The 64,976-nt window shown below is 43.0% G+C and overlaps 2 protein-coding genes across 2 annotated transcripts; one reads left to right on the forward strand and one right to left on the reverse strand.

The window, feature by feature from the left end:
* Nucleotides 1-743: 743 nt before the first annotated feature.
* On the reverse strand, nt 744-46,218 carry Mlh1 (mutL homolog 1). The gene is made up of 19 exons (XM_059268797.1): nt 45,470-46,218; nt 43,205-43,295; nt 40,203-40,301; nt 37,926-37,999; nt 34,691-34,763; nt 33,525-33,616; nt 32,400-32,442; nt 31,938-32,026; nt 29,409-29,521; nt 24,327-24,420; nt 22,273-22,426; nt 16,739-17,115; nt 14,031-14,179; nt 9,232-9,340; nt 6,874-6,937; nt 4,815-4,979; nt 2,554-2,646; nt 2,316-2,429; nt 744-1,118 (listed from the first exon to the last, which is right to left on the reverse strand). The coding sequence occupies exons 1-19, from the start codon at nt 45,583-45,585 to the stop codon at nt 951-953; spliced, it is 2,277 nt and encodes a 758-aa protein (XP_059124780.1). The 5' UTR covers nt 45,586-46,218; the 3' UTR covers nt 744-950.
* Epm2aip1 (EPM2A interacting protein 1) lies at nt 45,808-53,265 on the forward strand. The gene has a single exon (XM_059268798.1). The coding sequence runs from the start codon at nt 46,021-46,023 to the stop codon at nt 47,839-47,841; it is 1,821 nt and encodes a 606-aa protein (XP_059124781.1). The 5' UTR covers nt 45,808-46,020; the 3' UTR covers nt 47,842-53,265.
* Nucleotides 53,266-64,976: the final 11,711 nt, after the last annotated feature.

Below are 64,976 nucleotides of genomic sequence, written 5' to 3' on the forward strand. Positions count from 1 at the left end.
GACAACGCCAGTGATGGATAAAGGCAGGTGTACACTTTTCCTGAGATCTTCTCTCATCTGGACTACTGAAAGTTGCCTACTGCCCACTTTGAAGGTAAGTCTTCCCTGACCAGTTATCTGCCCTGGAAACACTGTCACAGGCATGCCCAAGTGTCTTTCCCAGGAACTCTAAATCCAATCAAGTTGACAGACCAGCATATACGTGCTCGGGACTTTTTTTTTTGGCAGGCAGGGTCTCACTCTGGAGTCTCCATTTGCCTGGAACTTACTATGTTGACCAGGCTGGCCCTAAGCTCACATTGTATCCACCTGCCTCTGCCTCCAAGTGCTGGAATTAAGACACGTACCACCATGTCCTTGGGACCTTTTTTTTTTTTTTTTTTTTTTTTACAGCAAAGCTGGAGTTTGTTCAAGTTTTAGATGGATTTAAGCCTGGGCATTGAGGGAGGAGATGTGTAGGAAACCCAAGATACGGACTTCTCAAAAGTTGCTGTTCCAGGGCTTCTTTTAAAGGGAACTTGAATGGATACAGCCTATGGTTTCTGATAACTATTTCCTGATTAAAAACATCACAGCATGATTTGGGAAAACTTTAAGAGTTTTTTTTTAAGAGTGTATGTAGAAATGCCTCTTCAGGTGCCAAGGGGCTTTTTGGAGTCTTCAACACATCCCAGTATATACTAGGTGAAAATCAGCTTAAATAGTTTTCCAATGTGAAGTTTTATATATATATATATATAAAATACACTAAAACACATGTGAGTTTATTTGCAGCCAATCCACAGGTGAAGGCAAATGTGAATTTTGAACATTAAGTTGTAGCAACAACGAGGGATACAAAGCATGAGCAGTGAGCACTGGAAACCCTTGAGCACGCCAACTGGCCTGTGGCTTCCTTATCAGTAAAACATGCTTCGTCTTGGACAGTGATGATCACTAAGGTGGTGTATTTAACACCTCTCAAAGACTTTGTATAGATCTGGCAGGTTGGCAAGCTGCAGGACATTTCCATCCTCTGTGAAATGCTTTGGAGGCAGAAGGTGTGAGCGAAAAGCTTTATAGATAATGTGCTCCACAGTCCACTTCCAGGGCTTTGGAGGAGAGCCAGGCATGTCACTCTGGAAAATACATGAAATTCATTTTATCTCCCCACATACTGGCTGTCCCACTGACATGACAGGCACTGGGCCTGGAAGGGTCTTAGTGGTGTGTAGTGGGGCTTCTGCAGGACAGTCTTGAGGATCCTACAGGTCTGAGTAGAAGCAGCAAGATTTGTGAAGAAAAGAAACCAGTATTTTGAGGGACCACTGCCTACGTTTTTGTTTCCACTGTAGTGGATCTAACATTTCTGAGCCTGACTCCTGGATCATAACCAAACCTGGGGTGTCTTAAAGTAGCACTGCTCTGACACTCCACGGAGGGTAGATCTGCCTCACTGTTCCTCTTTGTGGAAGCCTTGGCTGCCCCACATATGGTTCTTTCCCACCTGTAGTGTGGTTCCTATCAAATAAGCTTAAAAGAGTTTGTGTGTCCACTTCCACACCAGGGTGAGAGTTCCTGGGGTCTCAGCCAGCAGCCAGGGCTAGTTTCTGTTCCACCACGTAAAGTACCAGAACCTCTGAGCATGCCAGGTGTCCCGAGCAGTGGACAACATGTGTACCAAAACCAAGTGGCTGTGCACTACATCGGCTAGCCTCTGGTTCTTAGAAACTCTTGACTCTTTGCCTTCCTCTGACACATGAGTGAGCATTATCATCTGACTGAAAAGTGACAAGAAGCAGGAGGAACCCAGGCTCTTTTTGTCAGGTTGGCCACTGAGGGATTATAGAGACATGGCTTCCTGGTAAAGAAGACAGAGATCAGATGCAAAGCAGGGAGGGAGACAGAAGACTGGTCTAGTAATGAAGACTTGAGCCACACAGAGCTTAGAACGCTGATCTAAGCTCTCCCTTTTCACTGTCATCACAGGCACCAATCTCTGACAGGCTCTCGGATTGTTCTAGAGGTCTGTGTTCAAGTCCAGCAGAATGAAATATAGTTCATGAATAAAAGTTGGCCATTGTAAAGAGTTGGGTGTGCTGCTACACACTTAGAATCCCAGCACTTAGGAGGCTGAAGCAGGAGTATCAAAAGTTCAAAGCCAACATGAGCCATATGCAAATTCCCAGGTTAAAAAAAGAGTTGAGAGCTGTTGTTTGAGCCTTGTCATATAAAGTGAAACTCTAGGATTTGAGAGATGATTTAAGTTCCATACCCTAAAGTACGTGAGACCCGCCCCCGTCCTGGATGCTAGTGTGCATTAATTACCACAGTACCTGCTGGCCCGAAAGGGTTGACTCCTCCAGTATATACTGCTTCCGAATGGAGTAAAACACAGCACATTCTTTACTGAGGCTTTCAAAACATTCCTTCTCTTCATCCCAATTCACCTGATCCACAGAATTCAATACAAGAAAAGCATTTAATACAGTGCTTTAACATTTCATTTATAAACATCACAGACACACACACACACACACACGTGCGTATTGCTTAGCATCTGCTGTTATATACCTCCGTAGCCAGTCGAAGGATGAAGAGAGGCAGTCCCTCCAAAGGGGGTACATAGTTGTCAATCAGAAGGGGTAATCCAATCAGGTTCCCTTCCTGCTTGGGGAGGTGGGGGCGGAGGGCGGGGCAAGAAAGGAGGGTAAGAAATAATGGCATTAATGCTGATAGGTTTCATTTCTCTCATGTTTCTCCAAGCCCTATACTGGGTACAGGTTGTAGGATGGGCACTGTGAGACACAAGGTTAAGCATTTCAAAAGAGCCTTTGGTCAGGAATAACTTTTCCTTCTGGATCTGCTCAGAAACGTCAGGACAGACGTCCCAAAGAACAAGAGGAAGATGAAGAAATGAAGTCAGTGGCATAGCGTCATTTTCCATGTGGCCTGTAAGGACTGGGATCTCAGCTTACCCTCCTGGGAGAGTCCTTCACCCTGGGAACAGAAACAGTGCTGTGGGCCACAGAAATATGAAGCAACAGGAATTCAGCTGACTAAAGCAAAGGCTAATTAATACCTGGAAGAAGCAGGGCTCTTCCAGAGGAAAAAGCCAAGCCTCAAGGAGTCTTGGTGATACTAGCTTTTATATATGTATTAGCTTGTTCCTGCAATGATTTTCTTGTGTGCTATGGCAGCTTTCCCAATTGATTTTTTTCCTAAGAACTTCTAAGAGTGTGTGCTGATCATTCCTTGGGCATATACAACTAAGGTATTTGGATACAGTCATGCAGGCAAGGCTTTCTGCTTCCAGGCTTTCTGCTGCTTCTTTGTAGCATTAGAATACAGATGTCCGCTTTCTGCAATTATCTCCTTTAGCAAGCACACAAAGCCAGGGCCAGCTCCAGACAAAAGCATCCAAGGACAAATGGCAGAATAAGCTCTTTAGATCACCTACTAGGTAAATATCCATACGGAGTGTAGCTAGAGTTTCCCTGCCTGGCCCACAGTCAGGACAAATCTCTCTCACCTGCCAGTCCCACAGCTGCTCAGACCCAACCAAGCAAACATAGAGACTTATATTGCTTACAAACTGTATGGCCGTACCAGGCTTCTTGCTAATTGTTCTTACAGCTTAAATTAATCCATTTCTATAAATCTATACCTTGCCACGTGGCTTGTGGCTTACCGGCATCTTCACATGCTGTTTGTCATCGTGGCGGCTGGCAGTGTCTCTGACTCAGCCTTCCCACTTCCCAGCTTTATTCTCCTCCTTGTCCTGCCTACACTTCCTCCTGCCTGACTACTGGCCAATCAGTGTTTTATTTACTAACCAATCAGAGCAACACATTTGCCATACAGAACATCCCACAGCAACGGAGACACACTGCCTAGGCCAGGCAGACATTAAGTACATGGCCTTGATTCTTGTGCAAATTAATAAAGGTCAGACCCTCCTTTCTTACACAGCCTTAGTGGCACCCCCAGTTTTTCCCCTCGAACAGTTAACTCAGAAAAAAAGGGTTTTTACATACCAGGTACATCAAGCTATGAGGCAGGTTTCCTAGCTCCAAGCAGACTTACTTATGCTGCCAGACCAGAAGCAGCAGGGCCAAAGTATTGCTGATGATAGGTGTATGGACACGGGTCACGGGCGACAAGAGGAAGGAGTGAGGATGGAGATAGGAACGAAAGACGAAGATGAGAACAGGATGGAAAGAAGTTAGAACAGGGGGCTGGAGAGATGGCTCAGAGGTTAAGAGTACTGACTGCTCTTCCAGAGGTCCTGAGTTCAATTCCCAGCAACCACATGGTGGCTCACAACCATTTACAATGAGATCTGGTGCCCTCTTCTGTCCTGCAGGCATACATGCAGGCAGAACACTGTAATAAATAAATCAAAAAAAAAAAAAAAAAAAAAAGAACTTAGAACAATGAGGACAGGAGGTGAAGGGATAGAGAGGAGCTAAGTATGAGAACAGAATTGAAGCTGTGTAGATAGAATTTTGTCTCAGAAGAATAAAGTGAACAGACCTAAGAGTTTCGTGTAAGTAGATTCATTTGATATCCCTCAGATTTCTAACCCACGCCGATCATAGTGTCTTCCCTAGGACTCTGGAAGAAATCTCTTCGGGACAGGCACCTGAGGGCATTTCGATAGAACAGTATGATGGATGACTATGGCTGTATCATCTCCAGTGCAAATGGGGAGTGGAGAAAATGTCATATATGGCACATGCTGCTTCTGAAGGGAGGCCAGCCTTTTGGTTCTAACCTAGGAACTTGACTCTTATCTGAAAGAAAGCTCAAAGGCATGCAAATAGCTGCCCCACCTCATCAATTTCCAAAGAGAAATAGTCTGCAAGCATCTCGGCTTTCTTCTTCAGAAACTCAACAATGTATTCTGCCAGTCCTTCCTTTGGGCCATCTTCCTCTGTCCAGCCACTTTCAGGACTGTCTAAGGCCAGCATGGCCAGGTCAAAGAGTGGTGCTGGTTCCTGGGAAGAAGCAAGAACATAGGTATTAGGTGGGAAGCTTGAGTCCAACCGACCAAACTCAGTTCCGATATAAAGCACCAACAGCGACAGAATGCCCACTCATCATTGCAGGGTTCAATACCTCCATTACCAGCAGAACAAGTAGACAGAAAATCATTATGAAGATAGTCAACAAGCGCATAATGAGCACAAGATCCACATGGCATTTATAGAACACCACAGCAAGGTAATACAGATTCTTTTTCAGGTGCACAAAGAACATAAACTGACAAAACACATGCTCCAGGCCATGAAACAAGTCTCAGTAAGGGGGAACACACTCAGGAATTGTCTTCAACCAAGCTAGAATTAAAGTAGAAATCAGTAACAGATTTCTGGAAAACCTCCAGGAGACTAGATGCTAAATGATGCAGACCTAAATACAGACAGCCTAGCTTACTCAGAAAGCTCCAGGTCCTAGAAAAGAAAACAATGACAAACAACAAGATGAAGTGGTAGACCCTGGGGAACAACACCTGACACTGTCCTCTGGCCCTACACACATGCACACCAATTTAAAACACCCACACAAAGTGAGAAGGGAAAGACAACATGAACAACTATCCGAGTGATAACCTGAATCTCTAATAGAGACTTTCCTGTCATGGGATCTTCAAGCCCAGATTATTCTAAACAATGAGTAACAGCCCTATAAGACCCTTTCAGAAAAAATAGCAAGGGAGAGCTTATGGACTCATCTATGAGGTCAACATTTTCCTCTACTAAAACTATACAAATACAAAAAAAGGGCAGACTAGTAACACTCATGAACACAGCCGAAACAAACAAACAAACAAATAAATAAAACTTGAGAAAATGAAATCTGGCAACACATAACCAAGCAGGGTTCATCTCAGGAGTGCAGGATTGGTTTAACACATGGAAACTTGTCAATGTATTTCACTATATTAATAGTCTAAAAAATAAAAAGATCATATCTTAGAAGAAAAAGCATTTGAAAATTTTCAGTATCACTAAATTAAAAAAAAGAATTTCCCCGACATCCTAAGGGCACCCACAAAACCTCTCTCCAGCTACTAGCATATTCAACAACAAAAGTGTGACTACTTCTCCAAGACTGGAAGGAGAGGGGGGGGTTTCCATTCTCGTCACTTCTAGTTAACCTGACTGCAACTGTCAAGACAAAGGGTGAGCATCCACTGGGTAGAAGGAGGTAAAACTGCCTTCATTCTCAATATGACGACATTTATGTAGAAAAACCCGACTTTATATGGGCACTAAGCAAATTAGGTGAGTTTAGCAAAACTGCAAGATAAAAAAATCTATGTAAAAAACTCATGTGCATTTCTATAGTCTGGCAATAAACATTAGAAATTGAAACTGATAAATTGCCATGTATAGTACCATAGAAAAAGTGAGACATTAAGCTAATAAAATTTATCTTTTCTCAAAAGTTATCTAAAGATGCAATACAATCTTAAATTTCCAAAGGCTAAATTAAAATTTGGCACCAAAACCTTCTTGGAACAGATGAGCTAGAATTGTTAGAGGTTTATAGTAAAGTCCAATGGCAGAGTGTGCGCCTCCTACAGTGCCACACAATAAAGAAGAAGCAAGCACACACCCCATCCCTGTTCCAGCTATGGGTTTAGAGAATATTTCTACTTTTAATTTCAAGTAAATGTGTAGTAACATCTATAGCAAGAAGCATTTGTTTAAGCTGACTATGAAAGTAACTATTTACCTGAAAAGATTCAACCAAAAAACTTTATTGACACAAACTCTTAAACATACTTTGGAGAGTTTACATTTGCTAAGTAGTAAATCACTGTATAGCTCATACTCTGAGAAACAACCAGCTGCCATTTTAGAAGTGAGGAGGAAAGAAACTTACCGATAACCTTAGAACACCAAAATTGGCAAAATCATAAATGAGTATCTGGTAGAACAGCTCTTCACTGAAAATAAAAATGAAAGACTTTAAGAAAAAAAAATCTATGCTTGAGGGCCAAGCAGCAAGGACAGAATGGGACAAAGATGCTGCTGCCTGGCTGTGAACCTGGCTAAAGAGGTCTTCTCTACGTAAAGCACTGGGATTGCTAACGGGACTCCTGCCTGGACTCTGCAGCTATCCCTCCCAGACAAGTTCAAACACAGGCTGGCTCACCTCCTCCTCTCTAGTGCTGTAAAGGCTTTAGACGCTGCAATGAAACCTAAACCACTGTCTTCAGACCTTGCCCTAGTAGAGCCCTAGAGATTACCCTCTGACAACTCACCATTAAACACCACAGGGTGCAGTACTTGCCTTGCTTATGAAGGCCTGGGTTTCATCCTCAGCACCACAGAAACAGTTATATGGGAAAAAAGTATATGGGGCATTTAGAAAGGGCAGCTTTCCCTGAATCGTCAGAAATGGACCCTAAGGCAGAATTATACTGCACTGATTTTTTGGGGGGAGGGATGAGGTGGGATAAAAGGTCTTGCTATGTAGCCCAATCTGGAACTCACAATCATTCTTTACCTACACCTGCCAAGTGCTGGGATTGTAGCTGTTTGCCCCACGTCTGGAAGTGCATTGATATTTGAGTTAGAATGTTGCACTGGCTGATAATAACCCAAGAACAGCAATCAAGTATGCATACTGAATTACTAATAAAAACCACATTCTTCCTCACATGCAAATCCTAGCCTACAGTATAAATATGTAAACAAAGTATATGTGGGTACAGTATAACATGTAGAAAGGAGAACAAGGAAGGCTAAATATTAGGGGCTGAGAAAGACCTGAACACAGGTAAATGGCACAAGTCATGAAGGAAGACACAAAGCTAATTGTTTTTCTAGTTCCCATAGTCATGGTGTGGAATTTTCTACTTCATAAAATCAGCGTAGATGGATTGTGGATTTCAGATTCAGGGTGTCAATAAGAAGCTGCAATTCTGGTACTAGCCATGACTGCTACTGTGAGATGAAAGAAGGTGAACACAGGTGAGCTGTAGAGACACGCAAGTCACACACTCACATGTGCTAGAAAAGTAAAAGTAGGGAGAGAGGCGTTCCCAATAGCCCAGCTCACGGCCACTGCTGTGGTTTGAACGCCAGCACTCCATCCTGGGGTGCAGCTGGCAGACTAAGGCCTAAGGGCAGGACTAAGAGCTTCGGCCTGAGCTCTGGCTTCTGGACTGCTGAGGTCATGTATCCAGCTGTCTCACACTCCTGCTGCCAGGAGCTGTTCCCACACAATACCTTCCCCACCATGGCAGACTGCATCAGAATGCAGCCCAGATAAACTTATCTTCCCTTACGCTGCTTCTCACCATGTACTTGGCCACAGAAACAAGAAAAGGAGCTAACAAACTGAATAAGTCAATGCAGTGAAACTTAGCACTATGCCAAAAAGGCTCCCAACCCAAGAATGACTCTGAATTCTGGAGAAAGTACTTGTGCCAGCAGGGAGCTTTAGGACTGGGCTGCTTCTAGATTAGAGATGGCGAATAGATTTTTAGCCCATGTACCATGCCGATGCAGTGTACAGTGTCTATTTCATTTGTAAGACCAAGAGGCACTCTGAGGTCACAGAAAGGCTTAGAATGGAAGTCCTAGAGTAGATAGGCGATACACAGTGGACACAGGCAGCAGTACCCTCCCATATACATCACCTATTTGAGAATACACTGACTACAACTTCTAGATGTAACAGATTCTCAAAGTCCCTGGAAGCAAAAAATGTCACCAGGTGTCAACACGGTGAATGGCACTATTGGGATTACCTTTCCCATGTTGTGCAATAGCCTGACTTTGGTGGCTAGAATATAAGCTTTTGCTGCATTCTCAATGCCAAGAGAGAGGCATGGGCTTCTTTCTCTTGCCTCCCTGTAACCCTGTTGCACATAAGAGACACCAGATCTCTAACAGCACAAAGCCCACATCAGCTGGTTATAGCCAACATTTCCTGAGCGCTGAGCCAAGGGCTGGGCTTCTCTAGTCATTTATCCCCACAAAATATCAATCAAATTTAGTCTTACTATCCTGATTTACAGGTCAGATACATGAGATACGGTATAGAAAAGAAATTTCCCATCATGGAAATGGAAAAAGGTTGAACCTGGATCTGAACTCATGTCTGTGACTCTCAAGGCTATATCTACATCTGTCCTTTCCACCTTACATGCTCCTCTCCCCCCAACACCCAGCACTGGTGCCTGCCCCAGAGACACTCTTCTGGTGGCTCCACTGCTGCACACAGATTTACCTAAGTTTGGTAGTGTTGAGGAGGTATAGTTTGGTCTGGTGCTGTGCCAAGGCCCACTGAGGATTCACACAGCCCACAAAGGAATGGTTATGGAGCATCTCCCGGAGAGCTGGAAAACAAAACAAAACAAAAACCATGTAAATAATGGAATCTCACTAAACACTTCTTCACACCCCAAGCCCTGCACAAGCAAAGATGCCTCAACCAGGTCTCCTGCTGAAAGAAACCAAATGTGGAACAGCACACACTTTGCCTCTAAAGATGTACAGAGGAGTTGCTAAAAGATTAAGGGATATACAGGGTCAAAATGAAAGGCAAATTAGAAAGCCAGATATTTGACAAGATCTCTGAAGCCAGCTTACCCAAGAGTGAAAGGCTCCTCTAGAATTGGAACCTTCAGCTTTCATGGGCTCTGACAGTGGGAAAAGGAGGACAGACAAGAATGTTTGAAGGGACTGGAGAGATGGCTCAGTGGTTAGGAGCACTGACTGCTTTTCCAGAGGACCCGGGTTCATTTCCCAGCACTCACATGGCAGCTCACCACTGTCTCTAACTCCAAGATCTGACCCCCCCCCCAACACACACAGACATGCATGAAGGCAAAACAAACATCAATGCACATAAAAATAAATAAATTATACACACACGCACACATTTATAAGAATGGTTTGAAATGGGGAGGTCTGACAGACTAATGCCCACAGCTGGAGCTGAATTTCTAAGAACTGTACCCTGCCTATAAAGGGAAGCAATACCTGTGTCCATTCTTCAAACATCTGATGCTTCTGTGTTGGCAGTAAAGAAAAAGAAAAAAACAACCAAACCAAACCAAATCAAAACAAAACCCCTGACAGCCAGAGTGTACAGCCATAAACTCATCTTCACATGCTTCTAATAGGCAGAAATGATGGCAGACAGAATGCCTGAGAACCCTAATGGAGATAGTGGTTTATACTAATACCAGGCTTCAAGTAATCCCCCAAAAAGGTACTAGTAACTAGCAGCTCTGTGCCTGTGTGAGTGCAAGTGCAATTTACATTATAAAAGAGAAACAGGAAACCAAGTTTCAGAATCCAAAAACAAGCCCAGAAGACCCACAACGAACAGCCCTGGAGCCTGGAAACACTGCCAAGAACACGTACACTCGGAACGCTCGATAACCACGCTACGATGGAGCAGGACACAACTGCAGACATCACGTGGACTCAGAAGAACCAGCAGGACTTCAGAACCCCGAGAACGATGACAGCCGAGACAGCTGACAGCCGAGACAGCGGCAGGCAACAGACTAGACCACGTCAGTGGACTAAAGACAGTCTCACAGGACAGCCCAGAAAGGCAGAGAGAAGACGTGAGGACAGCACGAAAAAACAAAACTTAAGTCCAGAAGAGGGTGGGGTGGGATGGAGCTAATATCTGAAAATACTCAACAGTATCTCACAAAGATGAAAAATGTCATCTTGCCTCAGTTCTAAGAAATGCAAATGCAACCCCCAAAACAAAGAAGAAAAAAACCCCAAACCAAACATCACCCCTTTCAACACTCTCAACTATATTCAAAAGCTACTGGGGAGTGGGGAACTAAAGAGCACTTAAATGCACTCAGAAAGACAAGGGAGATTACCATGAGTATTAAATATTTGACTCATGGCTGAATTTTCAACAGTAGAAATAAGAAACTATCACATACAATACAAAAAACAAAACCAAAACAAAAACCCACAAACAAAAAAACAATTATCAACCTGTAATTTTAAAAAACAAAAGTGATTTTGAGAAAACAAACTCGGCTTGTCTTGGCCGTTGTTGCTATATTTGTGAGTTTTCACTGTTATCTAAGTTCTGTAATTATGCCCATAAAGACGATTACTTTCTTCACATGGGGAATAAGCAAAGCACCACCCCACCCATCTCCTACCCCAGTCCACTGGAAACTCTGTATCTTTACAGGATGTTCTGTGTAGGTGGAGATGATTATTTTTAAAGCTGGAAAGCATCAAATAGTCTAGAATAATGAGCCACTGGAGGAGAAAGAGCAGTGTAGTCCCCTGAAAGGAGGCCAGAGAGTTCCTAAGAGGAATATTCATGGTCTCTCTAACCATCTCCAGCCAGCAGGAAGGCAGAATCCATGTCAGCTGGCCCAGCACAGGGCCTTTTCACAGAATGCCAAGGGCCTGTATTTTATCCCATCCAGACTGTTCTTCCAGCCCTAGAAGGTTTCTCTATGTGTTTTCCTCCATTCTGCAAAGACCAAAATGGAGAAAATCCTTCTTTGATATCAAAGCTAAACCATACATCCTACTTCAAAACTGAGACTGTGGGTTTTGACATATTCTCAGCACCAACAGATAAAGCTAAGCTAAGGAGGGATCTTAGCGCAGAGGCCCTGCCTCGCCTCCCAGGCCTCAGCGGGTAGGGTGGTTACTGCTTATTTGCCCTTCTGCCTGATGGGGCAGCAAGGTTCATTCAACAATCTGTGCGACCCCATTCATCTCAGCTACCACTCCAAGTATGGTGCAACACACTGCACAAATTAACTAACTAATATCATGTTACAAATAATTAACTGATATGTAGCACATCAGTCCCTGTGAAAACCAGGTTAACAGTGTCCACATCTAATCCAAGACTGTTTACCGAAGAACAATACACTGACCGGACTTTGCATTTAAGTATCAGGTGAGCCTACCCACAAAGGACATTGCCAGTACCAACTCACTGTGCTTGGCTGTTCTTCTTTGTGTGTTTTGGTTTGTTTTATTTTTTATTTTGTTTTTGACATGAAGTCTTACTATGTTATGTCATCCAGGCTAGCTTAGAATTCCTAGACTGAAGTGATCCTCCTGCCTCAGTTTTCACAGTGGTGAGGACTCAATGCAAGGACCACCATGCCAGGCCAGTTTTAGATTGTCCAGATATTTCCATGTAATCTGTTTTTCCTTTCCTCATCTCTTCATCTTTCCATTTTTGGTCTCTAAAATAGAAGATGGAAGCATGTGCTCTTTCCAAAGACTATTTGAGAATTAAGTTAGAAAGTGTGCATGGATATATATTTTTAGGTCACTTAGAACCATCATGTTGGCCTCAGCAAGACTCTAAATAAATATGACCACACTTGACACAGGCTGATTTTACACTGTACCAAAAAGTTTATTAGTTAAAAATATCACTGAAATGATCTTTACTGACCTCCAAGCATGAGGGAGATTATCTAAAACCACTCTGAGGAAAGCTGCTGAAGAAATCACGCAGCAGCCCATCTTTCTTATGCAATTTAAAACTGCTTTCAGAGCTCCCGGCGTGGAGAGTAACTCAAAGGAATGCACAACCACAACACGTCATGGAAATAACAATCAGGAGCCAACTGGCAACGTGTGCAATGGGCAGAAGCCCAGTCACAGGAAGACGTTGTGCATCACATGTAACTGGACAGAATGAGGGGTGGGGTAAAGAGACCGAGCAGACACATATGGAGCAGTACATGAGTAAGTTCAGGCCTTCCCGTGTCGGCTCGGACCATGGTGACAGAGATGGAAACTGAAGAGGCTGACACGGGGCGGCTATGGCAGAGGGTTCAGGCTTAGTGGATGGACTAATTTGCTCCTGAGCTGTACAATCTTTTCAAAAAGTAATCCAGGGGGCTGACATGGTGGCAGATGCCTGTAATCCCGGGCCTAGGAGGCAGAAAACTCAAGGCTAATGTGGGCTACAAACTGAGTTCTAGGCTAGCCTAAACTATACAGTGAAACCCTGTCTCAAAACAAAACGAAAGACAAAGTAACAATGCAGATGATCATAATTTATATTTTATAGTAGTAGTGAAATTGATTTTTTTCTGCATTTATTTGTTGTGTGTGTGGGTGGGTGGTGGTCACGCACACACCACAGTGCACATGTAGAGGTCTGAGGACAACTTTCAGGAGTTGGTTTTCTTTTTCTATCATGTGGGTCAGATTGTCGAGTCTGGTGTTTTTACCCAGGGAGCCATCTTGCAGGCCTTTCGGATTTATTCACGACAGATGAAAACGGAAAGGTCACAGCTAGATGACAGAGTCAAGCCGAGAGCTGCCACCTGGAGCCTGCACGATACCCACACTTGGAAGAGTAGCTCCTTATGGGTGTGGAACACGGCTGTGAGGGCAGCGCGGCTGTCACAGCTGGCCAGTCTCCTTACACATCTAGTTACTGACTCGGTCCTCCACTCACTTCTAAAACCTTCCGGCTAGTTTTCTATTAACAGGGATCAGGATGAAGTCTGGTACTCAACTACTCTCAAAAGCTACTTCTGAGGACAACAAGGAAGGACTTAATTGTCCTTCAGGATATAAAAATACCCCGTTTTCTCAACAAGTGTCTTACTGGTTACTTCTAATCAGTTGGTGATCTTCTAAGGTAAATCAATCTCACATTCTGAGGCACAGAACAGCTAAGTCACAGTGTGAGGTCACATGGTGAAAATGGAGTTGAGGATTTGAACTCCAGCGGCACGACCTGTCAAGTCTCAGCTAAGCACACCCCACTTGACAGGATAAATACTTCACTGCTTATTCACGATGCTGCTTTTAGCAAAAACATAAACAAAGTAGAAACTGCCGCAATGACCACTGTGGCCACCCTCTTTCATTAATAGGAATACTAGTTATTTTTTCTTACAGCCCTTCTCTTCCTCCTGAGAACTGTCTCCTGTGTAAGGGAAAACAGCCTATCCATGCAGCGCCCGGCAGTGCCCACCTGACAATATGAGTGCTTTCTACATTTCCCAAACCCTGAGTGCCACACACACCTCAGCACTTACGTACTCTCATGGCCTCGCTCATTAATTTCTTCCTGGAGACTCAAGACACTGGTGAGGTTAATGATCCTCCTCCGGGGGTAACAGGCAGCTGTCATTTCCTTTGGGGAGTCATTTTCCATCATCTCCACATCAGAATCTTCCCGATGTCTCTTTCTGAAATGAAAGGAAAGAACTGACAGGCTGTCCTGGAGCTCGCTCTGTAGACCAGGCTGGCCTCGAACTCAGAGATCCGCCTGCCTCTGCCTCCTGAGTGCTGGGATTAAAGGCGAGTGTTACCACTGCCCAGCTCCATTTTATTTTTTAACTCAGCCAGTATATGTGTTGAACTTCAGAGAAATGAGCAGCATCTATGTGGGTGGCCGCTTCCACATGCTGTGCTATGGCAGGCCAGTAGCTGTCCTGTGTCACACTACCTATCTGACAACCCTCAGATCTCAAGGGCCTTGAGCAAGTAAATAGACCTTGTCAAGCCTCATTCATTCATGAATCATTCCAAGATCCATCCATCTGTCCATCTACCCATCCACCTGATACGCACCAACTACATACAGTGGTGAACACATTAGAAAAGGGAAGCCCTCATGCTTACTGTCTAGCAGGAAAGGTAGCAACAGAGACTTTTAAAATCCAATTTTAAATGCTTAATTAAAAAGTTCTTTTATGTGTATAGCTGTTTTGCCTGCATGTATGTCTGTACACCACATGCATTCCTGATGCCTATAGAGGCCAGAGAGGGCACTGGATTCCCTGGGAGTAGAGTTACAGACAGCTGTGACCCGCCATGTTCTAGGTGCTAGGAATCATGGGTCATCTATAACCTGGGTCATCTATAAGAACAGCCAGTGCTCTTAACTGCTGAGCCATCTTTCTAGTTGAAGAAAAAAGTTTTAATAGTGGCAGATGGTAGGAAGACAATACAAGGCTATATAACAGACTGATGGGAATGTATGAGGGAAGGGATCTTTTTGTCTGAACGGACAACATGGCGGTTTGAGTGAGAACGACCCCATATCTGAATACTTGGTCCCCAGTTGGTAGAACGTTTAGGAAGATTAGGATATATGGCCCTATATATAGGGCCATAAAAAGAACTTTTTAATTAAGCATTTAAAATTGGATTTTAAAAGTCTTTCTGTTGCTACCTTTCCTGCTAGACAGGTGTGTCACTGGGAGCGGACTTGAGGTTTCAAAAGCCCACAGCAGGCCCAGTCTCTCTCATTCCGCCTCCAACTTGCAGATGAGATATAAGCTCTCAGCTACTGCTCTAGCGTCATGCCTGCCTGCCTGCTGCCATGCTTCCTGCTATAGTGATGGTGGACTAGCCCTCTGAACTGTAAGAAGCCCCAAATTAAATGCTTTTTCTTTGTAAGTTGCCTTGGTCATGGTGTCTCCTCATACCAACAGAAAATTAACTAAGACAGAATGCCTTTGGGAAAAGGTGACATTTGAGCTGAGACATGAGTGACAAGAGCCCAGAGTTCCAGGCTGAGGAACACCAAGGGCAATAAAAGGATCTAAGAAGCTCAGCCAGTCCAGGCCAGTCCCAAGGGTCATGTGACTATAATACTGCAAGAGGGAAGAGGGAAGCAAGGTGAGATTTAAGCTATCATCTTATGTGTAATGGGAAGCCTGGAAAAGCTTTCAGTGGGAGGAATATAACCCTCTTTTTCTTTAAAGTTTTTTGACTGCCCTGTGATAAATAGCACTCAGTTCCCCAAATGATGAACAAATGTAATATTTCCTTGGCAGGGTAAGAGCATTAAACAAGATAATACATATAAAGTATCCAGCTTGAAAATACCTGCATCACTTATTCTCTGGCAAAACATCCTTAGAAGCTGCCTTGGTAGGCCAACGCAGGAACGAGCAAACCGGAGTTAAACAGTACGTCCACATGCATTGTTCACTCCGGTGCCAGATCTCTTGATGGCACCTCCAGAACATGCACCTCGGGCAAGAGGTTTTCAAATGAGCACCAGGTCACTGCCAGCTCATGACATGACGACTGGCCACCTCATGAGCCTCAGTGGGACTCGGTATTTGGGAACTTGTCAGAGAACACATTAGAAGTGCTCACGGTTAAATGGCCTTTTAATTACTCTAGCTCCACACTAACTCTTCTCCCCTGGGCTCACAAACGTCAGGGAACTCTGTAAACTGGGCTGCTTCGGAAGGGAGCAACAGCAGTTGTGGCGAGAATGGAGAGCCATTTCAACAGCAGTTGTGGCGAGAATGGAGAGCCATTTCAACAGCAGCTGTGGCGAGGATGGAGTGCCATTTCAGGCTTTTCTCTTCAGTCATACTGGGTGTCAAGGGTTTGCCAAGTGCTTTCTTAAAAACAAAAGTCGCGGGGGCTGGAGAGATGGCTCAGAGGTTAAGAGCACCAGCTGCTCTTCCAGAGGCCCTGAGTTTAATTTCCAGCAACCACATGGTGGCCTACAACCATCTGTAATGAGATCTGGTGCCCTCTTCTTACCCGCAGGCATACATGCAGGCAGAATACTGTATATATAATAAATAAATAAATCTTAAAAAAAAAAAAAAAAGCCAAAACAAGAATTGCATCTGTGCTCCTTCCAATGTGTTACTAAGACATAAAACCACGAACATGTAAGACTCTCATAGGACGTGAGCCACTGTCAAATGCACACAGTAGCATTTGTGGAGAACCTGCTAGAAGACAGTTTTAATGGAGAACAAAGGAGGCCACACCTGGGGTTGCCTGGACTGGAAGAGGGTGCTGCTTTTTGTGCCGCTTCAGAAACCCCTCTTACTGCGTCCCTCTCCAAGTTCTGACTGACGGCAGCTGCTTCAGTCGGGACTGGGAGCTCAAGCATCTCCTCATCCTTCTGCACGGCTTCTTCAGGAGGGCCCTCTGTTCTCCCCCCTTGGACAGGGTCCTGGGGCTGGCTGGGCAGAACCTTGCTCATAGGCTGTAGAAAGGCATCAAGCTTCTGGTCCCGGGAGTCTGTACGGACCATCTGGTAAGCATAGACTTTGTCACCACTTCCACTAGTAGATGAGGAAGTCACACCTGTCGTGGATTTAACCACCTCCCCAGAGGGTCCAGCAAGTCCTGGAAGAAAGGTCTGTTTCAAAAGAGAAGACAGAAGAAAGGGTCAGACTTTAGCACAGAAATATCCAGATCCCAAAAAAGAACAGTACTGGATGAAGACATCAGAGCCAGATGGAGTTATATCAGGTATCAGGGCAGAAGCAAATTTCATTAAAGGAGTATAAAACGTTCATAAGCATAAAATTCAAAAATTAAGCAAAGTTCTTATAATCTTAAAACTAGGTTGAAATAAAAAGTGAAAAATTTTTATATTTTGTCTATTTTTCTACTATAAAAAGATTCTATTTTATTTTATATGGCAAAACATACACAGCATAAAACATACCATTTTAAACTATTTTTAAGCTAGAATACCATGGCAGTGAATACATTCACACAGCTGTGCATCCATTTCGCCCCTCCCAACTCACACTAGACTTCCCATTCCCTCCGCATCCCAGGCCCTGGCAACTACCATTCCACGTTTGGGTTTTTGTTGTTGTTTAATTTCTTTGTCAGGGGACTGACCCCAGGCCTCTCACATAATAAACGCATACTCTACCACGCACTGAACTATAGCCTGAGAATTCTACTTTTGTTTTTGGTTGAGACAGGGTCTCTCTGTGTAGTTTTGGTGCCTGTCCTGGATCTTGCTCTGTAGACCAGGCTGGCCTCAAACTCAACAGAGATCCGCCTGGCTCTGCCTCCCGAGTGCTGGATTAAAGGTGTGCACCACCACCGCCCAGCGAGAATTCTAATTTTAAATACACTTCCTTCCTTTATTCTCTCCACTGGTGTATAAAAACCAGTGACTACCCAGAAGCAGGGGTCCCAGATTCTAGTTACCAAATACCAATCCCACTGTGAGAGACCCAGAAAATTCCACTCAACTCCCCAAGACTCACTGTGATGGAGGGGGACACACTTATGCCTTCCTCAAGAGGAAGGTAAAATGTTTAACAGATTCTCCTGATGTCTTGATGTTCATAATTTAAACACAGGGAGAGAATGACAGGGACAAAGCCCAGCAGGGGATGATTCTGATGCAGCCACTCTGGATTCCAGCCCAATGTACTCCTGCTGTGGGTGCAGGGACTTACCACCCAGGTTCAAGTTTCACTGTGTGCTCCCCCCCCCCCCCCCACACACACACACAGGAAAGCTTCAGCCCTATCCCATTCACCCACAGCAGAAACATGCCCAGTGATTTGGCTCCTTCCCACCAAAAAGAGGAAGATGGACACATGAATGAACCCAACAAAGGACATCTTCAGATGAAGAATTACTGGTATAAAATGAATGGGAGGGGCAGGGTGACAGTCATTTGGCAAACTGATTGTAGGTTGTGATTCAGGAAGTTCTGAGCCAAATCAACAATGATGTGAATGTACTTAACACCACTGATCAGTACATATGGTCAAATGCCTCAAATGCTAAATTCTGTTATGTCTCTTTTAGCCATAGTTTGTAAATCCAAACATCACCACTTGGATCTCATCTCACCGAAGTATGAGAACTTACAACACTGTGAGAGAGGGCCACTGGCAGTATGGAAAACTAAGATATGATGATATGGCTTTGTTTTTGTTTTTTTTTTTTTTGAGGGATCAAACCAGAATGAACAAAATTTACAAGTGAAAAGATTCTAGGCAAAAGAATGTTTTTTAAGGGGCTGAGAGATGGCTCAGAGGTTAAGAGCCACTGGCTGCTCTTCTAGAGGACCTGGGTTCAATTCCCAGCACCCATATGGCAGCTCACAACTGTCTGTAACTCCAGTTCCAGGGGATCCAACATACATACATACATACATGCAGGCAAAACACCATTGCACATAAGGTAAAAATAAATTAATTTAAAAAAAAAAGCATGTTTTTGTGTCTGAATATAGTTATGCCTCTAGATTTCCAACTCAAAGGCAATATAGAGGATCAGAGAGAGTTAAATAACACCACAAAGAAACAACCAGCTAATCCAAATGCACATTATGCTACAGAAAACCTAGAGAAGTCAATGAGAACAGCATTTTTTAAAAAAGGAAAAGCCAGGACTGCCAAGATGGCTCAGTGGGTAAAAGTGCTTGTGGCTAAGCTTGATAACCTGGGTTAAGTCCTGGAGGTCACATGCTAGAAGGGGAGAACTGACTCGGAAAGTTACCTTCTGATCTCCACATGCTCGCCACAGTACATGTGTACATGTACATGTACATGTGTACATCCCCCACAGATAAGTAAACGAAAGGGAGGGGCTTTACTTAATTCAAAGAGACTGAAGAGACTTGAAGGCAGGCCTGGTGGCGCACATCTGTAATCTCAGTTCTTGGGAGGCAGAGGCAGGAGGATCAGAAGTTCAAGTTTCCTCGGCTACAAGCAAATTCAAGGCCAGCCTAGGCTATGAAACCCTGTTTCCCCCAAAATAATAAATACACAAAGAAAGCACCAACTTAAGAGATTTAAAAAATGTAAGAACCAAATATTATGACTGGACATCACTAGATACGGATGTGAACACAGCTGGTATTAAAAGGACTCTCTCGATAATTAAGACATTTGAATATAGACTAAGTAGTAAATGATGTTATTGCTATTAATTTTATTAGGTGTAGTATTTATATTATGTTATATAAGAAACTTCTTAGATGTATACTGAAGTATTAGGAAGAAATCAATGTCTAAAATGTGCTTTCATACATACTTTCCCCTTCACTAAGCAAGATAGGAATAGCTAAACCAGCAGGGCAAACGCTGGTGTTGTTAAAGCTGGACAACAGGTATATGTACCATTTAATTTTACCTGTGCTTAGAAATATGCATAACAACAAAAACAAAGTAACAGCTCTATTCAAAAGGGAACTGTAGCTGGAGAATTTCTCTCCAGCTCCCGCCATCAAGTCCCGCCAGTCCCAGAGCCCATTTATAAAATAAACATATAGATTCTTACATTATTTAAACTGCTTGGCCATTAGCTCAGGCCTGTCATTGTCTAGCTCTTACTCTTATATTTAGCCCATTTCTATTAATCTTTACTTTGCCACATGGCTCATGGCTTACTGGTACCTTACATCTTCCTTGTCCTGGCGGCGGCTCCAGGCAGTCTCTCTCTTCCCTTCCTGTTCCCTCAATTCTCTTCTCTGTTAGTCCCGCCTATACTTCCTGTCTGGCTATTGGCCAATCAGAGTTTATTTACATATAGCGATATCCACAGCACTTCCCCTTTTCTTCTTTTTTTTTAAAAAGGAAGGTTTTAACTTTAACATAGTAAAATTATATATAATAAAACAATTATCAAGCAAGAATTATAGTTATAATATTAAAGAAGAGATCCTATCTATCTTATATTTGTGAGTTTAAGGTTTTATATCTAACTTATCTTTTATTATAACTAAGGAAAATTGTAAGTATCTAGTCTTTAACCATATCAAAGACCTCAGAAGGATATAATATTGCCTGAGAAATGGGAGAAGGATGTAAGCAATTTTTGGGAGTCTTGTAGGGTAGACAGAGACAGCTGAGCCTGGACAGTCATCCAAAGTTTTTTTGTAAAGTTGGGGCATCTGTTTTTAGCCCATAGGCCCAGAGTCTCTTATTTATTTATTTTTTTGTGTCTTGTAGAATGTCTGGCAGTTTCCTCTGCAAAGCAGGAACCTGAAGGACCATTTTGTCAAGCAAAGTTCAGTGGTTATCTTTTTATGGGTCCTGCATGTCCAGTTGATCAAGCAGTCCAGGCAAGAACAGTTTCTTGCCCAAATGGCTATTTTTGTCAAGATGAAGATAAACTCCATACGGAGTGTCTTCGATGTCCATCCTCCTCTCTGAAGTAAATCGGTGTTGTCAGGAGTAGACATGTTTCATTGTCCAAAAAGTCTAAATTTTTAAAATATTTTAAATGTCATATTCTGTAGGTCTTTGAAGTGTTTGAAGACTACCTATTTATCTGAAATATATCTATGTATATCTAGAAGATTTAATTAACATGGCTATAAATATTATCATAGATGACTAATTATTAATCTATTTTTTAATTATTCATTACAATTTTAAATGCGTTATATAAACATAATATCTCAAATAAGAATAGAAATATATATATAGTATAACAAAATTAAGTTTAAATTTGTATCAATAAATTAAAATCTATAGCAATGTAAAACATTTTAAATAAGTTGTTATTCTTTAAAAGTAGGTTTATTAATCTATCTTTTATCTGAGGGTCCAGGGTTCATGTCCCTGTTCGGGCGCCAGCCCGGCTAGCTCAGTCGATAGACCATGAGACTCTTAATCTCAGGGTCATGGGTTCGTGCCCCACGTTGGGCGCCGTTTGTAGCTAGAGAATTTCTCTCCAGCTCCCGCCATCAAGTCCCGCCAGTCCCAGAGCCCATTTATAAAATAAACACATAGACTCTTACATTATTTAAACTGCTTGGCCATTAGCTCAGGCCTGTCATTGTCTAGCTCTTACTCTTATATTTAGCCCATTTCTATTAATCTTTACTTTGCCACATGGCTCATGGCTTACTGGTACCTTACATCTTCCTTGTCCTGGCGGCGGCTCCAGGCAGTCTCTCTCTTCCCTTCCTGTTCCCTCAATTCTCTTCTCTGTTAGTCCCGCCTATACTTCCTGTCTGGCTATTGGCCAATCAGAGTTTATTTACATATAGCGATATCCACAGCAGGGAACACCTTTCTTTGAAGACAGTCACAATGCAGAAGAGGGGCTGGGAGGATGGCTCAGTGGCAGGAACATCTGCTGTGCAAGCATGAGGACGTGATTCAAATGCCTGGCACTCAAAGTCTGGCCTGGCTACAAGCATCTATTACCCAATCACTGAGGCAGAGACAGGCAGATCCCGAGATCCCACTTGCCCGTCAGTCTCGCTCAGAGAGCACCAGTTCAGGGGAAGCCAGGCTCAAGGCAATAAGGAGATAGAAAAAAAATTCAACATCCTGCTCTGGCCTCTGCATACAAGTGTGTGGATGCATGACCTGCACACATGTGCATGGAACACACACACACACACACACACACACACACACACACACACACACCTCAGAGAAAAATGTTACTGAAAGAAAACTATCAAAGCAGTACAAAGATAATTCAAAATTACCTTAAAAAAAAATCTGAGTTTTTATGATGTGGAACACATTTTAAAGCAGCAAAGGCTCAGAGAGACAACGGAGGTAGATGCCCTCACCTGGGTGAAATACATCCTGGACGAATTGGAGCCCAACAGCTTGCCCTCAATATGCTGTTGCACACGCTCAAGGATACTCTCTTCATGCAGAAAGTGAACTTCATGCTTGGTGGGGTGCACATTGACATCTACATTCTGGGGACTGATTTCCAAACTGGAGAGAGAGAGAGAGAGAGAGAGAGAGAGAGAGAGAGAGAGAGAGGGGAGGGAGGGAGGGAGGGGTATCACAAAAGATGGGAAAATCTCCATGTGGTGACTAGACAATTTGGAGAGGCCCAATCACCACAGCCTCAAAGTTCAGGATCAAGTCAGAGAGACTGCGTGCCACCTCTGGTAGTGAGGAGCTGTGCATCATCTTTCTTGGCCTTAGTTTCATTTATAAAGTGGACACAATAGCTCTCCTCACTGCACAGATTTACAGTGGGAATTAAGTATATACAAGGCACCTTACATGGGTATGGCAGTTATTACAGGTGAGCTGTCAGCTCTCTAGAACTGCTGGATTGTGACCTCAGGCAAGTACCTAACTTGTCTGAATGTTTTCTCATCTTTAAAGATAGGGTAACTATCAAACTGTCCCCTCCACTCACTTTTCAGGGAAAAAACAAAAAACAACAACTTGCTAGTCAACTCAGAGTTCTTACCCCCGCTCCAAGTCCATCTGTCATGGCTTGCTGATAATGGAGCTTTGTGATATGAAGCCCTGTCAGTAGAGGCCACTACAGGGATGACAGGAGGAGTTTCCTAAGTCAGTTTTAGGAACAAGTCTGTCAGTGGCAAGTCATTTCTTCTGGTAGGCAATACACCCCCACAGCAGTTCCTCAGTGTGGAGAGGAGTCCTGTCCCACTTCGCCCCAGGGCCGCAAGCCACAGTGACATTCTTTCACTGGGCTTTATCTCAGCTCTATTAATGTCTCAGCCCCAGGGGAACGGCTGCCCTCTGCACCTGTTTTCCTGTCACTCATCTCTTACTACTCAGCTCCCTGGTTTGAATTCAGTATGTAATTTTTTACAATAAACTTTCCTTGTTCTGTTGCATGATTTCTATCTCCTGTTTAGATCCCACCTAGTACAAAGACCGAACACACTGATGACATTATGGATTCATTACCCAGCGAAGAAACACAAGATGGAGTCAACAACTGCACATTAAATCTAAAAACGACTTTAGTCTACGGCCACAGCACCCTGACCGTGCCTGATCTCATCTAAGAGCCATCATGAACATGGTTTTTACTCTTCTTCTCATTTCCGTAAGAGAGGAACAAAGACAACTTTTTTGAGAGAGGTTCCTGCTATACTGGCCTGGAACTTAAAATTCTCCCAAGTGCTGGGTTTATAGGACTGTTCTAGAAGGCTCAGCTAAGAATGAACTTCCAACACAGTTTCTGCCAGAAGGCTAAGGTTTCAACCCTCAAAGATCTCAGTATGAACTGGGCCCTTGTGTAGCTTTGTTGCAAAGAGAATGGTCACTCTTGGTGCTGGTTTTCAAACGTTTCTTCAGATAAGCAGAACAAGAAACAAGGAAGAGACCCTGACTTTTTGGGGGGTGTTTGGTCTGAATAAGGCAAGCCCTAAATTATGTGTGGTAACTGAAAAATGACTGCCAAATTATTTAAGTAAGCCACTGGGATCTGCCAAGCTAAGTCAAGAACCCTACAGGAAGGCAGGTAGGCAAAGGCAATTAGCATGCAGCCCCACCAACCAGAATCCATAGAGATGAAAGGAGAAAACCGACCCCACAAAAGGGTCTTCAGACTTCCCCATGTGTCCTGTGCCCCGTGCTTGCTTTTCTGCTCTCTCTATCTTCTCCAGTAAATACACAAATAAAATCTTTAAAAATGTTTAAAGACTCCCCACAGGGCAGGATGCTGTTCCATGACCCCAGCAGGAGGAACCACAGACTCCCTACGTGAGAACTGGGCCATTTTCCAGGGGGAGGGACAGAGCATCCTTTCACCAGCAGTGCCCAGGATCTGCCCGGGCTGAATACTGCTAGGCAATCTCTTTCACGGAAGGACACTAAGGATCTCAGAGAGGCTACATTACATTACCTGAGGTACAGGAATGGGTGTGTGTTTTTGGGCAAATATGCAGCATATACAGTTTCTATGGCTTTTCTCAAGGCAGCTGATTCTACCAACCGGTCTGAAAAGCAAAAGGAGAGTAACCAGTTAAAAATTATCCTTCACGACAAGGCCACAGGTGCATCATGAAGTCACCTTGGGAAGAACACCTCTGCAGTGACAACCTTATCAGACGCCCTTTATCCGTCACCACTTCTGCATCTCCTACAGGTTTGGGGCTCTTCCTCTCATCAAGCAGCAGAAAAGATGAGAGGGTGTCCAATCCTGCCTCCTCACTCCTTTTCCCCATAAGCTCCTACACACTAGCTTTGCTGTCTCAGCAGTTCTCAGATGTTTTAATCCACAAAGACAAAGCTACCAATCACACACGGCAAAAGCTGAGAGATACCCTAGCGGTGAAAACTAATGCCAGCCACGTGTCCAGCACTACAACGGAGATGTGTGTGACACACGCACGCGCGATGAGAGCGCAGCTAATTCTGTCCAAGGAGTTCCAATATGAGGGTTCCTGCAGGTGGCCATTTTACTCTTTGGGGGCCTGCCACCCAGCTCCCAAATAAATACAGAGACTTATTCTTATTTATGAATGCCCAGCCTTAGCTTGGCTTGTTTCTAGACAGCTTTTCTAACTTAAATTATCCTGTTTCTCTTTAACTATGTTTTGCCTCTGGGCTTTTTACCTTTATTTTTATATATCTTTCTTTCCTTCTTACTCTGTGGCTGGCTGGGTGGGTGGGTGGCTGGTCCCTGGCATCCTCCTCTCCTCTTTTCCTTGCTCTCTGTGCTCTCTTCCCTAGATTTCTCCTCCTATTTATTCTCTCTGCCCAACAGCCCCACCTACTTCTCTCTCCTGTAGCTAGAGTTTTCCTGCCTGGCCCACGGTCAGGGCAAATCTCTCTCACCCGCCAGTCCCACAGCCACTCAGACCCGATCAAGTAAACACAGAGACTTATATTAGTTACAAACTGTATGGCCGTGGCAGGCTTCTTGCTAACTGTTCTTATATCTTAAATTAATCCATTTCCATTAATCTATACCTTGCCACATGGCTCGTGGCTTACCGGGATCTTCCCATGCGGCTTGTCATGGTGGTGGCTGGCACTGTCTCCCTCTCAGCCTTCCACTTCCCAGAATTCTTCTCCTTGTCCCGCCTATACTTCCTGCCTAGCCAATGGCCAATCAGTGATTTATTTACTGACCAATCAGCAACACACTTGACATACAGACCATCCCACAGCACTCTCCTGCCTAGCTATTGGCCATGTAGACCTCTGTTAGACCAATCAGGTATTTTAGACAAAGTAAAATAGCTTCACAGAGTTAAACATATGCAAAATAAAAGAATGCAACATATCTTTATATCATTAAACAAATATTCCATAGCATAAATAAATGTAACACATCTTAAAATAATATTCACAACAGGTTCCATACTAAATGATGAAGGGTAAGAGCAAGCTTTCCAGCACTTCAGGCAGTCAAACAGTTCTATGCATGGTTAAGATAATTTAAATGACGCAGGCTTGGAGGCTACAGATAAAGGCTAGGAGAAGTTAAGACTAAAGACAGAGCAAGATCTGTATTCAGAAAAACCTAGCTCTCTTTTCTCCTGAGACAGATTTTAAAGGACAGCTTGATGAACTGTGAACTGGCAGCTGAGGATATGTCCCATCTTTTTATTTCTAAAGAGTGATGACTTTATCAGCAAGGAGACAATTATTCTGAGTGAGGACACAGGTCTAGTGGTGTACCTGACAAGACAGATGGAGCAAATCTGCCAAAGTCTCTCAAAGTGAGGCTGGCTATCACAGTGACCTTTGTCCATGCTCCCTAGGTGAGCATACACAGTAGGACAGAAGAGGAAACTGGCCTATTTTTGCCATTGTGAACAAACTGTCCAATGTTAACACAGACTATGGTACATGGACCCATCAAAACCACGAATAAGGCAGTCAGATGACACTCAAATGACTTTTGCTTGTTTGCTCTGCAGTCACCATATGTGATACAGAGCAGTTATTTCTTAATTTTTTAAAAAACACTGACTTATTTTGGGGGGCAGAAGTACATGTGGTGGTCAGAGGATGTGATAGTTTGAATAGGTATGGCCCCCATAAACTCATGCGTATGAATGCTGGGCCTACAGAGAGTGGAACTATTAGAGGTGTGGCCTTGTTGGAGGAAGTGTGCCACTGTGGGGGTGGGCTTTGAGGTCTCCTATGCTCAAGCTACACCCAGTGTGGTTCACAGTCTCCTTCTGCTGCCTGTGGATCCAGATGGAGATCTCTCAGCTCTTCTCCAGCACCATGTCTGCCTGCATGCTGCCATCCTTCTCACCACGACAATAATGGACTAAATATTGAAATTGTAAGCCAGCCCCAATTAAATGTTTTCCTTATTAAGAGTTGCTGTGGTCATGGTGTCTTTTCTCAGCAATAGAAACCCTAACTAAGACAGAGGACAATTTGCAGGAGTACTGTGTGGGTCCTGGGACCCAAACTCAGGTCATCAGGCTTGCTGACAAGTACTTTTACCTGTTGAGCCTTCACTGTCCCCCAGTGCTGTTAAATCTTACATTCAGAACAAAACAAATAAAATGCTATTCCCAAGACTTGTACATGATAAGTCTTTGGGATAGTAGGGAAAATGTCTGCTAACATAAATGGCATTAAGACAACCTGTCTACCAGTGGTTGGCCTCTCCTAACTGCTCCTGGATTGCTCTGAACAACTGCTGTAAACATACATGACTTGGATGCCAGAGAAGTGGCTCTTGCTGCTGCTCTTACACAGGACCCCAGAACCCACATCAGGCAGCTCACCACTACCTGAAGCTCTAGCTCTACGAGAACCAACACTCTCTTCTGAACTCTGCAGGCACTGTACTCCCACATTCATGCATGTATGAGTGCGCGCACGCACGCGCGCGCACACACACACACACAAATAAAAAAATTTGTTTTAAGATGTATAATTTGAGACATTATAGCCACTTAATGCTAAAAAAAGGAAGAAAATATACAATTTCCAATAGCAAACAAAGAATGTAAGAACTAAACTTATGATGAAATGCTTTCCAATAAAGGCAAAGGACCTGTAAGACACCACAGAGATACATGTGCACATGTACACTGCTGCCCTATGCACAATAGCAAGAAAATAGAATCATCCTAGATGTTTATCACCAGATAAATAATGAGAATGTGGTCTATATATACAATGGAATAAGTCATAAAAAAAATGAAATCATTAATTTACAGAAAAACGAATTGAACTGGAAATTATAGTGAGTTAACTCAGGAACTAAGTTAACTCAGTTAACTTAGGTAGACAAATGTGGCATGGGACAGATCACTGTGACGTGAAAATGGAAATGGAACTACTAGGCATGGAAAGGCACAGGCAGGGGGAGGGGAGCCGAGGATGGACAAAATGTATGCATGAAAATGCCATGAAACCTTGTACTTTGTATGCAAATTAAGAAACAAAGTAAATATATCTATGCCTTAAAAAAACAAAACAAAACAAAAAACACATGTTAGAGGTGACACTCTCTCAAAAGAAACCCATATACCCTTGGGCTGGAGAGATGCTCAGCAGTTAAGAGCACCTGTTGCTTTGCAGAGGGCCCAGGTCAGTTCCCAGCACCCACATGGTGGTTCACAACCATCCTTAACTCTAGTTCTAGGGGATCCAACCACTTCTTGCCTCCAAGGGCACCAGGCATACACATAGTAGACAAATATACATGGAGGCAAAACATTCATACATGCAAAATAAATAAATTTATTTTCAAAGCCTATACCCATGTCTTAAGTGTATACTATCCTCTTTCTAAGTCTTCCTCTTTCATTCCCTCAATACCCATCTTTTTTTTTTTTTTTTTTTTTTTTTTTTGGTTTTTCGAGACAGGGTTTCTCTGTGTAGCTTTGCGCCTTTCCTGGAACTCACTTGGTAGACCAGGCTGGCCTCGAACTCACAGAGATCCGCCTGGCTCTGCCTCCCGAGTGCTGGGATTAAAGGCGTAAGCCATCACCGCCCGGCTCAATACCCATCTTAAATCTGTATTAAAAACTGATTCTTAGTAAACTCCAATTTGCTTAAAAACAAAAAAACAACTTTGAAGCTAGGCCCTCTGCTTAAGAGGCCCCCTGGTAGTAGGATCAGGATCCATCCCTGGTGCATGATCTGGCTTTTTGGAGCCCACTAGCTATGGTGGGACACCTCGCACAGCCTTGAGGCAAGGGGAGGGGCTTAGACCTGCCTCAACTGAATGTACCAGGCTCTGCTGACTCCTCACAGGAGGCCTTACCTTCTTGTAGGAGGAAATGGGGGGGTGGGTTGGAGTGGGAGGTGGGGGGGAGGCTGGAGGGGCGGGAAGAGGGAAGAGGGGGAATCTGTGATTGATATGTAAAATGAATAAAAAAATTCTAATAAAAAAAGAATATGAAAATCAAATGAATGGAAAGATGCGTCCTGCATCTGAACAGAAGCTAAGTTGAGACTGTGGGGGTTTGGGGGCAATGTACTCTAGCACCATCCAACCCTTGCAATATACAATTAAGCTATACAAATCCAAGTCAAATGGCACTTAATAAGAATCATGTAAATAATAGGTCATCAGAGAGAAAAGAACTAATTCAAGGTAATTTAATTTCTTCCTTGATTTCTAGAATTATCCTTAGTGTTAGAAATTTAATTCTTTAAAAGAAAAACTCTCAAGGGTCTTAGGATTCAGCTTTTTAGTGACAATGCCTATACCCAAGTCTTGGTTTTCTGCTATACAATGTGGAAAAGCAGCCCCTGACCTAGGTAGGGTAGAGTTGGGCCTGCTTGTAAAGGCTGTGATGCAAGCACATGAGGAAGGCATTCTGGCCTGCAGCGCTCAAGGTAACGGGCCAGACTGTGACAGCCGACATCACAGACTTAAGGTAAAACAGGGCGAAATTCTGACACGAAGTTTTTCCCCCGTGCAATCGAACCTGGGAATCAGGAACTCTCCAGGTTCCATTAAGCTCTATGTGCAGACACTTGGCTCTTTCTCACTTACGGTTGATGAAGAGTAGGAAAATGCACTTCTTCACAGAGTAGTTCGCATTGGATATATAGCCATTCATTTTGAAAGCCAGGGTTTTATCCTCACAGCCAACTTCTATCAGCTCTCTGTTTAGAAAAGAGAAATTTTGAGATTTTTCTAAGTATAAGAAATCTCACATTATAAAAGAATCACAATAGGAAATAAAAACAAAAACAAAAAACCCAGGGCTCTTTCCCATAAACCAACTCTGGGGAAAAAAAAAAAAAAGAAAGGCCTGAGACTAGGTTCAGCTGAGGTCTAATGAGTCTACACTATCTGTCCATCCATCTATCCACCCACCTCCTCAGTGTTTTCAGGTATTTATGTTGAGTGTGGGACACTACTCCAACTGCTGAAAAGTAAAGATGAGTCTAAGCTCTCAATCCTTACTTTGCTTGAAATTTTATTGTCACTAAACCCCAAAGCTTTAAGTCTCAAAACTCATCTCTGCTGACCTGAACCTTTACTGTACTGCACAGCACCAATGAGGTTCCCAAGAGTGTTTATTGGTAAGGACAGGTAAACAAGAGTCAGTCGGTCTCTCTGAAAAGCCACACTTATTTCTTCCTAAGTTTTCAGAATAAACCTTTTGGCAACTAGGTAATTCCTAGCAGCCTTCACATTCCTTTTCAGTCTTCATGGACTCTAGAGATTTCCCTTCTTGTCCTGTTATTTTTCTTTGGAGGTATCAGCACAGCCTGCTAATGAATAGCATAATTATCTCACTTCCTTCAACTAGAGTCCTGAGAGAACAAGAATCACTCCATCTGTTCACTACCATATCCCTACTACAGTACAACACTCACTAGACTTTGCTGTGCACACCAGGGATGCTTTTCCTGCAGTAACATGCCCTCTGAGTGCCAGGGTGCAGAGTGCAGCCTGCAGTGGTGTACAGACACACTGACCCACAAACCGCTTCTTTCTCCAATGTCTCAGGCCAGTTTGGAAACCTACTTGTTTTTTTTCCTTTCTTCCTTCTTTCCCTCCCTCCCTCCTTCCTTTTCTTCCTCTTCTTCTTCTTCTTCCTCTTCCTCCTCCTCCTCCTCCTCCTCCTCCTCCTCCTCCTCCTCCTCCTCCTCCTTCTTCTTCTCTCTCTCTCTCTCTCTCTCTCTCTCTCTCTCTCTCTCTCTCTCTCTCTCTCTTCCTTTTTCCGAGACAGGGTTTCTCTGTGTAGTTTTGGAGCCTATCCTGGAACTCGCTCTGTAGTCCAGGCTGGCCTCTAACTCACAGAGATCCGCCGGGCTCTGCCTCCTGAGTGCTGGGATTAAAGGGGTGCACCACCACCGCCCAACTTGTTTATGTTTTTGTTTTTTGTTTTCTTTGGAAACCTACTTCTGGAAATGCTCTCTAGGGACCATTCCAATCTCTTATAGCCCCTAGGGAGTCCATAACTAGTGTTCAGTCTTAAAATCTTGTCAAAAGCTCTTAAAAGTTACCCTGTAGAACAGAGATCTTCCTTTGATCTAGGAGTACAGCTTTGTAAATGAACTCATTTACATTTAATTAGGAAGAAAAGGTGGTGACAAGCGGACTCCTTGTTCCCTTGGTTTGACTCAAAGAACCAACAGTTTGTCCTTGGAAGTAGAATTTCAGTACTAGGACAAAATGCCGATGCTTTAGAGACCTTGGAAAAGTCAAGGCAGATCCGGCTGGCTCCATGTGTGCCTCATGTATGCTTGGCACAGGGAGAATCTTAATATTGTCACCTGGGGTATGGCATGGGCCTTAGGGACTTTGTGAAGTCCAAATCAGGAATTCCTAGCAAGAAACTTGTGATGGAAATGGTGGGTTTTACAAACAGAGGGGCGCCCAAGAGGAACTTGAAATATAAGCAAATTCTTCTCTTGGGTCTTCTTTGTTAATGATGGGCTGCTAACATCTGCAAATTTAGTCTTTAAGAACAGAAATTTTCGCTGGGCGGTGGTGGCACACGCCTCTAATCTCAGCACTTGGGAGGCAGAGACGGGTGGATCTCTATGAGTTCAAGGCCAGCCTGATCTACAGAGTGAGTTCCAGGACAGGCTACAAAGCTACACAAAGAAACCGTCTTGAAAAGCCAAAAAAATAAAAATGGGAACAGAAAAATTTCATTCACCTTTACACCCCTAAATTCTGATACAAATCTTGAAATAAGAAAGGCAAATAATCAATGTTGAATGACAAGTAAATTAAATCCTCACCTGGCAATAATGCAATAAAAGGAAAACAGGAACATTAAGGGTGACAGAATTCTAAATTACAAACATTTTGAAAATAAAGTCCAAAAGAACAAGTGGATATACAGGCACAGCACTCAGGAGACAAAACTCCCAGAGAGCACTGATTACATGAGATAGAGACTGGATCAACTAACGTGAAACATGAAAACAGGCCCAGATATCTGACTACGCCAACTCTAACAGCATCCATTGTCTCGGCAGGTTTGAAAATAATGCAATGGGTTGATGAATCAAGGGAAGGGATTCGAAAGATTTTGTTAAACATGGATTACTCACATACCGACTAACAGCGTTTCCGAAGATGGAACGAATGTTGTCCACAGTGGTGGCATTGGGTAGTGTTCTGATATCAGCCACTGTCTCACCTTGCTGGAAAACAGACAGCATGGTGACTTGACATCCAATGGCATTACTGGATGAGAAGTAGAATTATTTCTTAAAAATCTCCTACTTTCTTTCCTAATACAAACTGTCCTTCAAAAATCATAACTTAGGGACTGGAGAGGTGGATCAGCCATTAAGACACTGGCTGAGGCTCTCGAAGAGGTCCCAAGTTCTTTTCCCAGCATCCACACAGTACTCACAACCATCCGTAACTCCACTTCCAGGGGATTTGATGACCTTCTTCTGGACTCTGTGGGCACCAGGCATGCACATGGTGCAGAGAAATACATGCAGGAAAAACATTTGTACATATAAAACAAAAATGAATGTATCTTTTTGAAAAAAAATCATGACTTACTTTTTTAACTGAGAAACTAATGCCTGAATTGTGTATTGAATACCTGGAAAAGAAAAGGTAAAAGCTAAGCAGAGGATAGTCAAATGCATAATAAATTCAGAGATCTACTTTTAATTAAATATATTGGTAGATTTATAAGAAAAAGGTGACTTAAACAAAGATATGTACAATATATGTACAATCAAAATACCTTGATATAACCTATATTATCCACAATAAAACAAAGCAACAGAGACTAGACTCATGGAGATAACATTGCCAAATGTGACTACGTCAAACAAAACACTGAATGTTACAGGCTGCTGACTGGATCTTGGCACAATCTGAACCTACAGGATTATTTTCATGACATTAGAAGGCCTTGGCTGCCATCAGGACATCCTTAACACTCAGATTTACCCTCTGTACTTGATTCTCCCCACTGCTTTTTCCCAGCTGCTGGGTCCTGCTCCAGTATCTCCACAGCCTTTTTGAAGACAACTTTATCATTCCTCTGTTCACCAACCCCATGAACCAAAGTACCATGTTCAAAGAAATGTATTTATTAAATAACAATTTTCCACCTTACCACATTTAGAACCCATTTGTACAAATATACTACATTTATTGAAACACAATTCTGCTTTTAGCTGCTCTGAGTCCCCTTTTCCTATTAATAGCCTCCAAGTTGCTTTGGGAAACTCCTTTTATCCCATCCCTCCTAAGGCATGCCAAGTAAAGACTGCCAACCAAGAAGTTCCATCAGAGCTGTGGGCACAGAACCATGAATCCCAGTAATGCCAACCATAGCACTGTCCAGGACAGACCTTCAAAGCAGAGGCAGAAGAGAATACCCTGTCTTACCTCTTCCTACCCAGTGAGCAACTATTCAGTGATTTCTTTTTGGCTCAAGGTAGCTAAGATCAGTTCGCTTCATCAGCCAGCAGTGAACTCCACCATGAGACCAACTGTGCCCCTGGCAAGATGAGTCAAGACTCAGGGCTGATGAGCAAACTGGACCAGACCAGCACACAGGCCAGCTTTGTTGTCTGCACCCAGTTTTCAAATACTCTCAATATATAAGCGCTGGGGCACATTCCTTTAATGACAGAGCTCAAGGACTCACTCCCGGATTTCAGACAGTACCTTCCAACAACTTCCAAAATTTTCCCATACTCTTCACTTGGATTTTTCAAAGCTTTCCTCCTTGTCATTATGTTGTAAAAAAGGTCCTCCACCTGAAGAGAGATCCAGTTGTCTTGTAAGTTCATGGATGTATATGGAAAGCTTTGCACTGTCTACCTAAAGCTGGATCTCAAGGTAATGAACCCAGTGACATTACCAACAGCACTGTTCTAAGTCCTGACTCAGGGAGGGGAAAGGGATAAGGAAGCATCAACAAGGGAATTAAAGGGTATTTTTCCTACATCCACATTCATTAACTTCTCAAACAGATAATAGGGGATGGCTCTATGGCATGTTGTTTGTTAAAAATATAAAGGACTAAAAACATGAGGACATTTAAAATTATTGTCTTGCTCAAGAGAATAAGACATGAATGTAACTCTATAATCAATTACTATATTACATGGCATTCAGAGACATTTTTCAAACTAAAGACAATCATAAAACTCTGGAGATGATTTGGAGTTCTCAACAATCACACTATGCATGCAGCTAAGGCTCCCTCTAGGCAGCACTTTGAAGCCCAGGTTCGTTTCTGCCTCCTGCCTGTCTCTCATGCTTAGGACTTGAGATGTGCTACAGCTGCGGTCAGGAGTGAAGGGACCAGAGAAGTGTAACATGAAAGTGAGGTGCTCTATGGGATCCCAGACTGGAAAGACACTGAGATGCTATGATAAGGCTGCATGATGAGTTTCCTCTTGACTAACAACATTCACATGACCCACCCGAGGCCCTCTGAGGCAGACAGGTAGGAATTCTTTCTTCCACTGGAGACACTAGAAAGTGAAATTCTGAGATGTTAAGTGATTTGCCTGTGAACACACACACTAAAAGATAAGACTGGGACTCCAACCCATGTCTTCTGGAGTCAACAATGTTTTTTCAATGCCAACTACTCTGCCGCTGATGTTTACCATTCCAGTCCCTTACGAAAGACAAGAAGGTAGACAGGCTGCCATGTCATAAAACCCAATAATCATTTTTCTTACTTAGAAGCGTAGGTATCTTGGGACTTCTATTAGAAGCCAAAATTTATTTGATTTTTACATCAAAAACTCAAAGCCATCTTATATTTTACTTCAAGCATTCCTACAAAGCTGTTTGTCACCAGAATGTACCATTCTTACCGTTATCTGGGTACCCTGGTTGCCTGCACATGGTTTAGGAGGGGCTTGCAGCTTTCCATCTGAGTATCTTGCTCTAGTCAGAAAACATAAAAGATTATTAGTATCTAACAGGATGATTATCCAAAGCATAAAAACACAAATCATGGTATAGATATAGTAGCATATTATCTGTAACCTCAACACTGGAAATGCCTTGCAAGTTCCTGAACTACATAAAACAATAAATACATTAATACTCCACATTTAAAATGACAAACTTTATGATTTTTTTAAAAAAAAAAGTGCAAATAAATAAAACCTCAGACACCAAAATTAACCAGGCCCAAAGTCTATATAACACAATGAACTTCTATACAGTTAGAACAGATATTGAGAAATGAATCTGTAGTGCTTCACATTAAATTTTACACTTTCAGTATGAAATATATTTTATGTGCTTATCCACTACCCAAAACAAAAATCCACAATAGAACTAGTAAAACAATGTGCTCTCTAACCTCTTTCGTAATCGTGTCTATTACCTGGATTCGGTCCATATTACCACACTTTAAAAATAAAAATTGTATCAATACATTATAACATAGCCATATTATATATTGTTAATTAGATTTTATTTTAAAGCCCTATTATAGCAAACCTTGCCTGAACTGTTAAATTCTGAGTTATTAACCAACAGCTCTGCCATTGCTGAAGGTAGCTGTAAATATTGCTGCAATTTTGCAACCATTTGCCTGCTGAGGTCCTGATAATAAAAAAGGCCTTAGCCAGCAACAGTAGTGCACACCTGTAATCCCAGGCACTTGAGAGACAAAAGCAGGAGGGTCACTGCAAGTTCCAGGCAGCCAGAGGTACACAGCAATATTGTCTCAAAACCAAAACAAAACACAATATCCCACAAACAAAACAGTTCTTGATCTGGCACAGGAACAGTCTTTTATCCAAGTGTAGACCAATGTGCTAAGTGATCCTGAAAGCAGGAAGAACCCTTCGGCCTTGGGGAGAGGGGTGAGCTGGGTAGGTGACAGCATCAGAGAAAGGAAGGAAACTCATCAAGGCTTTGAGGAGGAATAGTTTCAGGAGAATAGTGCAAGAAAAGCATCTTATAAGTCAGAGAACAAGGAATTCTGGAAGACTTGGCACTTGGTAATATGAGAGAAGGGGCTGGAAAGTGGGTTCAGGGCATATGGGAAGTGTCTCAGCCAGTGACTGCTGTGATGAAACACCATGACCAAAGCAATTTGGGGAGCAAAGGATTTATTTGGCTTATACTTCCACATCACAGTTCATCATCAAAGAAGTCAGGACAGGAACGTATGCAGGGCAGGAACCTGGAGGCAAGAGCTGATGCAGAGGCCATGGAGGGGTGCTGCTTACTGGCTTGTTCTACATGGCTTGCTCAGCCTGCTTTCTTATAGAACCCAGGAGCACCAACCCAGGGATGGCACCACCCAGAACGGGCTGCCCCCACCATCAATCACTAATTAAGAAAATATCTTACAGCCAGATCTTATAGAGGCATTTTCTTTTTCTTTTTAATTAATTTTTATTTCATGTGCATTCGTGTTTTGCCTGCATATATGTCTGTGTAAAGATGTTGGATCCCTGGAACTAGAGTTATAGACAGTTGTGAGCTGCCATGTGGGTGTTAGGAACTGAACTGGGGTCATCTGGAAGAGCAGCCAGTGCTCTTAACCACTGAGCCATCTCTCCAGCCCTAGAGGCATTTTCTTAATTGAGGTTCCCTCTTCTCAAATGACTTTAGCTTGAATCAAGTTGACATAAGACAATCCAGCACAGGAAGGCACTGGATGTCAAGAGGATACCTCTAGATTTCATCCTGCCTCAGAAGGGAGCCACTACAAGTCCCAGGTAAGGCATAACACAAAACCAGAGGTCATGAAACAAAACTTATACCTCAGGGTACCTGCACAAAACTTAACACACAATTGTCTGTCTGGCTTATAACATGCCAATCAGCCCACCCAAATTCACATAGAATCAAGCCCCCTAACATCTGCCCTGCATATTCTGAAGCACTCTCTATTACAGCACACATTAGTCTTCAGAAAAAGATGGAGGACACAGAATTTCCTGTTTTAATTTACAACATTCATGCTTAAATGTATTGTCTTCTTGCTTTTCTTTCTTCTTTCTGCACTCATTAGATACTACTCCTAGTCTTTAGCCAGTGGCAGCCAATGCTTAAAAACCAGAGCATGATTTTGATTTCTTGAATCCCATTTTTGTTCTGTCCTAGGACCATTCTGAGCCTCTGTAAACTGGAAGCACAACAGCCAGCCAGCAGCCAACTGCCACAGGCACAGGCTGAAGGGAACCAGAAGCTCAGGAGCTAGCAAATGAATTGTGGGTCTTCAGCATCCCAGCCACAGACCTGTAATTAGCCCAAAGTGCTACCCCACCAAAGGGCAAAGGCGAAATAATACTAGCAACTACTATTTGCTTAGAAAAATCTATGCGCAATATACACCTTTCTTGGTGCTTGCAATGTTTATGTTACAACTTCTCTTTCTCTCTCTCTCTCTCTCTCTCTCTCTCTCTCTCTCTCTCTCTCTTTTGTTTTTTTAAGGCAGGGTCTCGGGTTTCTCCGCATTGCCCTGGCTGTCCAGGAACTCGCTCTGTAGACCAGGCTGGACTCAAACTCAGAGATCCACCTGCTTCTGCCTCCCAAGTGCTGGGATTGAAGGCATGCACCACCATGGCATGGCACAACTTATCTCTTAAGAAGCCAGAAAGTGGGGCTAGAGATGGCTAAGCTGTTAAAGCACTGGCTGATCTTCCAGCAGAGCACAGAGGCCAAAGAGAAAAGGAGCAGAAAGGGGTTTCACTATCTCTTTAAAAGATACATCTCATGACCTGGGAACTTGCAGAGGACCTGCATTCTATACACAGAACTCACATGGCAGCATACAATCATTTGTAACTCCAGTCCCAGGAGATCCATACCCTCTTCTGGCCTCCAAAGGCACCAGACATGTACCTGGTACACAGGTACGCATGTGGTCAAAATATCCATACACATAAAATAAATGTATTTAAAATTTAAAAAGGAGCCATGAAGTAAGAGTACCACCTTATGATCATCCCTGTGGATGAACACTTTATTCATAGGAAGGGAAGATAACTAGTATCTTAACAACAACAACAACAACAATGTAACATGTTTAGGGAGGGACACACTGAGATCAAATACCTCACAAAAGTCATTATCACATACCTGTATGCACATTTTCCATCGGCTGTTTTGGTTGTAATAGTAACATGAGCCACATGGCTTATGCTTGCCAAAGCCTAGGGAGGGGAGGAAAGGAGATGAAAGAAAAACTCACTGTTGCTTCATCAAAGGCGAAAGTTACCTAACTTGCCTCTTTTGATCTACATTCATGTAGCAACAATGAACAATTTGATGATGTTTGAAGAAAAAGAGATAAAATCTAATTCCTAGGGTAATTACTAAAACAAGGGAAAGCATATATTAAAACTCCAAGAGGAATTACAAACACTTCCTGTGTTAACACAACTGCATCTCGTGCTGGTACACAGGGCTGTGCTGGACAGCTCCCATTACTCCAACAGGGCATGAGATGATCAACTTAGAGACAGAAGGCTTCTCTTAGCTCATGGTTTTAGAGGACCCACCCCACGGTCAGTAGGTCCTGATGCTTTGGTCCCGTGCTGAAGAAATTCATCCTGGCATGGAGTTCATGGAGACCAAAGCCACTCACACCTGACATCCACAGAGGCCAAAGAAAAAAGGAACAGGAAGGGGTTTCACTATCCCCTTTACTTAGCTTCAATAATCTCCCACTAACAATGAACTGGGGACCAAGCTTTTGGTGCATGGGTCTCTAGGGGACACTTCAGTTCCAAATGGTAGCAAATGTATTTAATATATTTTCAGTGTCATATCTTCCGAGAAATTAAAAATATACTTTCAGAAAGAAGGAAAAAAAAAAGGATCTCCTAAAACTGCTTTATAGAAACAATTATATTTTTAAAAATATGAATTTTGGGCTGGAGAGATGGCTCAGAGGTTAAGAGCATTGGTTGTTCTTCCAGAGGTCCTGAGTTCAATTCCCAGCAACCACACGGTGGCTCACAACCATCTGTAATGAGATCTGGCTCCCTCTTCTGTTCTGAAGGGATACATACAAGCAGAACACTGTACACATAATAAATAAATAAATAAATCTTTAAAAAAATAAAAATATGAATTTAAAATTGCTACAATGGGTCTGTGCAACAATATGTACACATCTGAGGCAGTTTCAATTCATTAAAAGGAACATGGCTCTGCTTGGGAAGCTGAGGCAGGAGGATCACCTGAACCCAGGACTTTGAGATCAGCAAAGGAGCTTGACTCCATCTCAAAAATAAATGAACAAAAAAGGGAATATTCTTCAGGCTCAGAGATGACTTGGTCATCACCAGATTTCCCCAGGTTGTGTAGTCTATCCCTCTCTCTCCCTTTGTGCCAGGATGGTTCCAAACTCTCAATTGTCCTGTCTCAGTACTGGTATTATAGGCATGTACCTTTGCACCCAGCTTGGCTTATATAATTTTCAACACTTACAGACTTGAGCTGGGTGTGGTAGTGCAGCTTGTAATCCCAATATGTTGGAGGTAAAGGTAGGATGATCTGGAGCTTAAGACCAGCCTCAACTACGTAAGGAATTCAAGACCAATCAGGGCTATAGAAGACCTGGTTCAAAACATAAAACACACTTAAAATATAAATGACTTTGAGACCCATGTAAGGCAAGACCTGCTCATAGAAGACAATCCTATGTATTTTTAGGAAGAAAGTGAGCCAATATGTTCAACTATTTCTACCTTGAAAAGGAAAAAAAAAAGAAAAAAAAAATCGCCATTTGCTCAAATTAGGATGTAGGTAAGATTCAACGAAGTGTGAGTGTGGGGGTGCTGGGAAGACAGAAGCAGCAGATCTTTGTCAGTTCCAGGACAGTCAGGACTACTTTCGTTGAGATAGTGAGACCCTGTTTCAAAGAGAGAGACTCAGAGAGAGAGGGATCGGGATCAGATGAAGTGGATTCTCAGGCTCTTCAAATATCTTTTAGTTTACAGGTCCTTGCTCCTTCTCTGCTCTCTATTCCTGTGAGGATTACCAATTGAGTCTATTGTATGTAGTTTTCTAATCCCAGTATGGTTTACATTACCATTCCCATATGCCCTCTATATTTTCCATACACTGATATTTGGATGAAAGTGTTGATCAGATTCACATTTGATTTTTTGATAAAACTTCATAGGTGATTTTAGGGACTTCTATAAAGAGATACATGATATCCAGTGCCTCTGTAGATAAAGTAGTATATCAAATATTTTTGAAAAATTCTGTCCTGAAAAGCTAAATTTGTTAAAATTTGTATGTATTTAACAAGTACAAAGTATTAAATTTCATTTGTCCCTGTTGAGAAATGACAACATTATCACAGGAGGACATTTTTATACATTTCTTTAAACCTTAGCTTACCTCACCCCGGAAGCCATAGGTAGAAATACTGGCTAAATCCTCAAAGGTCTGCAGTTTACTTGTAGTGAACCTCTCACACACAATATCCAGATCTTCCTTCTACATGGTTAAGGGGGAAGAGTAAATAATTATGTCTCTCATTTTCCAAATCTTTCTGGATTTTCAATGTATTGCTTTCATCTGAGAAGAAGTTCTCCGAAGAGGTTTAAATTAGCACTACCTTCCTTACCCAAGACATCAGCGGACCTGGAGGCTCACCTTCTTCACTAAGTCCTCCTTCTCAGTGTAAGGTCGTTTCCACTTCATGTCCCCACCTCCTAGCACTGGGACTCCACCCTTAGACCTCTTCTCTACCTGTACTCACTCATCTCTGTCTTTCTCCTGCCCGCTCCCCATCCTTTTTTGAGACAGGGTCTCATTGTATAGCCCAGGATGCGTCAAACTTAATTCTCCAACCTTGACCTCTAAAGTGCTGGAATTGTATGCATTTGACATCATACCCAAATTTCATTTTCTTTTTAAATTAAAACAAAACAAATCTTTATTTTTAATCTACAACTCTTAAAATTGTAGTAAAAATAGATACAACAAAATCTTCATTTTAGCTGGATGTGGTGACACACACTTGAAATCCTAGCACTTTGGAAATAGAAGTAGGAGGGATAAGAATTAAGGTCACCCTTAGCTATACAGTGCAATCAAGGTAAGTCTAAGTCACAAGAGACCCTGCCGCAAAAGCCATAAACAAGGGCTGGAGAGCTGGCTCAGTGTGGTAAGAGCACTTGCTGCTTTTCCAAAGGACCTGACTTCAGATCCTAGCACCCACATCAGGTGACTCACAGTTACTTCTAATTCCAGCTCCAGGGAATCCAATGCCCTCTTTAGGCCTCTATACGGACTAACACTCACAGGAATAAATACAGCCCAAACACACACACACACACACACACACACACACACACACACACACACACACAATCTTAAAAAAAAAAAAAAACAAACAAAAAACTTTTCATCTTAACCACTTAATGTTCAGTACATTAAGTACATATTTATGTTAGTTAAATTTATATAAATTTAACAGTAAAAAATACACAACCATTCATGTCTAGAACTTCATCATTTTTCTTAAATTGGATCTTAGTACCTGTTTAACAGTAACTTTCCATTCTCCTCATCCCCCAATCTCTGGCCAATCACCATTCCACATTCTATCTCTCTGAGTCTGACTTCTCTAGAAACCTTATATAGTAGGAATTGTTTAATCCTTTTACTTTCTGTGATTAATTTATTTCAGTTAATATAAAGTCTGCCAAGTTTATCCCTGTTGAAGCATGTCAGAATTTCATGCCTATCCAAGGCAGAATACTCTTCTACTGTGTGGATGTGTGTCACAGTTTATCCATTTATCTGCTGATGGACATGAGTCACTTCTACCTTTGGCCTATTGTAAATAATGTTATGAATATAACCATACAAATCTACCCATGTCCCTCTCTCACTTACCTGCATATACACAGAAGTAGAAACAGTAATTGTAATTCTGAGAAAATACCACATCACTTTCCGTAATTGCTACACTATTTTACATTCCCACCAACAATGCACAGAGACTGAATTCTCTACCTTCTAACAATCTATATAATTTTATTTCTTTGTGGTCATAGTGAAATGGTATCTCATTACAGCTTGGATATGCACTTCTGTAATGGCTACCTCTGAACATCTTTTCATGAATCTTAAAGCTTTTCATATATCAAAATGCAAAGTTTGAAATTTTTACCTGTAGACTTCTTCATGTAGTCACTGAGACACACACACCTTTAAAAGGCACTTTAACGTACTCCCAAATGAACTGCTTATCTTCCCTTCAAACCTTTCTTTCATAATCTTGCCCATTCCGATAAGTGACAACTCTTACTCAATTACTTACTTTTTATCCCACATCAGCAAATTCTGAGAGGTCTGCCTTCAGAATTAACTCAGGAATCTCCCTGGTCCTTACATCTCAAATACAATCAGACTGGTCCAAGGCACTGTGACCCCATTCCTGGGTTCCTACCAGAGTCTTCTGACTGCCTCCACACTGCCCTTCAGCAACTTGTTTCCAACAGTCTCTTTTAAATTTTTAATTTTATTTTTATGTGTATGTGTGTGTGCCTGATTGTATGTGTACTACATTCATGAAGTGTCCTCAGAGGCCACCGGAACCCCTGAAACTGGCATTCTAGCTATTGTGAGACATTTGATATGGGTGCTGAGAACAGAATCTGGGTCCTCTGCAAGCGTGTCAAGTGCTGTTAACCACTGAGTCATCACTCCAGGCCCATTCAAAGGTTACTGTTTTAGTAAAACACATCACCATACCATGAGCTGTTTTGCTTAGAATCCTTGGGTCCTATCCACCACAGCTGCCAAAAGCAGCTATGGCCAGAAGATCTACCATGTTTCCTCCTAGGCCTCATGTCTCCCTGTTGGAGACACACTGGCTTTCTTACTGGTCCATCAAGTTCAGGAATACCTCAACTTAAGACTTTTGTCTTTATTGTTCTCTCTGCCCAGGACACTCATCCTTTCAACACTTTCATAACTTGTTCCTCGATCTCCATTAGTTTTCTCCATAAATTTCATATCCATACTAAAGCCCTCCTGAGTCACCAATAAATGGAGATTGCAGCATCCTTCCCGCTCTCTGATCCTGTCTTCCTTCTAGCTGTTATCTTCTGTACAGTACTGTATACCATCCGGCATACTAGTCACTATTTACCGACTCCCACTACCAGGACAGAAAACAAAGGATTTTTGTCCATTTTATTTACTGATATATCCCCTCAACAATGTCCAATACACAATAGAAACTTAATACATAATTATTGTTAGTGTTCACGCTTTCAATCAAAAACACCTTCTGCAAAAGACTAAAGTCACTACGCTAGGGTGAGGTCTTACATTTTCCTAGAGGTTTGAAACACACAAACCCAGTTCCCCCAGGTTTTACTTACCCTGATTCCAGTGCCATTGTCCTGGATCTGAATTAACTTCAGGCCTCCTTCTTTAACAATCACTTGAATATTTGTAGATTTTGCATCTAAACTGGCAATCAGAGAAAATATTTTGTCAGCTGCAACTACCTTGACACACGTATTATAATAACAAATTCCAAACAGAATGCTTGATTAACATATTTTCTCTTTGTCTTACAAACTCAATGTGGGTACTGTATGAATGTATACATTACATAAGTGGTAAGTGCAGAGCTAACATTTCTGTTCCTGAAGGACAGTCCTTTTAGCACATTCGTTTCTTACTCTCTTTTCAACTAATTTTACTGTTAAAACAACTTTAATCAGTCTCTGGTTTCTAAGCGACTCTAATAAAATATCATTTAAAAATAAAGTTTTCCTCTACTCTTATATTTTCAAGAAAACTGATGATGAAGCAAAGAAAAACTGCCATGCAAAAATTTCTTTAAGAAGCTTAAGGGGAGCCGGACATGGTGGCGCACACCTTTAATCCTGGCATTCGAGAGACAGAGGCAGGCGGATCTCTGTGAGTTCAGGGCAAGCCTGGTCTACAAAGGGAGTTCCAGGACAGCCAGGACTGCTACACAAAGAAACCCTGTCTTAAAATCAAATAAACAAAAAATGGAGCGTTAAGGGGTGGGGCCTGAAGAGACAGCTCTGCAGTTGGGAGCACTGGCTGCTCCTGCAGAGGACCAGGGTTCGATTCCCAGCACCCACAGGGTGCCTCACAACCTCTGTAACTCCAGTTGCAGAGGACTTGATGCTCTCTTTAGGCCTATGAGGGCAATCCATGCACACAGTGCATAGACATATGTTGGCAAAACACCCATACACATAAAATAAAAATCTAAATGTAAAAAATATGCTAATAGGGTTCATAAAATGTCTGAGGAGGTAAAGGCACCTGCCACTAACCAGAGTACCTAAGTTTAATCCCTGGGACCCACAAGATGGAAGGAGAGAACCAACTCCTCAAAGTTCTCTTCTGACCTCCACAAGTGTGCTGTACACACAACCTCCATCATACAGACAAATCAGTAAACAAATTTAATTAAGCTAAACAGGGGAAATAATCTTAAAAAGGAAGAAGTTATCTACCACAGAAAATAAATTTGGCCTGGGGCTGCATGAAAAAGGGAAGTTATCAATTCCTCTCATGAAAAATTCTTTATTGAAAAAAGACAGTAAGTTACTTAAATAATAAACTTTTCTTGGCACCTCTGTATCAAAAACCTTAACTATTTAAAAAGCACTTAACTAGAATCCATGCAAAAATCTCTGCTCGAATATAAACTATGCTATTTTTAAGCTTAGTTTTATAATACAATAACTGACCCAACTTATCCTTATAGTTTATCTAACATTGTAGAAACAAAAGCTGTACTATGGCAGTCTAGGTGCTACACCCAATCAAACGTCCCCAAGCTCCCTGCTACTTCTTTTGGTTACCTCTTCACTCCTTCCTTTTCTCCCTGTCACAGTACCATTGCTCTGAACGGGTTGTGTTTTCAGTGAACTTCTACAAGACTGCTATTCCTCACTGGAGAAATCTTTTCTTTTTTTGTAACTGAAGTATGGGCTTCGCTAACATCACTTGATACGAACACAAGGATCTGACAGTGTTTATGTACTCTATGGATGTCCTTTTTGAACATATTTGGTGGTATGTCTATTTTGAGGTATACTCTTCACAGTCCCTTTTCTGTCCACATTTTTAACCTCTCCCCTCCACAACGTGACGGGTTTAAGTCCCAGAAGCAACAAATGCCACCCCCTAGAACACTAACTGGGGTCACTAATTTGACAATTAGGAGTCAGAAAAAAGCCCCATGTTCACTGGCCTGATCTAAAACGCCAATAATTTCGAATAAAACTCAAAAGGAACTGTGCCTTGGATGTGTACGGACTCTTCCGAGAATGAACGATAAACTCGGCATACTCTGAAGATTGTTTATCTTTCCACCCTAAACATTCGAATACACATCTTCAGCTGCGCATCTTCTGCGTATGCGATGTGAAGTTAAGCAGCTTCCTTCGGGAAGGTACCATTAACTCAATATTACGCCTGCTTCCTCTACTTGCGACCCAAACGGGTCTCGCGGAAGCCGGGAGGACCCCCTGCCAGCGGGAGGCCGGCCAGGCGCGCTCAGGGTCCCTGTGCCAGCGGAGGCCGACCGCAGCAGGTGGGTCGGCCCGGCCCGGCCCGTGCCGCCTTCAGGGAACTCGGCTCCGCTCCCTCCGTACCAGTTTTCAATCATCTCTTTGATAGCATTGGCCGGCCGCTGGATAACTTCCCCCGCCGCGATGCGGTTCACTACCGTCTGGTCCAGACGCCGAATAACTCCCGCTACGAACGCCATATTGGCGCCAGAGCTCGCCGTCAGCCAATCACTTCGGCTCCTCACGCTCACGTCCTTCCTCCAGCTTCGGCCGACGCCGACCTGCACGGCCTTCCCAGCGACAAGTGATGATTGGGCCGCATGAATGCCAGTCAAATGCGTGTACACGTCAGTTCCTAGGTCTCTGTCCCGCCCGAAACAGCGGCCGCCCACTAGGCGAGATGGCAACGCGCTTGCGCGTCAAAGTTCACGGTCCGCTCTTCCTATTGGTTCATTCCCGAGAGCTAAGGGAATACGAAATCTCCAGCCAATAGGAACGGAGGCGCCTTGGCGGAGGCTGGTTCGCCGCTGCTCGGGTGATCTGGCGCAGAACCCAGGGGGTGCTTGGCGCTCGTCGGGCTCCTCCCCGTTTGCTGCGGCCTCTGAGCTCGCCGTTATCTTGTGGCCTCCCGCAGTATGTGGATGACGCCCAAGAGGATTAGGATGGAAGTCGACGAGGCCCTTGTGTTCCGACCCGAGTGGACCCAGCGTTACTTGGTGGTGGAGCCTGCGGAGGGCGACGGGGCCCTGTGCCTGGTGTGTCGCCGCCTGGTCGCCTCTACCCGCGAACGCGACGTGAGACGCCACTACGAGGCCGAACACGAATTCTACGAACGGTTTGTAGGGGACGCGGAGCGCGCGGCCCTGGTGGAGCGTCTGCGTCAGGGCGACATGTCCTTAGCCTCCGTGCTCACTCCGGAGGAGAGAGCGACACGGGCAGGCCTCGGCCTCTGTCGCTTCTTGGCCTTGAAGGGTCGCGGCTGGGGTGAGGGAGACTTCGTGCACCAGTGCATGGAGGTGTTGCTGAGAGAGGTGCTGCCGGATCACGTCGGCGTCCTGGAAGGCATTGATTTATCTCCAGAGATCACACGGCAGAGGATTCTGAGCATTGACAGCAATCTCCGTAGCCAGCTGTTTAACCGGGCCAGGGACTTTAAGGCCTATTCTCTTGCTTTGGATGACCAGGCTTTTGTGGCCTATGAGAACTACCTCCTGGTCTTCATCCGTGGCGTCGGCCGCGACCTGGAGGTGCAGGAAGATCTTCTGACAATTATCAACCTGACTCATCACTTCAGTGTTGGGGCCCTCATGTCCGCGATTCTGGAGGCCCTGCAGACAGCAGGACTCAGCTTACAGCGAATGGTTGGACTGACCACGACCCACACCTTAAGGATGATTGGTGAGAACTCGGGACTGGTCTCTTACATGAGAGAAAAGGCCGTGAGCCCCAACTGTTGGAACGTTATCCACTATTCGGGATTTCTGCACTTGGAACTGTTGAGTTCTTACGATGTTGATATTAATCAGATCATAAATACCATATCTGAGTGGGTAGTTATGATTAAGACCCGAGGTGTTAGACGACCAGAGTTTCAGCCTTTACTGACTGAGTCTGAAGCAGAACACGGTGAAAGGGTTAACGGACGGTGTTTGAACAACTGGCTGAGAAGAGGCAAGACGTTAAAACTGATATTTTCACTAAGAAAAGAAATAGAGGCCTTCTTGGTTTCAGTGGGGGCGACAACAGTCCACTTCTCAGACAAGCAGTGGCTTTGTGACTTTGGCTTCCTGGTAGATATGATGGATTATCTTCGAGAGATCAGTGAAGAACTGCAGATCAGTAAGGTCTTTGCCGCCGCTGCCTTTGAACGAATCTGCGTCTTTGAGGGTAAGCTGAGTTCACTTCAGAGACATATGGAGGAAGTGGATCTAGAAGACTTTCCTGCCTTCAGCATCATCGTTGATGAGCTTAGACAGCAGTTTAAGGAAGATCAAAAAATATTTGATCCTGACAGGTATCAGATGGTGATCTCCCGCCTACAGAAAGATTTCGAGAGGCATTTTAAGGACCTCAGGTTCATTAAGAAGGACTTGGAACTTTTTGCAAATCCATTTAGCTTTAAGCCCGAATATGCGCCTATTTCCGTGAGAGTGGAGCTGACAAAACTTCAGTCCAACACTGACCTGTGGAATGAATACAGAGTCAAAGACTTGGGACAGTTTTATGCTGGATTGTCTGCTGAAGCTTACCCAATTATCAAAGGGGTTGCCTATAAGGTGGCATCCTTGTTTGACAGTAACCAAATCTGTGATAAGGCTTTTTCATATTTAACTCGAAACCAACACACACTGAGCCAGCCACTGACCGATGAGCATCTCCAAGCCCTGTTTCGAGTTGCCACAACTGAAATGGATCCTCGTTGGGATGATCTTGTGAGAGAAAGAAATGACTCATAAGCCTTTGTAGTACAACAAGATTCAATTTGAGAAGGAAAAATGAGTTTGATTTTCTTTTCACATTTACTAATTTGGATTGTTGGGAAGCATTGAGCTTCTTACAAGATGTCGAAATTGATAAACACTGAAATCTTTTCTGACAGGTTGCCTTTTCCCCATCTCATTTGGCAACATGGAACTGAAACATAAGAATACCACCTTTAAAAAACTTAGTTTAATAGAAATGTCATTGCCTTTTACTTTTATGTTATAACTGATTTTCAACAAGTTTAGAATTGATATTGTAAGTTGAACTAGAAGTCTGGTTTTAAGATGTTCTGGAGATACATGCCAAAAGTTTCAGCTCTTATTTTGACACGGTGTAAAAAGTGTGATACATGGTTTGAAATGACCAACTCCTTAAAAGTGTATTTGAGTCAGTTTACAGAAACTCACACAGCAAATTAAGTTTCTGAAAAGAAACATATACACAGTGGAGGTATTTTGTCAAGCTAACAGAATTTAGGATTATTTTTGAAAGCATATTTCTGAGCCTGAAGTAAATACTGGCAGAGTTTCAGCCCCCAGCCCCACCTACCCAGTTGATGGTGATGTTACAGATGAAGCAGCAAGAATTACTTTAAGGTTTTGATTGGGGAGGCCTCTTACTATCAGGAATTAAGAATAAATGATTTTTGGAGGTTTGCTCCTTATTTTTTTCACAACTAGGGGCAGTTTTTTCAGCTCGTCTATCAAAGGACATGGTAAGTATGGAATCTTAACCATTGCCAGTCAGTGATTCTTTTTTCTACTCTTGACAGAACAGTGGTCCTATCAAAACAGTGGGGGGTCGGAGGGCTTTTACACTTCAGGATCAGGAGTTATGAGAGGTTTTAGCTTATTTGTCTTTTCTGCATGGCTATTAATGCTTTATAAAGAAACTGCTTAAGGGAGACACTATTTTGAAATGACAAGTGTCAGATTTTGTTAGCGCTGAGAATGGATTTACTCTAGAACTGTTTTCCACATTGAATAGTTAAGAGAGTATACAGTAATATTTAAATCTGAAGAAGCAGCCTTATCCACAGACTGTAACACTTCCTATTCCTAGAGACGTTGGTTTTGTGCTATCATGTTATCAGACATGTTAACTGTGAAAACGTCAACCTTAACGGTAAAGCTCAGCACTGTGAGCCTGGTGGAAAAGCAGCACCCGATTTGTAACCCATCCTCAAGTAGAGTTGAAAAGCTATCGTGCTCCTTTCTGTCTTAAAGACTGGAGCACATTATCTCCTGCTACATTCAAGGAACCTGATTACAACCAGGAATTTAGAAGGAACGGATGCCTAAGCCACCTGAGCCTAAGAACCCAAGTCAGATCATTGGTTCTCAACCAAAGCCCTTCCTTCCAGAGTGTGCTGCTGGCAAGCGCCTAGGGCACCTTTGTGATTATCTTACTTACTGGAGGGTTCTGCTGGCATGTAAGATTAAAGATTTCTCTCTCCTGTGGTGTTCAGTACAGCCTGATACCATGAAGAGTCATCCTCCTGAAGTGCCAGCATGCTCTCCCACCAAGTATACATTATCTTATGTCAAGGGACAGGGAGAATCTCCAGTAGAAGCTGATGGCATACTTGATAGGGAAGCCTAATTCCAGCGGTTCAGAGAGGAAACCAAGTATCAGATTGACATTTTGCTTATCCAAGAATAAGCTTAAATGCCTGAAAAACAGAAGGACTCTACTGGTAATTTCCCAGTAGCTTTGTGTATTACCTTTTACAGCAAATACTTCAAATACTTTTATTATTTGAGAGAATGATCGGAAATCCTGAAAGCTGCTTCTACTTTCTGTTCCTAGTCCTCTAAATATTAATATCTTGTGTATTCTATCAAGTTGTCGTGCTTTGCTTAAGGTGATAATAAAATTAGTTTGCATCATGTAGCCACTGTGTGAGTATGGGGAAGATAGTAATAAGCTAAGGAATTTTTTTTTTAATTGACCGTCAGCAATAGAGAATTTGCTGTAACTAGTCTTCGGTTTTTCTGTTTGTTTGTTTAAGGCAGTGGTTCTCAACCTTCCTAATAATGTGGCCCTTTAATACAGTTCATGTTGTGCTGACCCCCCGACCATAAGATTATTTCGTTGCTACTTCATAAATGTAATTTTGCTACTGTTATGAGTCATAATGTAAATATCTGATATGTGACCTGAAGGGGTCATGACCCACAGGTTGAGAACCACTTGTTAAGGCGTTTTGCTGTTTTCTGTATTAAATAACTAGCTGCATGGCAGTCTTTTTTCTTTCCTTTTTCCTTTTTAGACATATAGTTGTTACTGGTCCTGTGGTATCAGTGAATATAGTTAAAATAAGTGCCATTTAAAAAACAACTCCTCTGTGTCCTTAACTATTCCTTCCCCATTTCTCTCGTGCCGCTAGTTCCAGTATTTGCTTGCCCAGTCTCCCATATTGCCAGTCAAATCACTCAACTTCAGTATCTTTGTCAGTGTTTTTCCTCCTTGAAATCATCCTAGCATTGCAGAGACACCAGCTCCTGGTGTATTCAGTCATTACAGGCACCTCTTTAAGTCTGAATGAGTATGTCTGTCGGTTGCTTTCTTTGCTTTTTCTTTAGGCTGCCTAATCTCCTTTGCCTCATTTCCCTACATTAACTCCGTAGTCGATCTCATCTCTTTCTGTGGCTTCAGTTACCACCTGTATTGCAGATATTTCCAAATTCTTATCTCCTGAAGATTTCCCCCTAAATCCTAGTTGCTAGTATCACTGACACACTGCTCTCTCACAGGCCTCCCACCACATCTTAGCTCTTTCTCCCAAACCTGCTTTCTCTCATTTTCCTGTCAGCAGATGGCCTTGCAGTTGTCAGTCAGTTGCTCTCACCCAAGCCCCAAACTCAATCAGCCTACTCATATTGCTCCATGGCTTTCACCATTGCAGTCAGAATAGACAGGTTATAAACTTGTTCATCTTGCAGATTTTGGTTTATATATCTAAGGAGCTTCAGTGGTGCCCTCCAGGCCAGGTGCCCATCTACGCTTGCTAAGTACCCTTGTCCTTCCTCCTTAGCATTTCTTACTGCAGATTGGACATTGCTAGACTGCAACAGAAGTCTAACCTAGCATTGTTTCATCTCTAATAAATAGTTCAAAGCCTGGCATTTGAAGAAATGTTGGGGCAAATAAATACTTGTATGGTTTTTTTTATGACCTTTGAAACCTTCAAAATCTTCATTTGAGCTTCATAGACATCCTGCTTGTTCACTGAATAGCTCTTAGCCATGTATTGCAAGTTAAGAAATGAAACTCACCTTATTTGTGACTAGGGACCTCATTGTTGTGTTTCTTGAATTTAGTGCAGTGCTTAGCATGTGGTTCAAATATTATGTGAATGTTGTTAAGAAAACAGATTGTAATTTACCCTAGTAAATTAGTAGTAACGTCAAGAGTCAAACCTAGGTGTACTCACAAATCTACTCTGTAGTGTTAAATACATCCATTATATAGTCTTTTTTTTTTTTTTTTGATTTCCAAAGGAACCTACATACAGAAGGAAAATATTGGGTAATTGCTTAGATTGAACTGAGTTCAGTAATCTAAAAATTACCTTCAGTATTGGAGAAAGAAAATGCCACATAAGAGTTAACATCCATTTTTCTTTTTGTAGGCATCAACCCTAGGAGAAAATGTCATGCTATTTAGTAGTTACTTTCCTTTACAGATGATTTCTGGCTCTTCTGGAATTTCAAAGTAAGTAAACTTGTTTATGAGAAGGTTGTCTTAGCCCTTCTGGCTACTAGATCCTCAGCTCATTAATTTCTTACATGTGGAATGCCCACATCATCTCCCTAAGGGGAAAAGCCCCAGATGAGGTCCAGTTAACATATACTTTTCGATTTGCTGTATTTCCTTGCTCTCTTGTTTCATGCCTCTATGAACTTCATTTCTAAGTAACTGGGACTTTTCAGTCTTAAGTCGGAAAACCAGACCCCGAGTCTCTTTCATGAAGCCATTTTGCCCAATTTAAAAGATGAACTAGCATCATTCTCTTAATTGAACTTACAGTTTTAGGAAGTCACATAAATTAATTCACTCTGAGGTCTTGGTAGTAGGAATGACAGTTATCCAGAGATTTGATCCTTGTTGTAAAACTAGGTTTTCATCAATCTTAGGGTTAGAGTTTCTCTTTTTTATCTCATATTTGAATAATTGCCTCATCTTACTCTGTAAGTACTTTATAATCTTTAATTTATGCCTTGAAACTGACCAAGTACTGAGTTCATGTCCTATACATTTTGTCAAATGCAGCCAACAGCCACCACAAGATAATTTTTTCGTCTTTAATACAGGGTAGATGTTCTGTCTCCCAGTGCATCTCAAGGGGCACTTTTGCCTCTCCATAATATAAATTGCCCCTTTGTAATTCTTTTTTTCTATCTTCCAGTTGCAATCTTCCTGAATGCCTCCCAACTAATCACTAAGCAACATGTTTAGTATTTTAGTTCTGCATCAGGATTGGTAAGGTTGTTATGAGGTGAATAACTACGTTTAATATCTCCACAAGTTTCTGTAGCAAGTTGTCTAGGACTTCGTGTAGGTGAGGGGCTGGCAGACTACAGCCTGCAGGCCAAGGCTGTCCTGGTTCATCCTCTGAAGGAAGTGTGGGGGTATAGCCATGTCTGTCTAGGAACTGTCATGGCTGCCTCCCTCTGCAGTTGCAGAATTGAGTAGTTCTGACACAGTGTGTGTGCAACACAAGCTAAAATACGTTATGGAAAAGTTGACTAATTCCTGCTTAAAATGCCCCTAGCTTGGGGCTCAGTAGCTACTCACTAGGAGTTGGCTGCTCACTTTGGGGAATGAGAAGAGAAAGTGTGGCAGATAACAGAGGCTCCAAAGCCACGGCCACACCAGAGTTCAAGAAGTGTAATCCCTCCATACAGCTGGAGGAAAACGAACTATCTGGAAGATAACACTACTGATTATCGTGGTTCTGTTCCCCTACTTACGTCATTTTAAATATGTCAGTTTTCATTGAGATAAAAGTTTACAAATATTAAGTGTCCATCTCAGTGGATTTTTATATTCACCTGTAAGTGCACCACCAGATCAAGGTAGAAAATAGTTCTGTTAACTCCAGTAGGTGCCCTTTGCCTTTTGCACAGACAGATAGTTGCTGGTCTGACCTTCCTTGCCTGTCAGTTTTGCCTGTTTGAAATCTATACCAAGTGTAATTATATACACTGTTTTGTATCTTCTGTTCTCTCTGTGTCTGCTCTAGTAATCCATGTTGTGGATTGTAACAGTTCATTTTTCACCTCTGTGTCATAGTCGGTTCATTGTACCAGTTTATCCATTCAATGTTTAATATTTGGATTGTTTCCAATTTGTGGTCAGTATGAATAAAATTGCTATTAAAGCCTTGTGTCTATCTTTTAGTGAACGTGTGTTACTTCTACTGTGGGTGTATTCCTTGGCAGATAACCTTGCTTCTGTTACTTTTTACAGGTTATTTTCTACAAAGCAGAGTGGTCCTTACTTTCAAATCTATCAGATAACGCCACTTTTCTACTCAGAAACCTCTAATGGCTTGGTATCACAGAATGGAAGCTGAATTCAGACAGTTCCTACATGATCTGTAGCCACACGTACCTTCTCCTTACTGTCTCTTCTCTTCTAACATTTTGTCTTTACTCCCCTCTCCCCCTCCTTACTCTGCTCTGGACTGAAGGCTGTGCTTATGAGTTGGAGAGGGAGGTCAGTGTTTTGTAGTCTGAGTAGCTGTTTGTTGTTTTGAGGGTTTGAGCTTGCCATTGGTTTTGTTTTTAGGCTGAGGATGGAATCCAGGGCCTTAAGCATGTGAAGCATATGTTCTTCCAGGACATGAATTCCACTGGCTTTGACAGAAGGTATAACACTGCCTTATGATGTGTTAAGTATCCCACTGAGCACTGTGCCTCACTCTTAAAAGGTATTTAGATACTAAAACACAAAACCAGATTTCGGAAATGTGTTATGATTAGAGTTTGTCAATGTAATGATGTTACTGTTAATAGTTCATGTCCCTGGGGGCTAAGTGGGTCCTCGGAGCTAGGGTCGGGGAGTTAGGAAGGCAGTGGGATAAAGAAGGATTTGTATTAAGTCTAAAATAGCACAGCTGTAAGGGACCTCTTTAAGTGTGCCATTGATGGTACGTTCCTAGTGGTTATAAAATAAGAGTTTAGATCCTGGGGCTGGACAAGGCCCAGCAGGAAAGAGCTCCTACTGCTCCTTCAGAGGACCATAGTTTGGTTCTGGGTCCCAGCAAACACGTCAGGTGTTTCACATGTACCTGGAACTCAGCTCCAAGAGATCTGATATTCTCTTCTGTCCTCCATGGTCATCATACACATAACATGTACATTTTAAAAAAGAATTTTTAAGCTACACATCTTTTTATAACTATTGTACAATCGAAGTGTTAGAAACTTGACATGTTTAAAGAATTAAATTTAGATTTGACCAACATCAGGCCATGAGACCATGAAAAAGTAAGAAACATTCTTAAAAGTTTACTTAGTGTCAGCTAATAAGGGGAAAATAAGGACTTGTTGAAAGGCAATGTCACAGTTCAGACTTACATCTAATTACCATTGACTGGGGTCTTAAATAACGTTTGTTGTAGCTCTGAAAACTCAAAAGTTCAAGATGGTCTTCAGATCCACTCTGGTGACAAGCTTCTGCTGAGTTATGGGCTATCTTGTGTCCTCATAGAGTGGAGAGCCTTTCCTTGTTTGTACCAACCACGTTCTCACAACATACCTCCAACTCATGCAGTACTGTCTCATTTCAGCATAAGAGTTCAGTGGGTTGGGGGCTGGTAAAGTGTGTCGATGCTTACACATTAAAAAAAAAAAGGCAGGTGGTGGTGGCACACACTTTTAATACCAGCACTCGGGAACCAGAGGCAGGTAGACCTCTAAGTTTGAAATCAGCCTGGTCTACAGAGCAGTTCCAGGACAGCCAAAGCCATGCAGAAACTCTGTCTCGAAAAACCAAAATAATATAAATAATAAATATAAAAACTACCCTTTGTGTGATAAACAATGGTCATTTCCTGGCCCAAACACTTGTGGCCTTTCTCTGCTGCTCCTTTAAGGTGAGTGTGTAACTCTTGTCCCATCCCTTGAACGTGAGCAGGAGGACTGGCCATCTTTCATCCAGCCTAGACAGCCTACAGAATACTTCCAAAACACCGTTCTTAGTGGCAGTTTGAATAGCTAGCTCTTCATCCCTGCTCTTAGTTACTACAGAGGAGGCATACCCTTCTCTGCCTGCTACCCAAAGTATTAATTGTTACAGTTTGAGGGTGAGCACCTGGGAGTCATCTCTTGGGCACCTTTGGAAAGAGATTTTTCTTTTTTGAAATGAATCAAGGGACTGGAGGGATGATTTAGGGATTAAGAGGACTGGATTTGCTTCCCCACACCCATATTGGGCAGCTCACAACCTTCTGTAACTATAGCTCCTGGGGATCCAGTGTTGTCATCTGGCCTCTGAGGGTACACAAATACACATGTGGCAGACACCCCCCCCCCACACACACAAATACACATGTGGCAGACACTGCACACACACACACACACACACACACACACACACACAAATACACGTGGCAGACACCAGAGAGAGAGAGAGAATCAAAATCTTTTTAAAAATGAATCAAGATTATACCAAGTAGGATAGATGCTGTTTTTAAAAATGAGGGCTGGGGAGATGGCTCAGTGAGTAAAAGCCTAGATGGGTACGATTGAGGACCTGAGTTTGGATCCCCAGTGTACGTGTAAAGCTGGACACGAAGGGGATGGTATTTATGATAGGAACGCCAAGGTATAAGATTTATTAATTGGCTGCTATTCATGTCTCATGAGCATGTTTGTCACAAACGGGAACAAGCAGATCACTGCTGACCAGTGTGACCTTCAGCCAGTGTCACGGGGAACGCCTTAAGCTTCCTACTGCTTGACAGCATCACACAGGAGGGAGAGCGAGATTGGAAAGGTTGCCTGGTGAACAGCAGGCCTTAGTGTTACCTTTGGTATCAGATCTGGTTTCCCTGGCAACTGAGGTCCACTTAATGAGTAGCTCCAGGCAGCAGACACGAACTTATCCATAGCAACAGCACATAAGGAAGTCCTCAGCAAATAGTATTTCATTTTGGTCTGTGTAAACAAGTCTCTGGGTGAATTTTTTTTTAGAAAATATCAGAGTGCTGAAAGAGATAATAAAAGGCCTGGGTGTCCTTATGCCTGCCTTAATGTGCCCTAATAAAAACCACTCAGTATTTTCTTACATTAACATTTTTTGGCTTCACATGTATATCTGTATATTGTGAATTATGTTTTAAATTAAAAAAAAATAGCTTTGGTTGTGTTTTTTAACATTTACTAGGGTTATTTACAGTGTGTGGGCGCACACGTAGGGGTCAGAGGACAACTTGTGGAAGTCGTTTCTCTTCTTCCATCATGTGGGTGCCAGGGATCAAACTCAGTGTGTTAGGCTCAGCAGCAAGCGCCTTTAGCCCCTAAGCCATCTGGCCAGCCTGCCGAGTCTTAGTTTATCAGTCCTATGCCCAGTTGCCTGTTCTGATCATTCAGTATCCATTTCTTCCTTCTTACAGACTCGTTTTCATAGTCATGTCATTGAGTTTTCTTCCTATTAGTCACTTTACAGATTTAGATTTTATTCTGAAATGACTTAATTTTTTATTCTATCAATTTTCATCAGTATGTCTTGGGTTTCCTCATATCCTTGCCTCCTCGATCTCTCCTTCCTCATCTGCTTTTTAGTTTCTGTGAACTCTGATTTAAATTATTTATTCTTATGGATATGGGTATTTTGCCTACAGGTAAGTCTGGGCACCCTGTGTGTCTGGTGCTCACAGAGGCCAAGAGAGGGCATCAGATCCCCTGGAACTGTAGTTACAGATAGTCATGAGCCACCATGTTGGTGCTGGGATTAAAATCTGGGTCCTCTGGAAGAGCAGCCAGTGTTTTTTAACTGCTGAGCCATCTCTCAGCCCTTTCTTTTTGTTTTCTAACTTTTTTTTTTGAAACAAGTTCTCACAATGTAACTTTGACTGGCCTGAAACTTGATATGTAGACCAGGCTAGCCTTGAACTCACAACATTCCACCTGCCTCTACCTCCTGAAGGGTTGGAACTAAAGGTATTCACCACCACAGCGACATGGCTCTTCTATATTCCTAATGCCATGGCTCTGGACTGCTCATGGTGCAATGTGGAAGACTGAAAGGCGTGGCTTGTGAGGTGGGTCAATGGGTAAGGGGCGCTTGCTGCAAAGGCTGAAGACCCGAGTTCAATCCCTGGGACCCACGTAGTGGAAGAAGAGAATGGACTTTGACAGATTGTTCTCTGACCTCCACATGTCACATACCTGCCCCTACACATGAAATAAATAACTATAAAGAGTTATCTAAATAAATCCACAACTACTGGAAAATGGTTTTTATTTCCCCGTGCTACCACCACAGCTCAAATCCAGCCACAAATTCTGCACATTGGCTTTCCAGTTTCTTTCCCATGATTAACAGGGCTGGTTCTGCTACCTCTTTTCTACATACACGTACATTTGATTTCTTGACTGATGTCTCCAGTTATCTCCTTCAGAAGGGCAAATCATAAGGAGCTCTTTGAATCCTTCCAGTGGCTTTAAGTATAGATGGCTTTAATTTGTTCTTCATCTCGATAGACAGCCAGCTTGCTAAGTGTAGATTTCTAAATTCAAAATTATTTTCCCATTGAACTTTGAGGAAAAGCACACAAACAAACACAAATGTGTATTTCCTTCAGTTCTGGGTGTTAAACCCAGGGCCTTCTGAATGCCAGGCAAGCACTTTACAGCTGAGCCATAACATCAGTCCAACAAAAAGCATATCTTAGTAAACTGTTAACATTAAACAACTACATGGCCAACATCCAGACCATAAAATGCATTTTATGTCCAAACTTTAAAAGCCTGTATCAAATCTCTCCATCACACCCTCCTCCCCTCAACATGTATTCACAGCTCCACTGCTGTGGAAGTGATTTCTTGGTGGGTTTTTGTTGACGGAAGGGAGTTAGTAATTTCTTACCAGTTGACATTTGGGCTGTGACCAAGTTTAAATAAAAACACTGTGCAAATATTCCTGGGTCTGTTTCTTAATGTGCTATTACCTTCTAGAAGTGAAGTCCAAACACATAACATTTTTAATCTGAATAAATGTCTCTAACATATTGCAAAAACATTGTACCAGTGTTTAAAGGGGAAAAAAAAATGCTATTTCATTACATTCCTAGTCATCTAGGTACAAGCTAATGTGATAGGTGAGACACAGCATAATTCTTAATTCTATGATGTTTAGTTAATGGATTCTGTTGTGTGCTATTTTGTTTGTGTTCTGACAAATAAAGCTTGCCTGGAGAGCAGAGGGTGGAGCTAGCCACTAGTTATCCGTGGAGGCTGGGTGGTGGAGGCTCACACCTTTAATCCCAGCACAGTCAGGAGGTGGAGGCGGAAATATAAGGCGAGTGGAGACAAGATCTCGGCCTGCTTTTGGTCTGAGGACATAGAGAGGTAAGAAGTGACTGTGGCTACTTCTTTGCTTCTCTGATCTTTCAGCTTTACCCCGATATCTGTTTCCTGGTTTTTATTGATAAGACGAATTAGGATCACATTTCAGGATTCACTAATTTTGGTTTCAAGCCATACTTATTGTCGGCACACTATCTCCGCATCTTAAGTTTCAGCTCCTTTGCTTGGTAGCAGGCCACTCTTCTGTAAACTAGAGATGTTCCTGCCACTGCCTCCTGAGAGCTGGAATTGAAGGCATGCCCCACCACACTCAGCCTACATTTTAAAGTTACATTTATTTGTTTGTGTGTGGGGGCACATTTGTGTCATGGTATGTGTGTGGAGGTCAGAGAACAACTTCCCCGGAGTCAGTTCTCTCCTTCTACCACATGACTTCTGGGGATCCAGCTGCGGTCCTCCAACTTTGGCAACAAGCACCTTTAGCTGCAAAGCCATCTTGCTAGCCCTTAATTTTTTTGTTTAATTTTTTTTTCTTTGGCCATCTCTGTCTCCTTAGAAGTTATTTTGTTAATGGTCCTTTGTCATTCACATACATGCTTTTCACAAATTTTGGGGTCTCTTTAATTGGTCTGATAGTGAGGAAGGTTGACTGAGATTGTGCTGTATGTGAGAGGCTAATTGACTGGGCTTAATCGGCAGAGATGGGGAAGGAACTAAATGTCATAAAGAGAAACTTGGCTCTAGGTTCCTGAAATCTTTCTAGCAGATATATTGTCCCTAGGACAGGACAACTTCCTGCACCATCTCCAAACCTTCCCGCCAGGAGCCGCGGGTCTCCATTCAAGCTAATTTGATTTGGCTTCTCTGTTACGGAAAGCCAAAAGCACTCTCAATGGAATTGGTTAGGTAACCCCGCCCTGCCCCCCAACCCCCCACTTCTTTCCATATTGTTATCAGGGCCAGCAATTCCACATGGCTAATGGCCCATGGAGAACACGAAGGAGTCTACTTCTTTTGACTTGTTTGCTCATTCACAATAGTGACAGGCTGAGAGTGAGTGAGAGAATTACAGGTAACATATTTTCACTCTCATCTTTTTTTTTAGTGAGACAATGGCTGGGTGGTGGTGCACACCTTTAATCCCAGCACTCAGGAAGCGGATAACCCCAGCAATCAGGAGGCCAGGGTCAGGAGTATCTCTGTGAGTTTGAGGCTAGCCTGGTCTACAGAGCAAGTTTCAGGACAGCCAAGGCTGCACAAAGACTCGAAAAACAAAAACAAAAAAGAAAAAGAAAAAAAGACAATGTTTTGGGAGGGCTAAGATTTTTTTTTTTTTATAGATGTCATCTTCATATAAATCCAAGATGTAGAGACATTTAGGTTAAGCAACTGTCATGTACAAGGTCCTGAGATGTGTGTGTGTTGTGTTCTTGAATGAGGCTTGCCAGACATGGCGGTTTATAAAGTAGTAAGTGTGATGGCTAGTTTATATCAAGCTTGTGTTATCTGAAAGGAGAGAACTTCAATTGAGAAAAATGCCTCTGCTGTAGGGCATTTTCTTAAGTAGTGATCGATAGGGGAGGGCCCAGACCACTGTGGGTGGTGCCATCCCTGGGCAGGTGGTCCTGGGTTCTATAAGAAAGCAGGCTGAACACAGGTTCCCGCTCTGCATAAGTTCCTGTTCTGACTTCTTTGGTGATGAACTGTGATGTGGAAGCTGAAATAAACCCTTTCCTCCCCAGGCTGCTTTGGTCATGGTGTTTCATCGCAGCAATAGTAACCCTAACTTGAGCAGTAAGGAAGAAACAGACAACGAATAAGCAAAAGAGAGGGATCCTGGTTGGCTGAAATGAGTGCTAGAGGTCTTTTGCTTGACCACTGCTCATGTAAAAAGAACTCTGGATAATACTTAAATGACATCACAGGTCTACGCCTGTTGGGAGTTTAAGCCTTTTGCGCCCTCTGGTGGTAAAACTGTCCACCGGTTCCATGCAGTATGCGTTCCCGCCGCACAGGGGCGGCAGACTACACACCAGGCCCTCTGGGCCTCAGGAGCTCCTGAAACACCTGGTGAACACAATACTTTCTCAGGTGAGGCAGTCCGGGGTAACACATTGCAAAGCACCAGCAGCATGTTCTTATTCTCATCTCCCCACGCTCCAGTCACCCCTACAGCAGGGCATGCGTGCATACACACCCCCTTCCCCACCGTTCTTTGCACCACTGCCTTTCACTTGCAAGCCCACCTTCAGCCCACCCACTCTCCCAGAGCTACCTCAGGCTTTCTGTCCTTGGACACTTGACACCATTAGTCCTCACTTCCCCCAGGAGAATCAGTTTCTCAGTTTAATGTAAGTTCCTTTCATGTAATATTCCCGCTGAATATTATTTTGCCCCACTCTTGATTCCCAGGGTGATGATGCTTGTCATGCATACTAACTTAAAATTACGGCTAGCAGTTTTGTGATATTCATCTCATTACTAATGCACACTAATTTTTATTCACCCTGCAAGCATTGTGCCAGCTAAGTGCCAGGGATCTGGGAACACAAATAACCTGAGGGTTTGGAGAGCTACCTTGCACATCACCGTCTTAAAGCAACCTGCCAAAGGATGCCGATACAGCAGTGTGAACAAGAAGTAGCGGAAATGGAGAGGCTGGCCAGGACATTGAGATTTACTGTAGAGACAGGGACACTGGGAATTTGCAAGGCTGAAGAGGATAGGAAGGCCTTACAAGTTTGCAGAAGCATCAGCACAGGGGCCGAAGAGATGACTCAGCGGTGCAGAGCACTGGCTGCTTTTGCAGAGGACCTGGGTTCAATTCCTGTCACCTACATGGCAACTCAGCATCTGTATCTCCAGTAGTAGGGGATCTAAGGCCCTCTTCTGACCCCATGAACATCGGGCATGCACGTGGTACATATACATTCATGTAGGCAAAGCATTCATGCCACATAAAAATATATACATCTGAAAGATAAATAACAGTACACACACCCCCTCCCCCTCATTCCTCTAGCTGCAGAGGGGAATCAGTGAGATCAGGACAGACCAAATGGAGGGAATCCCCAACATTGTCTCAGCTTACCCAGTAGGTCTGGTGTAGGTATTTAGTTTTATTAATGGTAATCAACTCGTTGACCTACCTGACTGGTCTGTGGCTAGCTCTCACTTGGTGGACACTGCATCAACATTTTGAATTAGTTTAATGGGAATTTCTGGGCAATACGATAAGTTTTCTAGAACTCTATCAAAAAACATCAAAAGCTTTGTTTGTTTGTTTTCATCAAGCCTACAATTGCTCCATTTTTTTTTTTTTTTTTTGTAGACTTCACCCCTCTCTGGGATGTTCTACTCACTTAGGAAACTTGCCTGACTACGGTGGGCAGTTGCATTTCTGACTTAGGTGTTGACACAGGAGAGGGCTCCAGTTACAGGAATTGGCTGATCGGTAAGAAACCAGAGGCTGAGGGGATGGCTCAGTTGGTAAAGTGCCTACTGCAGGAGGATGAGGGCATGTTAGGGTCACCACTGCAGTGATAAAACACTGTGACTGAAGCAGCTAAGGGAAGAAAGGCTCTATTTGGCTTAATCACTGAGTAAGAAAATGCTCTACAGGCTCACCCACAGTCCAACCTTATGGAGGCATTTTCTTAACTGAGGTTTCCTCCTCTCAGATGACTTTAGCTTGTGTCAAGTTAACAGAAAGCTATTTAGCATAGGACCTAGTTCCAGATTCCCAGCACTCACATTAAAGCTGGGCGAGTGGTCCATGTCTATAACCCAGTGCAGAGGATGGGGATAGGATGCAGTGATTACAGATCCCAGAAACTCACGGGCCAGCTAGCCTACCAAATTGGTGATCTCAAGGTTTGCTGAGAGACTCTGTCTCAATAAATAAGGTGGAAAAGTGATTAAAGAAGACACCTGATATAGAACATCTGGCTTCTATATGTGCATGTGCAACACACACACACACACACACACACACACACACACACACACACACAGGTCTTCCTGATGGTGTGGATGGGAAAGGAAGGTCAGGGATCTGGAGCTGATGCAGCTGCTGAGGGCCAGTGAGATAGGACACACCTGGAGGACACACTAGAGAAATAAGGCTGCTGAGTGATGCACAAACGGGTCCAGGGCATCCTCCTTGGGCATCCTCCTGGCCCGTGAGAGTGGACATAGGGCCCTCTGTAAGGCAAGCATGCAATGGTGATTCAGACTCAGAAACCATAGCTGTCCCCTGTGTCATCCTGTCCCCACTCCTGCCTCATAGACTGAAAAATGAGGGTGTGCTGACACTCCAACTCCAGTTCAAGTTCTATCCACAGCTCCAAGGCCCTTAGACACCCTTTGGGCCAATGGTATCACATTGATGCCTTGTCTGTTTTCAGGAGGACAGACTTGAGATCCCAAGGTGGCCAAACTCTTACAGGAATCTTAGAGTCATAAAAAAACAAAAACAAACAAACAAACAAACAAAAAACAACTATGAGGTTCTTAGTACACAGATAATGGTCTAGAGTGGTTCTCAACCTTCCTAACACTGGGACCCTTTAATATAGTTTCCTCATGCTGTGGTGACCCCCAACCTTAAAATTATTTCGCTGCTACTTCATAACTGTAATCTTGCTATTGTTATGAATCAAAATGTAAATATCTGATCTGCAGGTTAAGAACCTCTGGTCTAGAAGGAGAGTGGAGCCTTCGACTCTGGGTGCCATAGCCCCATGGCCCAGTGGATGCCTCACCTTCCAGGAGGAGGCATAGTCAGAAGAGAGTCAGAGTCCTGGAATCGCACATGTCCAGGGCCAGGGCAGAGGTGTTGGCAGACGCAGGGACACAAGTGAGTGACTGCAATCCAGGGTGTCGGACTTAATTTGCTAGGTCTGCTGCACTGAAAGAATAAAAACCCGTGGCTTCACGGAGCAGAAGCTTATTTCCTCACAGCTCTAGAGGCTAGGAAGTCAAAACCAAGATGCCGGTCAGTTTGGTGCCTCACAGGGGCTCTGTCCCGAGCCTTGGTGCCGGCTCCTGCTAAGGCTCTCAGTCTGACGCTTCTGTCTTCACATAGCATTCTCCTCACATGTCTGTGTCTTCACATGACCATCCTTTTGTAAGGACACAGGCCATATTAAATTAGGACCCTACACTCCTACGGCGGGATTCATCCTATTTTTTTTTCTGTAGTAACAACACAATTGTAAATGCATAACAATATACTTGATAATGGACCATACATACACGATGTTGGTCCCTGAAGATTATGGAGTGGCTGGTGAGACGGCTCAGCGGATAGAGGGGCTTGCTGCCAAGGCTGACCACCTGAATTGCCTTCCTGGAACCTACATGGTGAAAGGAGAGCACTGCCTCCCACAAGCTGTCCTCTGACCTCCACACAGGAACTGTGGTGCATGTGCACCCACGCACCTCCACAAGCACAACATAAATGCATGTAAAATTACACAGGGTTGCTAAGAAACCCAAAACCAAGAAAATTATAATGGAGCTGAAAATTCTAATCCATGACATTACCCATAATGTAATGGTGTGGCTTAGTAGGTTAAAGGGCTTGCCACCAAGCCTGATGGCCTGAGTTCTCTGGAACCCACGCGGTGGAGCTCCCCTGCCCTCCACAGGTGTGACACAGCACACATGCACACTAAAGAAATCAGTAAATAGATGGCTGGGTGTGGTGGTGTGTATCTTTAATCCCAGAACTGAGGAGACAGAAGGCAGAGGCAGGCAGATTTCTAGGAGTTCTAAGGCTAGCCTGGTCTAATAGACGTGTTTCAGGCCAACAGGGCTACATAGTGAGACCTTTGTCTACAAAAACCAACAACCAACAACCAACCAAACAAACAAACAATTACAAACAAACATAAAACACAATTGCTAAAAGCATACTGATGTCATACGTTTGCTCAATGCTGGTGTAAACAGTTCTGCTCTGTCTGTAGTGCTGAAAGTATAGTGCCTCACAATTTTCCACCAGTACATGATGCTTGATAATGATAAGTGAATCTGTGGCAGCTCATCTACACTTTTCAACATTAATTTAGAATATAATTCTACTTTTTAAAACAGGTTGTAGCTGAGTGTGGATGGTACACACCTTCAATCCCAGCACTCAGGAGGTGGACGGCAGCGAGGCGTCTCTGTGAGTTCAAGGCCAACCTGGTCTACAGAGTGAGTACCAGGACAGCCAGGGCTACACAAAGAAACCCTGTCTCGAAAAAACAAGAACAAACAAACAAAAAATAAATAATATATTTTTAAAAAGGAAGAAGGTGAGCTCAGAGCAGCCATGGGCTTCAGTCTCTCTTGTGCCTATACTCTAAGCGGCTCCACTCAGGACTTCATCCAGGACACCTAGGGAGGGCTTAGGGGCTGAATTTCAGTGGGACCAGAGTTATGGCTTCCAGCAAGTTGGAGAAGAAGGACACATAGCCAGACACTGGCTAGGAAGAGACAGGAGGGAGTCCTGTGGGGTCACTGGGAGAACATGGCTCAGCTCGGTCTTCCTGTGTGGCTTGAAGAAATGCAAGCGCCTC

This window comes from Peromyscus eremicus, chromosome 7, assembly GCF_949786415.1.
Source record: "Peromyscus eremicus chromosome 7, PerEre_H2_v1, whole genome shotgun sequence".
Classification (NCBI taxonomy): domain Eukaryota; kingdom Metazoa; phylum Chordata; class Mammalia; order Rodentia; family Cricetidae; genus Peromyscus; species Peromyscus eremicus.

Excerpts from the sequence above, each read along its gene's own strand:
- Epm2aip1 (XM_059268798.1), top strand. The coding sequence starts at position 46,021 with ATGTGGATGACGCCCAAGAGGATTAGGATGGAAGTCGACGAGGCCCTT.
- Mlh1 (XM_059268797.1), bottom strand. The coding sequence starts at position 45,585 with ATGGCGTTCGTAGCGGGAGTTATTCGGCGTCTGGACCAGACGGTAGTG. Across the intron at positions 4,980-6,873 it reads TTGGTGTTCTAAGGTTATCG|GAACCAGCACCACTCTTTGA; the intron begins GTAAGTTTCTTT and ends GCTTCTTCCCAG. Across the intron at positions 1,119-2,315 it reads CAACCCTTTCGGGCCAGCAG|AGTGACATGCCTGGCTCTCC; the intron begins GTACTGTGGTAA and ends TGTATTTTCCAG.